The sequence below is a fragment of the Microcaecilia unicolor genome, chromosome 1 (genome assembly GCF_901765095.1).
Source record: "Microcaecilia unicolor chromosome 1, aMicUni1.1, whole genome shotgun sequence".
Lineage (NCBI taxonomy): Eukaryota > Metazoa > Chordata > Amphibia > Gymnophiona > Siphonopidae > Microcaecilia > Microcaecilia unicolor.
In genome coordinates this window covers 10,566,406-10,638,494 of record NC_044031.1, presented here as the reverse complement: position 1 = coordinate 10,638,494, position 72,089 = coordinate 10,566,406, and the positions used below count along the sequence as shown (strand labels likewise).

The following is a 72,089-nucleotide window of genomic DNA, read 5'->3' as shown; positions in this document are numbered from 1 at the left end:
AACCTCCGCTCTCAGGACAAATCACTCCTATCTGCACCCTTCACCACCACCACTAACTCCAGACTCCGCCCCTTCTGCCTCGCATCACCTTATGCCTGGAACAGACTTCCCGAGCCCATACGCCATGCGCCCTCCCTGCCCATTTTCAAGTCCTTACTCAAAGCCCATCTCTTCTCCCTTGCTTTTGGCGCCTAACCACCTTCCCCATTCATGTTCCCTACACTGACTACATAGTTTGTAAACCTTTAGATTGTAAGCTCTCTTGAGCAGGGACTGTCCTTCCCCATGTTAAACTTGTACAGCGCTGCGTAACCCTGGCAGCGCTATAGAAATGCTAAGTAGTAGTAGTAGTACTGTATTGACTAAGCAAAAAAACATTTTAAACCATTCTTTGGATTTTTATAAGGACATATAGTCTTCTCAGCATAAAGTCTCTTCTGAACAAATGAGCTTTTTTTTACACTCTTTACAAGGCCCAAAACTTGATACGCAATCTCTCTCCAATCTGGATGCTGGTATCTCCACACAGGAACTCAAAAAAGCAATTTCTTCATTGAAACTCAGAAACTCCCCTGGTAATGATGGCTTTACTACAGAATATTATCAAAACTTTGCTTCCATATTAATGCCTAGGTTATTACATGTATATAATAATTGTATTAATAACAAAGAGTGCTCTCCTTCTATGTCAGAAGCTGTAAATATTCTCTTTGAAAAACCAGGAAGGGATCCTCTTTTGGCCGGTAATTACCGTCCTATATCTTTGTTAAATTATGACTAAAATATTTGCAAAGTATTGGCTAATAGGTTAACATCGGTAATTGGTCATTTAATTGCTCCTAGAGTTTTTAGTCATATATTACACCTGTCTAAACAACTTGACGTTCCAACTTGTGTAATTTCTTTAGACGCTGAAAGGGTGTTTGATTATGTTGAATGGCCATTTTATTGATATGGTATCTGCTTTGTATTCATCACCGACTGCTAAACTTTTGATAAATTCTTCACTTTCAGACTCGTTTCCTCTCTACAGAGGCACTAGGCAAGGATGCCCCTTATCACCTTTGATATTCCTCCTGGCATTAGAACCTCTTCTCATAGCTATTAAAAGTCAGCCAGAAATCCAGGGTGTTCCTGTTGGGAATACTTCAATTAAACTTTCTGTTGTATATCTCTAATCCAGAAACGTCTCTTCCTTTTCTATCCAATTTGTTGGAACACTTTGGTTCTCTTTCTGGATATAAAGTTATTTGGACAAAAACTGAATTAATGCCCTTGAACATACATTGTAATAAATCACAAATAACAGCCTTCCCTATAAGATGGTGTCCAACTCAAATTAAATACCTAGGAGTCTTTTTTGGGGTCTCTTGGGAAGACACAATCAAAATCAATATGGATTTACTTTTGAAAAATACTCGAGACACCTGTACTATATGGTCTCCCTTGCATCTTGGTTGGTGGGGGAGAATTGAGACTATAAAAATGGTCATTGCTTCACGTAGTCTGTATATAACGAGTATGCTTCCGTTCCAATTTCCTCAATCCTTTTTAAGGTTTTAGATAATATTATTTCTTTTCTATGGGAAAATAAGCCTGCTAGAATTTCATTATCTAAATTACGTATGCCATGCCATTTAGGAGATTTGAAATTGCCAGACTTCTTTTTATATGAGTGGAGGAGTGGCCTAGTGGTTAGGGTGGTGGACTTTGGTCCTGGGGAACTGAGTTCGATTCCCGGCACAGGCAGCTCCTTGTGACTCTGGGCAAGTCACTTAACCCTCCATTGCCTGCCGCATTGAGCCTGCCATGAGTGGGAAAGCACGGGGTACAAATGTAACAAAAATAAAATATCAACAGGCATTTTTACTAAAAGGAGTAGTAGCATGGCTTAATTGTTCTAGTGTGCCTGCTCCCGCATGATTCTTTTGGAACAAAAGATGGCTCATCCTCTTTCATTAGACTTTCTACCCCTATTGCCATCTTCCGCCATAGTTACCTCATGGCCCATTATTTACGACACTCTTAAGGCTCTTATTTTTTTTAGATTCTACTTGTGAAATATCCTTGTCCTCTTCTCAGATGACATCACTTTGGAGCTATGCTCACATAAAAATTGGTTCTTCTTCTTCTATTTGGAAGCAGGGGCATAGCCAGACAACAGATTTTGGGTGGGCCTAGGCAAGAAAAGGGCGGGCACCAAGTGTTCTCTCCCCACCACCACCAAAAATATATCTCAGCTAGCAGGAAAATGCTTCTTTCCACCTTGGCAGTCTGCAGCAGGCAGGTGCTGAAAACTGAGCATGCATAGGTGCTGGTATCATGGACAGTAGTTTTCGTTACCATCAGGGGGAAGTCTTCAGCTGACGGAGCTTGGGATCCCCACTAGCTACCACTACACATGTGCTACTATTGGGTGGGCCTGAGCTCTAAGTGGATGGGCCCCAGCCCACCTGTGGCTACGCCACTGTTTGGAAGGAGTGGATTTCCTGTGGAATATATTGTATAATGGATCTGGCACTAATATTATGTCTTTTAAAGAGCTAATGCAAACATTTCACCTGCCTAATACTCAATATTTTAGGTATTTACAATTGAAGTCTGCACTTGCCAAATGACTGAGGAAGTATTATAATGCACAGTTAAAACCCTGGCATTTTTCATATATTTGACTCTATAACTAAAACAAAGGGAATAGCCTGACAATTTTATTCTGTACTCCTACCATCTAGTCACTCAAAAATTGTGACTCTTCAAGATATATGGACAAGGGACACTAATCATGCCATGTCTGATAAGTTATGGAAATGGTTTTGGATTAAATCTATGAAACCTATTGCTTCTGCCCCTATATTGCAATCTCTTTTCTTACTTTCACATAAAGCATTATGGACCCCAGTTAACCAACATAAGGTGGATTCTACATCTTCAAATTTATGTTGGTCTTGTAATGGAGATAAAGGTACATTAGAGCATATGTGCTTTTCTTGCCCGGATCTTCAGGATTTCTGGTTATCAGTTTGGGACAGAATGAGGCATATTTTCAAAGCACTTAGCCTTCCAAAGTTCCATAGAAACCTATGGAACTTTGGAAGGCTAAGTGCTTTGAAAATATGCCTCAATGTGTGCTATCTTTCATTTGAATCTCCCTCTTTCATTCCATGTTATAGTTTTTCGTTCTGCAGGGTTGAAACAAGCAGGAATTAAGTGTAACTATAAATTATTTGATGCACTATTAGCGGTAGCAATCTCATAAACTGGTTTCTTTTGCTTTTGGTTGGCTACTGTATGTACGACTCCCACAAGGGAGGGAGCGACGCTAGATCTAGTGCTCACAAATGGGGATAGTGTGTCAAATGTCCGAGTGGGTGCCCACCTGGGCAGCAGTGACCATCACACAGTTTGGTTTGATATGACAGCTGAAGTGGAGGGCAGCCACTCAAAACTCTAAGTCCTGGATTTCAAGCGTGCTGACTTTAATAAAATGGGGGAATACCTGAGGAAGGAGCTGATGGGCTGGGAGGACGAACGAGTAGTGGAAGGGCAGTGGTCCAGGCTGAAAGAAGCTGTAAATAGGGCCATAAACTTTTATGTAAGGAGAGTAAATAAAAGCAAGAGAAAAAGGAAACTGATATGGTTCTCCAAGCAAGTGGCAGAGAAAATAAAGGCTAAAGAGTTGGCGTTCCTGAAATACAGAAAAACTCAAGAAGAGGAACACGGAGAGGAATACCGGATGAAACTGAAAGAAGCCAAGAGAGAGATACGTCTGGCGAAAGCGCATGTGGAAGAACAAATGGCTAGAAAGGTAAGGAGGGGTGACAAAAATTTCTTCAGGTATATTAGTGAAAGGAGGAAGACTAAAAAGGGAATTGTGAGACTGAAAGATGCTGTGAACCGTTATGTAGATAATGATGAAGAAAAAGCAAATTTGCTAAATAGATACTTTTGTTCTGTTTTCAAAGAAGAAAATCCTGGAGAAGGACCACGATTGACTGACAAAAGTACAAATGAGAATGGAGTGGATATAACACCGTTCTCGGAAGAGAGTGTGTATGAACAACTTGAAAAGCTAAAGGTGGACAAAGCCATGGGACTGGATGGGATCCACCCCAGAATATTGAGGGAGCTCAGAGAGGTTCTGGTGGGTCCTCTTAAAGATTTGTTTAATAAATCCTTGGAGACGGAAGAGGTTCCATGGGATTGGAGAACGGTGGATGGGGTCCCTCTTCACAAAAGTGGTGATAGGGAAGAAGCTGGAAACTACAGGCCGGTAAGCCTCACTTCGGTTGTTGGAAAAGTAATGGAAGCGATGCTGAAGGAAAGGATAGTGAATTTCCTGGAAGCTAATAAGTTGCAAGATCCGAGACAACATGGTTTTACCAAAGGGAAATCGTGCCAAACAAATCTCATTGAATTCTTTGACTGGGTAACTGCAGAACTGAATCATGGACGTGCTATAGACGTAATCTAGTTAGATTTCAGCAAAGGTTTTGACACGGTTCCCCACAGGAGGCTCTTAAATAAACTTGACAGGCTGAAGATAGGACCCAAAGTGGTGAACTGGATTAGGAACTGGTTGATGGACAGACTCCAGAGGGTGATGGTTAATGGAATTCACACGGCTGAGGGAAAGGTGAGTAGTGGAGTGCCTCAGGGATCAGCGCTGGTGCTGATTCTGTTCAATATATTTGTGAGAGACATTGCTGAAGGGTTAGAAGGTAAAGTTTGCCTTTTTGCGGATGATACTAAGATTTGTAACATAGTGGACACCGGGGAGGGAGTGGAAAACATGAAAAAGGATCTGCAGAAGCTAGAAGAATGGATAAGGTTTGGCAATTAAAATTCAATGCGAAGAAATGCAAAGTGATGCACTTAGGGAGTAGAAATCCACGGGAGACGTATGTGTTAGGCGGTGAGAGTCTGATATGTACGGACGGGGATAGGGATCTTGGGGTGATAGTATCTGAGGATCTGAAAGCGATGAAACAGTGTGACAAGGCAGTGGCCGTAGCTAGAAGGTTGCTAGGCTGTATAGAGAGAGGTGTGACCAGCAGAAAAAAGGAGGTGTTGATGCTCCTTTATAAGTCGTTGGTGAGGCCCCACCTGGAGTATTGTGTTCAGTTTTGGAGGCTGCATCTTGCTAAGGATGTAAAAAGAATTGAAGCCATGCAAAGAAAAGCTACGAGAATGGTATGGGATTTCCGTTACAAGACGTATGAGGAGAGACTTGCTGACCTGAACATGTATACCCTGGAGGAAAGGAGAAACAGGGGTTATATGATACAGACGTTCAAATATTTGAAAGGTATTAATCCAAAAACAAACCTTTTCCGTAGATGGGAAGGTGGTAGAACTAGAGGACATGAAATGAGATTGAAGGGGGGCAGACTCAAGAAAAATGTCAGGAAGTATTTTTTCACGGAGAGAGTGGTGGGTACTTTGAATGCCCTCCAGCGGCAGGTGGTGATGACAAAAGTAATGGAATGCATGGGATAAACATAAAGGAATCCTGTTCAGAAGGAATGGATCCTCAGAAGCTTAGCAGAGATTGGGTGGCAGAGCTGGTGGTGGGAGGCGGGGCTAGTTCTGAGCAGACTTCTACGGTCTGGGCCCTGAAAATGGCAGATGCAAATCAAGGTCAGGTATACACATAAAGTAGCACGAGTTTATCTTGTTGTGCAGACTGGATGGACCGTACAGGTCTTTCTCTGCTGTCATCTATATAAGTACATAAGTAATGCCACACTGGGAAAAAACCAAGGGTCCATCGAGCCCAGCATCATGTCCACGACAGCGGCCAATCCAGGCCAAGGGCACCTGGCAAGCTTTTCCCAAACGTACAAACATTCTATACATGTTATTCCTGGAATTGTGGATTTTTCCCAAGTCCATTTAGTAGCGGTTTATGGATTTGTCCTTTAGGAAACCGTCTAACCCCTTTTTAAACTCTGCCAATCTAACTGCATTCTACTATGTTACTATATTATTATGAAAAAATACTAGCTGAGCGTACCAACTCTTTACCAGTATTTCATAAAACGTGGGCACAAGTAGCCAAATTTTGTCAAACTTAATATGTGGATTAACTTCTTGATATATACACCTGTTTGTTTTGTTCTTCTTTAACCGTCTGTAAAGGCATTCTATATTTAAGGATATTATTGCATTGTATAGAATTTTTTCTTTTTTTTTTTTTATGACATCCTGGTTAGGACTGTGTTCCTTTTGTTTATTTGTTATTTTTTTTAACTTCATAAATACATTTGAACTTAAAAAAATTGTTTTCCAGACAAAATGTTAACTCTAACTTTTCCAGTCCCAAGGTAGCAAGATTTCATGGCTTCCCCCATGTCTATCTCAATAGCAGACTTTGGACTTTTCCTCCAGGAACTTGTGTAAACCTTTCTGAAACCCCAGATATCCAAACTGCTGTTATTACTATTAGAAAGCTATATCTTGAGTACTAGAGGAAGCCAGTGCTGTGGGAATGCACCAGTCCAAATGCACTATGCAATGGAGACCCACTACTTATGGCCCAGGTGCAGCTCTTTTGGGGAGTGAGTGGGGGCTTTTCTCCTTTGCAAATAGTGGCTCTCAGACAATCTGTCCACCAGCACCACATACAACACTAAAGCCAATGACACTTGTGCACAACACAAACTAGACAGAAAGAAATTCAGCTTTCCTTACGGTCTTTGAATCTCTGCAGACTCCCAAAAGCCTCTGAAACAGATACAGGAAGAGGAACAAACCAGAGCGAGGCTTGGAACACATTGAGAAAGGCTATTGGACCATCAGAGTGAGGCTTGGAACACAGTAAGAAAGACTATTGGACATCACAGTGAGGCTTGAAAGCAGTGAGAAAGGCTATTGGACCGTCAGAATGATGCTTGGAACACAGTGAGAAAGGCTATTGGACCGTCAGAGCGAGGCTTGAAAGCAGTGAGAAAGGCTATTGGACCAACAGAATGACGCTTGGAACACAGGGAGAAAGGCTATTGGACCATCAGAGCGAGTCTTGCAACACAGGGAGAAAGTCTATTGAACCATCAGAGCGAGGCTTGGAACAGAGTTAAAAAGACTATTGGACCATCAGAGTGAGGCTTGGAACAGATTGAGAAAGGCTATTGGACCATCAGAGAGACGCTTGGAACACAGGGAGAAAGGCTATTGAACCATCAGAGCGAGGCTTGGAACAGAGTTAAAAAGACTATTGGACCATCAGAGTGAGGCTTGGAACAGATTGAGAAAGGCTATTGGACCATCAGAGAGACGCTTGGAACACAGTGAGAAAGGCTATTGGACCATCAGAGCGAGGCTTGGAACACACTGAGAAAGGCTATTGGACCATCAGAGAGACGCTTAGAACACAGTGAGAAAGGCTATTGGGCCATCAGAGAGAGGCTTGCAATACACCGAGGTCTATTGGTGCATGAAAATAGACTACAAATGCTTTGAAGCACTTATCTAGCCCTCTCTTGCCATCAAAATCATCCTCAGCGTTTCGCTTTCATTGTTTTCACAGTTCCAGGGGCGGGGTATTCTAGCAGCAAGGAGTTAGCTTCACCTGGCAAAACTTCCAAACTTAAGGAAACAATGTGGGACCAAGATAAGTTTGAAACATTGTTTCCTTAAGTTTGGCACTTTTATTGTTACATTTTCATAAGTTAAGACATTTTCTTTTCTAAATTTCGTGATTGAAGTCTACCTATGGAGGTTGGAGGATTTTTTTTAGCCGATGAGGTAATCAGTCTTTCTAGTCTTGGAACCTTAACAAACATGGAGTTCTGAGGCTTTCTCCTCCTTCCTTTCTAGGTTGTTTAACTTTCTATGTCTCAGTCTCTCCTGGTTCATTGTCTCCTCCTGAGCTGGCCTTGCTTGCCTCTACCGACTGATGGCTTGCTCTTCCCTGGCTCATCCAGACAGCAACTCACTGATTCTCAACCATGGTCCCTTTGCCTTCACCCTCAGGGCTCTCCCCCCCCCCCCCCCCCCCCCCCAAAAAAAAAGTGCTCTACCACATTGGGTGCTATTTTTGTAACCCTGGTCCCACTCAAACCAATTCAGGATGCTGGCTATTAGATTGTAAGCTCTTTGAGCAGGGACTGTCTTTCTTCTATGTTTGTGCAGCGCTGCGTATGCCTTGTAGCGCTATAGAAATGCTAAGTAGTAGTAGTAGTAGTAGTAAGGAGGAGGAGCTTGAATTGTATGCGATATCTGATAGGAAGCCAATGAAGTGATTTGAGGAGAGGGGTGATATGAGTATATCGGTTTTGGCGGAATATAAGATTTGCAGCAGGGTTCTGAACGGATTGAAGGGGGGATAGATGGCTGAGTGGGAGGCCGGTGAGGAGTAAGTTGCAGTAATCAAGTCGAGAGGTAATGAGAGCGTGGACGAGAGTTCTGGTGGTGTGCTCAGAGAGGAAAGGGCGAATTTTGCTGATGTTGAAGAGGAAGAAGCCAATTCAGGATGCTGGCTAAGCTCTTCTGGGTAGGCACCCTGACTGAGGTTCACAAAAATACAAGTCAGGTTGGAATAGGGTGCAAGATGGGCCTGGGTTAATCTAGGTAGACCTGAGGATTATTCTGTCCCCTGACAAGTCAGCAAACATAGAATGAGAGTCTAGACAGTCTAAGAGTAGTTTTCAAAACTATTTGCTTTTTACTGGAACAAAATTAATAACTACATCTCTTCACCCAAGTCAGACAATTGCTCAATGGAATGATGGTCTCACAGAACAAACAGTACTCCTCAGTCTTAGGCTAGGTGGTCAGGATGTCAGTTAAATTATCTTACTCAGAGACCCTGTTATCTTTCCCATCCAGAGTTCTCTGTCTCTCTAAAGCAACCCCTCTAGTGGGTAGCCAGCCTTAGATACTCCAGCGAGGCTTCATTTCCTCTCACTTCAGCTCCTCCAGAAGGTCAGTTCTTCATCTCTTAGTCCCCACAGAGCCACATTCCCACAGCCTAGGCTTCCCACCCCCACATCTGCTACCTTGTGACCCTGTATCAATCCCTCCTGCTCTGCGGCAGAGGATTCTCTCCTTCACAAAAATAACCCTTAGCTTGGTCCGGGACCCCAGTTTGATTCTTTGGGTCCTGGTGGGTTAATGGTTAACCAAGAACCCTGATCCTTCCTGTGTACTCCCTTTATTTTCCCTCTCCTCGCCCTCTTGGGCAAGACATTCAACCCTCCATTGCCTCAGATACAAGCTTAGATTGTCCCAGGGACAGGGAAATACCCAGTATACCTGAATGTAATTCACCTTGTGCTACTACTGAAAAATCTAAATAAATAAATAAATAAAACCTTCCCCTGGCTCCTCCTATCCATCAGACCAAATTTCACCACATTTCCAGTGGGGGTTACATATGGATGAGGGAGAGATCAAGCTTGAGGCTGTGCCGGGAAGAGAGTGGGGGATACAAGTTGGGGAAAGGTAGGAGAAAGAATGAGAGGTGGGGGATTTGCCTGGGGGGGGGGGGGTAGTGCAGGTGAAAAGACTTTGGGGTCAGACAGAATTAGGCGTCATTTCCAGTGGGGGTTACATATGGATGAGGGAGAGATCAAGCTTGAGGCTGTGCCGGGAAGAGAGTGGGGGATACAAGTTGGGGAAAGGTAGGAGAAAGAATGAGAGGTGGGGGATTTGCCTGGGGGGGGGGGGGGGTAGTGCAGGTGAAAAGACTTTGGGGTCAGACAGAATTAGGCGTCTTCCAAAGAGTTAGAAGGAGAAAGAACTGCAGCTGGAGTGAGAGCTGGAACTGGGGAAGCTGCAGCCAGAGGATGGGGAATTTCAGGCCTTAGAATGAGGAAATTCTGTGCAAAAGCAGTACAAATAATCAATGTAGAATTTTTAACTATTATGCACTGAATTTAAAATATTCTGTGCAGACATCCCCCCAGGAGTAAGATATGCACAAACACACATTCAGAGGTAGATGCAGGGACATCTGAAGCCTTTGCAAACACACACACGTTTCTGTTCCATTGCTAGGATTTTGGGATACTGCAACCATTGGATTCCAGGACGTTCACTCTCCATTCCTTCAGCAGCATCTCCATTATTTTTCCTACCACCAGACTTCTTCAATCTCATGATACATTGTTTTGGGTTAATATAGACCAGGTATTATTGTTATTAAGCAGTTCTGTACCCTGCACAATATCTGTCTTGAGCTAAAACATCCGGCCAGAGGTGGCAGCAGCTGCTTGTGTCAGGAAAAACAGACAATTGGTGCTTTCTCTCTCTCTGCTCTCACATACTAACGTGCCAGGAAAAGACTCTATGACGTAACACAGCATGAGACGGAGAGGACAAGATCCCGCCCCTCTGACACTGATTGGCCACCTTTCCAGCTCGGGATTGGTCAGACTGTTCCCGGGGGGAAGGGGGTGGAGAGGACGAATTTTAGCTTCCTCTGCCACTGATTGGTCAGAAGATTCCTAGCGTGCTGTAGAGAGGAGGGGTTTTAGCTCCATCTGGGCAGCGCTGATTGGTGAGAAACCTTCTGGGGGTGGAGTGAAAAGGATTTAATTTTACATTTTTTCCAATGCTCCTTGTACTTGTTATCTTTCTTTTTCTCCATTAGTCTCTGCCTATGATCAGAACTCAGGAGACCCTGATTCTCTCGCAGGTGGTCTGGAGAAGGGCAGGAGGAGGATGGCTCTTGGGGTTTGTGCTGAGCAGGTAGGAGACTGGCAGGAGGTGGGCAGCAGGGGATGCAGTGCCAGGCAATGCCACACACACACAAGAAGAAATGAGCCTGGCACTGCTCAATCCATTCCCTGCTGTAGCCCCTCAGGCTCTTCTTCCTCATTCTCCTCCCCTCACTGGCAGGAGGTGGGCAGCAGGGGATGCAGTGCCAGGCAATGCCACACACACAGAAGAAGAAATGAGCCTGGCACTGCTCAATCCATTCCCTGCTGTAGCCCCTCAGGCTCTTCTTCCTCATTCTCCTCCCCTCACTGGCAGGAGGTGGGCAGCAGGGGATGCAGTGCCAGGCAATGCCACACATACACCTGGCACTGCTCAATCCATTCCCTGCTGTAGCCCCTCAGGCTCTTCTTCCTCATTCTCCTCCCCTCACACAGCAGCTGCTGCTCTTCTTCCTGATTCTCCTCCCCTCACTGGCAGGAGGTGGGCAGCAGGGGATGCAGTGCCAGGCAATGCCACACACACAGAAAGCTCTTCTTCCTCATTCTCCTCCCCTCACTGGCAGGAGGTGGGCAGCAGGGGATGCAGTGCCAGGCAATGCCACACACACACAAGAAGAAATGAGCCTGGCACTGCTCAATCCATTCCCTTCTGTAGCCCCTCAGACTCTTCTTCCTCATTCTCCTCCCCTCACACAGCAGCTGCTGCTCTTCTTCCTGATTCTCCTCCCCTCACTGGCAGGAGGTGGGCAGCAGGGGATGCAGTGCCAGGCAATGCCACACACACACAAGAAGAAATGAGCCTGGCACTGCTCAATCCATTCCCTGCTGTAGCCCCTCAGGCTCTTCTTCCTCATTCTCCTCCCCTCACACTGGCAGGAGGTGGGCAGCAGGGGATGCAGTGCCAGGCAATGCCACACACACACAAGAAGAAATGAGCCTGGCACTGCTCAATCCATTCCCTTCTGTAGCCCCTCAGACTCTTCTTCCTCATTCTCCTCCCCTCACACAGCAGCTGCTGCTCTTCTTCCTGATTCTCCTCCCCTCACTGGCAGGAGGTGGGCAGCAGGGGATGCAGTGCCAGGCAATGCCACACACACACAAGAAGAAATGAGCCTGGCACTGCTCAATCCATTCCCTGCTGTAGCCCCTCAGGCTCTTCTTCCTCATTCTCCTCCCCTCACACTGGCAGGAGGTGGGCAGCAGGGGATGCAGTGCCAGGCAATGCCACACACACACAAGAAGAAATGAGCCTGGCACTGCTCAATCCATTCCCTGCTGTAGCCCCTCAGGATCTTCTTCCTCATTCTCCTCCCCTCACTGGCACGAGGTGGGCAGCAGGGGATGCAGTGCCAGGCAATGCCACACACACACAAGAAGAAATGAGCCTGGCACTGCTCAATCCATTCCCTGCTGTAGCCCCTCAGGCTCTTCTTCCTCATTCTCCTCCCCTCACACTGGCAGGAGGTGGGCAGCAGGGGATGCAGTGCCAGGCAATGCCACACACACACAAGAAGAAATGAGCCTGGCACTGCTCAATCCATTCCCTGCTGTAGCCCCTCAGGATCTTCTTCCTCATTCTCCTCCCCTCACTGGCACGAGGTGGGCAGCAGGGGATGCAGTGCCAGGCAATGCCACACACACACAAGAAGAAATGAGCCTGGCACTGCTCAATCCATTCCCTGCACCCCTCAGGCTCTTCTTCCTCATTCTCCTCCCCTCACACTGGCAGGAGGTGGGCAGCAGGGGATGCAGTGCCAGGCAATGCCACACACACACAAGAAGAAATGAGCCTGGCACTGCTCAATCCATTCCCTGCTGTAGCCCCTCAGACTCTTCTTTCTGATTCTCCTCCCCTCACACAGCAGCTGCTGCTCTTCTTCCTCATTCTCCTCCCCTTACTGGCAGGAGGTGGGCAGGAGGTGATGCAGTGCCAGGCAATGCCACACACACACAAGAAGAAATGAGCCTGGCACTGCTCAATCCATTCCCTGCTGTAGCCCCTCAGGCTCTTCTTCCTCATTCTCCTCCCCTCACACTGCAACTGCTCCTTTAGGACTCTCTAACTTTCTGGGATCTCTTTACATTCTCCTCCCTCCTCTTGCTTTGTAAATTTTGTTTGCTTGTGGAACAGGTAGAGGGAGGTGATTCACTTGTTTCCTATCACTGTTGACTCCCCCAGAACTCAAAAGCTGAGTACTTCTCAAATCCTCCCCCCCCGTGCTTTATTATGTATTTATTTATTTATTTGTTGCATTTATATCCCACATTTTCCCACCTATTTGCATGCTCAGTGTAGCTTACATAGTACCGTTATGGCGATTGCCAATTCCGGTAAGAGAAATACAGAGAAGTATTGCATGAGTGACAGAGTAAATTAAGTAGTCAAGGTTCGGGTGCTTAGGTTGGATCATTGTGGTATGCCTTTTTGAACAGGTTGGTTTTTAGTGCTTTCCGGAAGTTTATTAGATCGTGCATTGTTTTCATGACGTTTGGTAGTGCGTTCCATAGTTGCGTGCTTATGTAGGAGAAACTGGATGCATCTGTTGATTTATATTTTAGTCCTTTGCAGCTTGGGTAGTAAAGATTTAGGTAAGTGCGTGCTGACCTAGGTCTTCTGCCATGTAGACTGGGGCCTCGCCGTGAATAATTTTATGGACCAGGGTGCGGATTTTGAACGCAATTCGTTCTTTGATTGGGAGCCAATGTAGTTTTTCTCTTAAGGGTTTAGCACTTTCGTATTTTGTTTTTCCAAATATGAGTCTGGCTGCGGTGCTTTGGGCAGTTTGGAGTTTCTTAATGATTTGTTCTTTGCATCCAGCATAGATTGCATTGCAGTAGTCTAGGTGACTTAGCACCATTGATTGTACCAGGCTGCGGAATATTTCCCTCAGGAAGAAAGGTTTTACTCATTTGAGTTTCCACTTTGCGTGGAACATTTTCTTTGTTGTATTATTCGCTTGGCTGTCTAGTGTGAGGTTTCAGTCGATTGTAACTCTGAGAATTTTAAGGCTGTTTGAAACAGGAAGGGTGTAGTCTGGGGTGTTTATAGTGGTGGGTTTGTTTGTGTTGTATTGTGATGAGAGGATGAGACAGTGTGTTTTATCTGCGTTGAATTTTAATTGCAATGCATCCGCCCATGAATTCATGATTTGGAGGCTAAGTTTGATTTTGTTTGTGATTTCTGTTGGATCGTGTTTGAACGGGAGAGAGGGAGATAGAGAGCTGCGGAGAGACTGTGCTTTAGGGTGGGGTTGGGACAGCTGTGAGTGCTGGGGAGATTGAGAGAACTGTGGCGGGTTGTGTGCTGGGTGCTGTGTGGGTTATTCTGAGAGAGCTGTGGAAGCATGTGTGCTGGGGGAAGAGGGATTTCAGAGAGAGGACTAATGTATATAGTGGTGTAGGTATGAGAGAGAGCTCTGGGCATCTTTCCTGTGGGGAGGCAGATGGGATGTGTGTGCACAGAGGAGAATGGAGAAGGACCTGGCAGAGGAGGTGGGGATGCTGGAATGAGGAAAAAGAAATAAAGCTGTGGGGTTATCCTTCTTAGGGAGGGGTTCATACTAGTTGGAGAATGAGATTGCTGAGTGGATGGGGGTAATCAAGCTGAGCTGAGGCAGCTGAAGTGGAATCAGTCCTGGAGCACAGAAGAGGTGGTTGTTTACTCCAGGGGAATTCTATACAAAAGATATAGATAAAGCTGAATTGTTTAAGAATCTGCACAGTTACAACCCCAAAAGAAAGACATGAGGGAGATAATATGTCAGGAGCTCCAATCTAATGTATTCTGAGCATCTCCTCATGTCCCTGAGAGTGTTTCTTGTTTCTGTTTCAGATGCAGGTGATGTTTGAGGACATCACTGTCTTTTTCTCCCAGGAGGAGTGGGAGTATTTAGATGAAGGGCAGAAGGAACTTTACGGGGAGGTGGTGAAGGAGAATTATGAGATCCTGATGTCTCTAGGTAAGGATTTCCTGTTATTCTCCCTGTTAAAATCCCTTCTAAGGCAGAGTAAGGAGTGACTGGCAGCGGGTGAGTCTCAGTGCAGGAAACCCGAGTGACGGATGAGTCATGGTGAGATGATCCACTCTATATACAAAGCAAGCAAGCAACAGGGAATCAGCAACTCAAACCAGACAACACAACAGAAGTCTAGTGGGCCACAGATGGAACGGAGAGGCAAAGCCTTAAGCTGAAGGAAGTGAAGTTTATTGAAGGACCTGACACAGCCCGTGTTTCGGCAAAGTGCCTGTGCCAAGGGTGTATACATACAAATAAAACATTAAGAACATAAGTGTTACCATACTGGGACAGACCGAATGTCCATCAAGCCCAGCATCCTGTTTCCAACAGTGGTCAAACCAGGTCACAAGTACATGGCAAGATCCCAGAGTAGTAAAATAGATTTTGTGCTGCTTATCCTAGAAAATGCAGTAAATATTCTCAAGTCTATCTTAATAACAGACTTTGGATTTTTCTTTTAGGAAAGTATCCAAACCTTTTTAAAACCCTGCTAGGCTAACTGCTTTTATTACATTATCTGGCAATGAATTCCAGAGTTAATTACCTATTGAGTGAAGAACATAAGAGTAGGCCATACTGGGTCAGACCAATGGTCCATCTAGCCCAGTATCCTGCTTCCAACAGTGGCCAAACCCAATTAGTAGCAACATTCCATGCTACTAATCCCAGGGACAAGCAGTGGCTTCCCCCATGTCCATCTCAATAACAGACTACGGATGTTTCTTCCAGGAACTTGTCCAGACATTTTTTAAATGCAGGTATGCTAACCCCCGTTACCACATCCTCTGGCCAACTAGTTGCACAGCTTAACTATTCTTTAAGTGAAAAAAATATTTCCTCTTATTTGTTTTAAAAGTATTTCTGTCTAACTTCATTGAGTGTCTCCTGTCTTTGTACTTTTTGAAAGAGAGAAAAATCGATCCACTTTTACCCATTCTACTCCAATGTTTCCCAAGTCAGTCAGGTTTTCAGGCTATCCGCATGCATGAAAGAAATTTGCATACAATGGAAACGCTGTTCTATACTACTCAGGATTTTATAGACCTCAATCATATTCTCCTCCCCCATGCCAGCCGTCTCTTTTCCAAGCCGAAGAACCCTAACCTCTTTAGCCTTTCCTCATATGGGAGCAGTTCCATCCCCTGTAACATTTTGGTTGCTCTTTTTTGAACCTTTTCTAATTCTGCCACATATTTTTTGAGATAGAGCAACCAGAATTGAACGCAAGTGAGGTAGAACCATGGAACAATACAGAGGCATAATAATATTCATGGTCTAATTTTGTGTTCCTTTCCTAATAATTCCTAGCATTCTGTTGGCTTTTTTGGCTGCCACCACTGTACACTGGGCAGATGATTTCAGCGTATTGTCTACAATGACACCTAGATCTTTTTCTTGAGTGTTGACGCCTAAGGTGGACCTTAGCATCAGGTAACTATGATTCAGATTATTGTTTCCAATGTGCATCACTTTGCATTTATCCACATAAAATTTCATTTTCCATTTGGAAGACCAGTCTTCAGGTTTCCTAAGGTCTTCCTGCAATTTTTCACAATCCGCATGTGTTTTGACAACTTTGAATCGTTTTGTGTCATCTTCAAATGTAATTACTTCTCTCTTCGTTCCGATTTCCAGATCATTTATAAATATTTGAAATAGCACCGGTGCCAGTACAAATTCTTGTGGCACTCTACTATTCACCCTCCTCCATTGAGGAAAAATGGCCATTTATCTCTTTGAGAAAATTTATTGCAAGTATCAAAACACATGAAGTCCATACACACTAATAGAAATGCATCAATACACTCTCTTACCCCGTATTTTCACCACAATTAAAACTCCACCCACATATAAAATTGTTATACCCTTATGTTCTCTTGCTATTGTTCTATCGCCCTATCTTCTCCCCATTGTAACATTCCATTCCATATCATCATGCTGATCAATCCATAGACTGGTGGGTTGTGTCCATCTACCAGCAGGTGGAGATAGAGAGCAAACTTTTGCCTCCCTATATGTGGTCATGTGCTGCCGGAAACTCCTCAGTATGTTCTCTATCTCAGCAGGTGGTGGTCACACCCAGCAGCAGCTCTGGCTAGGTCTCCAAGCCTAATTTTTAGGTTTTGTTGAGTACCTGGGGTTGAGGGCTCTTCGTGAGCAAGTGCAAACCTGGTGGTGCCAGGTCCCTCCTTTCTCCCCCCTCCCGCTGGCTCCGTTAAAAAAAAAAAAAAATTTTGGACGTCCTTAAAGGCGTTTATTTCGACGTTTATTTAAACGTTTATTGCAGCTACTCACTGGGACACCAGGTCGTTACAGCTCGGAGCGAGAAGCAGGTAATTTTTACCTTTTTATAGCGGGCAGGAGGGGGTTCCCCGATCGATCTCCACGTGGCCTATGGCATCGGAGGGCGAGGGCGCGAAGAATCGCTCCCCGGACCGCATGTGCGCTTCTAGCGGGGATGCGGGGATCTTAAAGTCTGATTCGCCCTTGTTGGGTGTCAGTTCGGAGGCCGGTCAGTGTCCTGGGTCTTCCTCCGGTGCAGCGGTTTTTCCCGCCATAAACGCCCATCCCCCGCTGCTCGCCTCCGCCATCTTGGCCGGCCACTCTGCTCGGACGGCTTCTTCTTGGGCCGCCCTTGAGCTGGGAGACGTTAATGCCATGGCCGCCCTTGATTTGGGCGACGGCAAAAAAGCGGCTAAAGTTAAGCGCCGTTCTTCCAGCGCGGCTCCTTCACGGAGTGTCGCGCCGGACACCATCTTGGATGCACAGCATGTTTCTCCCCCGCTCTTGCGAGCGCCGGTTGAGGGTGCGTCTAGGGCTGTGGCCCAGGCTGCTGAAGTGCACAGTCTGGGGGTTTTCTCCCCCGAGTTTATTTTGTTGCTGCATCAGGCCTTCCTTATGCAAAACGCTGCCCCTTCTCCCTTGTCCGATAAAGGGGTTGAGGCCTCCGAAAGTAAACGCCCTCGAGTGGATTCCCAGGCCTTAGAGGACTCTGTTTCCTCTGATGTAGATGAGGGCAGCGTATCTGAGTTCTCCCAACGGTCCTTTGGGGATTCCTTGGAGGAGACGGATTCCCGCTCGGATGGAGCGGATGACCCCTCTGCAGCGTGGATCTTTCGCTCAGAGGATTTGCCCAACCTGTTAGTGCAGGCCATGAGCATTTTGAAGATTTCCTCTCCGTAGGACGTCTCTCCCTCAGTCCCTGTTGGCTCCGCCATTATGCTGGGGACGAAGCGCCCGCCTAGAACCTTCCACATGCATGATGCCATGCACACCTTAATTTCGGCTCAATGGGATGTCCCGGAAGCGAGCCTCAAAGTGGCTAGGGCTATGTCCCGCCTCTATCCTTTGCCTGAAAGTGAACGGGAGGCCTTTCTTTGGCCTACCGTGGATTCTTTAATCACTGCGGTGACTAAGAAAACGGCGTTGCCGGTGGAAGGTGGCATGGCCCTAAAGGACGCCCAAGACAGAAGATTGGAGGCGGCCTTAAGGTCGTCCTTCGAGGCGGCTGCCTTAAGTTTGCAGGCCTCAGTTTGCGGCTCCTATGTGGCCAGGGCGTGCCTGACGATTGTGCAGCGGGCTTCCCCCTCGGATCCTTCCTTGAGGGCTGATTGGCCGGCCCTGGAATCGGGCTTGGCTTATTTGGCAGACTTGCTGTATGATGTCTTGAGAGCCTCGGCTAAAGGTATGGCTCAGACAGTCTCTGCGCCGCGGTGGCTTTGGCTGAAACATTGGTCTGCGGACCACGCCTCTAAGTCCCGCCTGGCTAAGTTGCCTTTTAAAGGCAAGCTGCTCTTTGGGGTCGAGCTGGACAAAATTGTGACCGATCTCGGCACGTCTAAGGGCAAGAGGTTACCAGAGGTCAGGGCTCGGGCCAGTGCTCGCCCCGGTATCTCCAGAGGACGGTTTCAGGAATCCCGTCGGTACCGCCCGGGCAAGTCGGGCTCCTCTGCCCCCTCTTCCTTCAAGAGGAACTTCTCCCCCAAGCAGCATTCCTTTCGCAGAGACCACCGTCCCGGAGGTGCGCCCTCCGGTCCTCCCCCAGGGTCTCGTACCCAATGACAGGGTCCTGGTCCATGGCCCAGTGCAGATTGGAGGACGCCTGTCCTCGTTTCTGGGCGAGTGGACCAGGGTAACTTCAGACGCTTGGGTGCTGGAAGTCATCAGAGACGGCTACAAGCTAGAGTTCTGCCGACCCTTAAGAGACGGGTTTGTACTCTCTCCCTGCAAGTCTCCGGTCAAAGCTGTGGCAGTGCAGCAGACCTTGGACAATCTGATCTGTCTGGGTGCGGTCGTTCCGGTGCCAGAAAATCAGCTTGGCAAGGGACGTTACTCCATTTACTTTGTGGTACCAAAGAAAGGAGGTTCTGTGCGGCCTATCCTCGACCTCAAAGGGGTCAATCGGGCCTTGAAAGTTCGGCACTTTCGCATGGAGACTCTCCGCTCTGTTATAGCGGCAGTGAAGGCAGGGGAGTTCCTGGCATCCTTGGACATCAAGGAAGCGTACTTGCATATTCCCATCTGGCCTCCTCATCAACGCTTTCTGCGTTTTGCAGTCCTGGGCCGACACTTCCAGTTCAGAGCCCTCCCGTTCGGGTTGGCTACTGCTCCGCGGACCTTCTCCAAAGTAATGGTGGTCATCGCGGCCTTCCTGCGAAAGGAAGGAGTACAAGTCCATCCTTATCTGGACAACTGGTTGATCTGAGCCCCCTCTTATGCAGAGTGCGGCAAAGCTGTGGACCGGGTGATTGCTCTTTTGAGCTCCCTGGGGTGGATCATCAACTGGGAGAAAAGCCAGCTGCGCCCGACTCAGTCCCTGGAGTATCTGGGAGTTCGATTCGACACCCAAATGGGCAGAGTGTTCCTGCCGGACAATCGGATTGTCAAACTTCAGGCTCAGGTGGACCAGTTCCTAGTAGCCTCTCCGCTTCGGGCTTGGGACTATGTGCAGCTGTTGGGCTCTATGACGGCCACGATGGAAGTAGTGCCTGGGCCAGGGCTCATATGAGACCACTACAACACTCTCTGCTGCAGCGCTGGACTCCGGTGTCGGAGGATTATGCTGTGCGCCTTCCCTTGGACCCAGCAGTGCGCAAGGCGCTGAGCTGGTGGCTGAAGACAGACAAGTTGTCTGCAGGGATGCCTCTTGTGACCCCGGAGTGGATTGTCGTCACGACGGACGCCTCTTTGACGGGCTGGGGATCCCACTGCTTGGGAAGGACAGCGCAGGGGCTCTGGTCTCCTGCAGAGGCAAAGTGGTCTATCAACCTCCTGGAACTCAGAGCCATTCGGTTGGCGCTTTTGGAGTTCCTCCCGGTACTGGCGTTGAAGCCAGTACGGGTCCTGTCGGACAATGCCACGGATGTGGCCTATGTCAACCGCCAGGGAGGTACCAAGAGCGCCCCTCTAGCCAAGGAAGCCATGAATCTATGCCAGTGGGCGGAAGCGAACCTGGAACAGCTGTCAGCGGCCCACATTGCCGGAGTCATGAATGTCAAGGCGGACTTTCTCAGTCGCCATGCCTTGGAGCCCGGAGAGTGGCAGTTATCGGCTCAGGCGTTCTTGGACATCACGAAGCGCTGGGGCCAGCCGAGCCTAGATCTGATGGCGTCATCGGCCAATTGCCAAGTGTCGCGCTTTTTCAGCAGAGGACGGGACCCTCGATCTCTGGGAGTAGATGCTCTTCTCCAACAGTGGCCGACACAGGAGCTTCTCTATGTGTTCCCGCCCTGGCCCATGTTGGGCAGGGTACTAGATCGGGTGGCAAAGCATCTGGGCCGAATAATCCTGGTGGGTCCGGACTGGCCCAGACGTCCCTGGTATGCGGACTTGATCAGGCTCTCAGTGGACGACCCTCTGCGGCTGCCAGTGGAGCAGGGCCTGTTGCATCAGGGTCCCGTGGTGATGGAGGATCCCTCCCCCTTTGGTCTTACGGCCTGGCTATTGAGCGGCAGCGTCTGAGGAAGAAGGGCTTCTCAGACAAGGTCATCACCACTATGCTGAGAGCGAGGAAGCGCTCTACTTCTACTGCTTACGCCAGGGTTTGGCGTACCTTTGCAGCGTGGTGTGAAGCAGGCTCACTTTCTCCCTTCACTGCTCCAATTTCTTCAGTGCTGGCGTTCCTGCAAGAAGGTCTGGAGAAAGGCCTGTCGCTCAGTTCCCTTAAAGTCCAGGTAGCGGCTCTGGCTTGCTTCAGGGGCCGCCTGAAGGGTGCTTCCCTGGCTTCGCAGCCAGATGTGGTACGTTTCCTCAAGGGAGTTAATCACCTGCGCCCTCCTCTGCACTCAGTGGTGCCTGCGTGGAATCTCAACCTGGTGCTAAGAGCCTTGCAGAAGCCGCCTTTTGAACCCTTGTCGAGGGCATCTCTGAAAGACCTGACGTTGAAAGCAGTCTTTTTGGTGGCTATCACTTCAGCCAGAAGAGTTTCCGAGCTCCAGGCACTCTCATGTCGAGAGCCTTTTCTGCAGTTCACTGAGGCAGGAGTGACTATTCGCACAGTGCCTTCCTTCCTGCCCAAGATTGTTTCTCGCTTCCATGTGAATCAGCAGCTCTGTCTCCCTTCCTTTCATAGGGAGGACTACCCAGAGGAATACTCTGCTCTCAAGTTTCTGGATGTGAGACGAGTCATCATCAGATACTTGGAAGTGACCAATGATTTCTGGAAATCGGATCATCTGTTTGTCCTGTGTGCAGGTCCTCGTAAGGGTATGCAGGCTGCTAAGCCTACTGTGGCAAGATGGGTCAAGGAAGCCATTGCAGCGGCTTATGTGGCCGTGGGGAAGGTGCCGCCTATTCAGCTGAAGGCTCACTGCACTAGAGCTCAGGCGGCCTCGATGGCAGAGGCCGGGTCCGTCTCCTTGGAAGAGATATGCAAGGCGGCAACTTGGGCATCGGCCCATACCTTCTCCAGGCATTACCGCTTGACTGTGGCTGCTCGGGCGGAGGCCCGGTTTGGAGCTTCAGTGTTGCGGTCAGGGATTTCTATGTCCCGCCCTGGGTGAGTACTGCTTCGGTACATGCCACCAGTCTATGGATTGATCAGCATGATGATATGGAAGGTAAAATTATGTATCATACCTGATAATTTTCTTTCCATTAATCATAGCTGATCAATCCATAGCCCCTCCCAGATATCTGTACTGTTTATATTCTGGTTGCATTTCAGGTTCAAGTTTAGTCTTCAGTTCCTTCAGGAGGACTTCGTGTTCAAGTTTTTTCAATTGGATTCTTCGAGAGTTGAGACGAGTTTGTGTTACAGTGTGCTGCATTCCTCTCCCCTCCGTTTTACGGGGCTAGATTGAGACATAAATTCTGCCGGCGCTCCCTCCCGCTTCGTGCGGCTGTAGGGCAGCTTTGTACCCCTCCCGCTTCGGCGGTGTTAGGGTCAGTCAGCTCCTCCCGCGGTTGCGGTTGCAGGATAAGCCAGATCCCCCCGCATCGGCGGGGTGGTGTCCCTCCCCCGCTCCGCGGGGATGAGCTGGACGGATTCCCCTCCCCCACTTGTGTGGGGATGAGCTGGGTTAATTCCCCTCCCCCGTTTCGGCGGTGGTGAGCTGGGCAGAGTGTCCCTTTGTGGGTGTAATTCTCTAAGTGCTGAGTCCTGCGGATGGAGCTTGGATATCGACATACTGAGGAGTTTCCGGCAGCACATGACCACATATAGGGAGGCAAAAGGATTGCTCTCTATCTCCACCTGCTGGTAGATGGACACAACCCACCAGTCTATGGATTGATCAGCTATGATTAATGGAAAGAAAATTATCAGGTATGATACATAATTTTACCTTGTTTCTACGCCCCAAACGATGTTTTGACTTGACTTGTCTTCCCATAACTCCTCACAATGTAACCCATAATCGTACTGTAACAAATTGTATTTCCATCATTCACAATGTATTGTAAGCCACACTGAGCCCGCAAATAGGTGGGAAAATGTGGGATACAAATGCAATAAATAAAAATAAAAATACCCTCTGTTTCTGTCCAATAACCAGTGCCTAATTCTGAGAAGGACATTTCCTCCAATCCCATGACTTTCTAGTTTTCTCAAAAGTCTCTCATGAGGAGCTTTACCAAAAGCTTTCTGAAAATCTAGATACACTACATCAACCGGCTCATCTTATCCACATGTTTATTCACATCTTCAAGGAAATGAAGCAAATTGGCGAGGCAAGACTTCTGGCTGAATCCATGCTGATTTTTTCCCGTTAAACCATGTTTATCTATGTGTTCTGTGATTTTGTTCTTTTTTTTTTTTTTATATCAATAATTTTTTATTAATAAACATCATAATAAACATATCTTCCTGAATACAAAGTATATACTTGTATATTTCCTCAATGGTGTACAATTCTATATATCTCTCACCGTAAACATTCTCTTTTATCAATCAACTATAAATCTGCAAATGTGCAAAGACAAACATTAGTTTTCATTTCTCCCCCCCCCCCTCCCCTTCAAACACCTATTACTAACTCACTTGGGTCATGGCTCTAATGTGTGTCCAAAGTTCATCGTTCATATTATAAATTCCCAACCGTTTATCGGTTAGTTTCTCCATCTCCTCAATTAGGGAAAGCTTTAGGATCCAGTCTTGCTCTGTTGGTGCCACCGGCTGTTTCCAAAACCGAGCAATGACACTCTTTGCAGCTGTCAAACACATCCTCTTCAGACGTCTTTGCCATTTGACTCCTCGTCTGTTCCCTAAGCCCAACAGGCACCACTGAGGCTCACATAGAAAGTTCTTGCCTGTATGGGCAGTTATCTTTGCAGTTATAGTTTGCCAATACAATTGTAATTTCCCACAGGACCACCAGATATGTAAAAAAGTTCCCACATCCGTTGAACATCTCCAACAATACTGTGAGGCCCCTGGAAACATCATATGTAATCTATATGGGGTAAAATACCATCTCGAGAGTACCTTGAAGGCATTTTCTTTTAACAACACGCATGTTGATGCCTTATTAACTTCCACAATAATGGCCTTCCACTCATGAACTGTCAATTCTTTCTCCAAATCTTTTTCTCATTTAGTCATATACAAGCATTTCTCAAAGCTCACTCCCCTTATAAATTTATACAGCCTGGATATAACTCCCCTCATTGTTCCCAGTGAACCCCACATGTTTTCTAATACCTCATAATCCTCTGGATCGTTTCTTAGCCATCCTTGTGTGTGAATATAATGTTGGACCTGCAGATAAAAAAATCTGTCCCTATCCAAAACCCCATATTCGTCCTTGAGCTCTGTAAATAATCTCATTTTCCCATCTTCCAATAAATCTCGAAACCTCAATATGCCCCTCTCCGCCCACCTCTTTGCTATCGGATTTCCCAGCCCCACTCTAAATGTAGGTTCCCCCCGAATACAGGCATATGTAGATGTGATTCTATTTTTCCAAAAGCGTGACCTAAGGGAACCCCATAATGTCAATAAATGCCCTACAAACGGGTTGGTAGTAAGCCTGCCCACGGTGGGGTAAGTTGAAGATGCCCATAGTACTGACTGCAGGCTATGTCCCTGCACCATCTCCTGGTCCATGTGTGCCACCACCGACCATTTTTCCTGACCCCACATGGATATCAGTTTCAGTTGTGCAGCCCAATAATACCATTCAAGGTTCGGGACCCCTCTCCCACCCATCTCTGTTGAACGCCAGAGCAGCTTCCTGCTGAGCCTGGGAGCCTTGCCCCCCCAAATAAACTTCACTATAGCTTGTTGTAGAATTCTCAACTCCCTCCCAGGGATTGCTACCGGTAATGTTTGAAACAAAAACAGAAGTCTGGGCAATATATTCATCCTAATCGATGCTATCCTTCCCCACCATGACAGCCACTTACCCGTCCAGCCCTCCATATCCTTGCGTATTTGATGGAATAGCGGTATATAATTTAGCTGATAGAGCTGAGGAATCTGAGCAGGTATTTGAACTCCTAAATATTTAATTTTATCCCTCCTTAGTTTGAAAGGAAAACTTCGGGAGAGCTCTTCCATCCTAGGTTGTGCTATAGACACCCCGATCATTTCCGATTTGTCATAGTTTATCTTAAAACCAGAGAGCCTACCAAACTCCTCCAACTCTGCCATCAGTATAGGAAGATGCATCCCCGGGTTGTTTACAAAAAATAACACATCATCGGCAAATAACGCCAATTTATGTTCAAAACCTCCTATCATTATTCCTGGAATGTCCACCGATTCACGCACCCTCTGAGCCAAAGGCTCAATCGAGATTGCGAACAACAGTGGTGACAACGGACATCCCTGTCTAGTGCCCCGTTCAATCTGAATAGCGGATGTATACCCCCCGTTTACTTTAATTCTTGCCACGGGTTTCTCGTATAAGCGTTGTATCCAACCTATCAACCCCTGACCAAACCCCAGATGTTCCAAAACTTCCCATAGATAAGGCCAGTCCACCCTGTCGAACGCTTTTTCTGCGTCCGTACTCAAAAGAGCCACAGGGATCCCCCTCTGTTGGGCTACCCATATAACATGTAAGGAGCGTCTAATGTTATCTGCCACCTGCCGCCCCATGACAAACCCAGATTGATCAGTATGAATCAGTGCAGGCAGAACCTTTCCTAACCTATCGGCAATTACTTTGGATAAAATCTTAATATCTAGATTTATTAGAGAGATGGGGCGATAGGAGCCACACACTGCTGGGTCTCTTCCTGGTTTTAAAAGCAGAGAGATCCCTGCTTCATGCATACTCCCCGGCAAAGAATGGCCCGCCAAACATGCATTCCCAACCCTCAACAACATGGGCCCCACCTCCCCTACAAAAGTCTTATAAAACCTAGCAGAATACCCATCCAGGCCGGGCGCCTTCCCTCCTTGGAGACCCTTAATCACCCGTTGAATCTCTTCAAGATGAAATGGGGCCTCTAACTGTTTGCGTTCCAAACTTGACAGCCTTGGAAGACGCAGCTTTCCTAAGCTCTTCCTAATTTCTTCCCCCTCTACCCCCCTTTCCCTACAGTATAAGTTCTGATAAAATTTTTCAAACTGATCTCTTATTTCTCCATCTCCATAATACATCTTATCGCCCACCCCTTTTATTTTTGTTATGGTGCGGCTCCTTTGTCTATACCTCAAAAGATTAGCCAACATCCGTCCAGACTTATTACCGAATTCATAAAATTTCTGTTGGAGTTTCGTATGTAAAAACTCCATATGTTCTACTTGCAATTTCTCTAGTTCTGCCCTACACTGTCTCAACTCTCCCAGGACTATCCCAGAACCTCCCTCCTGGTGGCAGCATTCTAGATTCGCTAATCGTGCCCGTAAATCCAGTTCCCTCTTTTCTCGTTGCCTCTTTTTCCGCGCTCCCCATTTAATGAGGTGACCCCTTACCACAGCCTTTAGGGCATCCCACAGTGTACTATCCAGAACCTCACCAGTGTCATTCACCAACATATAATTCTGAATGATCTGTCGGATATCCTCCCGCACCCTACTATCCCCAAGAATCAGTTCGTTTAATCTCCAAAAGAGTTGGCGCCTTTCCTCCGTCAAACCCTTGAGCTCAAGCTCCACTGGGGCATGGTCAGAAATAGAAATAGACCCAATATGGGATTCGACCACCTGATCCCATAACTGCCGGCTACACCACACCATATCAATTCTTGTGTAAGTATTTTGAGAGTGGGAAAAAAAAGTATAAGATCGCTGGCTCGGATGCCTAAGCCTCCAGACATCTACTAAATCTAAATTGGAGACAAGTGATTTTAACTGTACACAGTGGGTTGAGGACTTGTCAACCAACCCCTTTGAATGATCCATGGATGTCGTGCTGGTGTTAAAGTCCCCTCCCAAAATCATCCCCCCTTTCTGGAACTGGAAGAGTTCCTTATAAATCCGAGTAAAAAATTCTCCTTGTCCTGAGTTAGGGGCATATATATTTACTATAGTCACATCCTTACCATACAGCTGTCCCCGGATCGCCAAACACCTTCCCAGAGTATCCCTATATATCTCTGCTATTACGAATGGGATATGTCTACGGATATAAATCACCAATCCTCCCACCTTGCCCCCTCTAGCATCAAAGTGCGAGATACATTCACTGTATCCCCTATGTTTAAGTAGGTGTGCATCCCTCTTTTGAATGTGTGTTTCCTGCAATAATATAATATCCCACTTAAGTTTCTGCAATTCCCTATGTATCAGACTTCTCTTCTGTGGAGAGTTCATACCATTAACATTCCATGACCCAATGTGTATTCCCTTGATCCCCTTCCCTCCCCCCCCTCTCCCCCCCTGCTGGACTGTGCCAATAGCCGCCAGCCTATAGTACTGAGGAAATCACTCCCCGCCGGAGCGCATCACCTTCTTCCCCATAACAACAGTTCCCGGACCCCTCCCCCCCTGTTTCACAAATTTCTATTTAACTCTCAGAACCCTTTCATTCAGTAAATAAACATCCTGTAACAATTCCAGTACTTTATAAATCCCATCAACTGCTTTCCATACTTTTAACATTACCCCATCAAACCCATGAGGTAGCTGAAGTCATAAATATCTCTCACGTCCATTCAGGTTACTTTTGTCTCTGTTGCTAGCTGTGAAATGTTCTCTCTTCGTGGGCGCACTATGCGCCAGGATGACTCTTTCTTTATCTTTGCTGGCATACTTGATCTCCCCTCAGAAAGATTTGTATATCCCAGCTCAGTGAGGACCTTCCAAGCCTCTCCTAGCGTAACCACTCGTCTGGTTATCCCTTCCGCTGTAAACTGGAGACCAAAAGGGAAGATCCATCGATATCTGAAATTAGACTCCCGGAGATATGTTGTTAATTCTTTAAATTCTCTCCGTCTCTGAAGGGTTCCCAGCGCCAAATCTTGAAATACCAAAATTTTTGTGTTGTCCCAGAGTATCTCACCCTGGGATCTAGCTTTCTTCCATATCTTGTCTTTGATAGTATAGTCTTTAAAGCATACAACAATGTCTCTTGGCTGCTGGTCTCTCCTGGGGCCCAAACTCCGATGTACCCGATCAAATCCTATTTCAGACTCCTCCATATTGGCCTGCCCCTCTATCCCTATATCCAATATTCTAGCGCAGATTTCTCGGATCACCTGTGCACAGTCTTTATTCTGGTCCGTTTCTGGGACCCCTTTAAATCTCAAATTGTTCCTTCTGGAACGATTTTCCAGGTCTTCCACCTCTAATTGCAATTTTGCTTTTTCAGCTTGCACAATCGTGAGAGCAGTGCGCAGGCCCTCTATTTCTCCCTCCACGTGCTCCAGCACATCTTCCACTTGCTCCACCCTGCCTCCGATCTCTCTCACCTCTTTTTGGATGTCAGTGACCGCCTCCCGGATGGTTTTCCGAACTGCCGACATTTCAGCCTTTAAGGCTTTAAACCATCTCGCTACCTCCTGTTTTGTCAGCTCGGTATCGCTTTCTAACTGTTCTGCAGGGTCCTCCGTTTCGGAGCCAGAATCCGCGGCGGCCATTTTGTTATTGGCTTTCTGCTGGGAGCGGCTCGTGCTCGCCGCCTCGTTTTTCTGTGTTGCGGCGAACTTGAACTTTTCCAGCCGTTTTCTTGTCGCCATCCCTTCTCTTTATCTGTGATCTCAAAACCGCCAATCTCGGGGGTTAGTGAACCGGGAAATAGCGCAAATTTCTTCGCTACTCCTACGGAGCTCTGGATTCAGGCTGCCATACCCGACGGTGACGTCACTTCCTCTCCCTGTGATTTTGTTCTTTATAATAGTTTTCACTATTTTGCCTTGTACTGATGTCAGGTTTACCGGTCTGTAATTTCCCAGATCACCCCATTTTAAAACTCGGCATTACATTGGCCACCCTCCATTTTCTTCAGGTACCATGGATGATTTTAACGACAAGTTACTGATCACTAACAGCAGATCAGCAGTTTATGTTTAAACGATTTTTATTGAAAATACAACAAAATAAACATTGTCATACAGGGCTCTTCATATAGCGTACATCGAGTCTTGATACAATTATACAACGACTTATTTATCAACCTTCAGTGTTTGAACTTTATATTCCAACAAGATAATATTATTAATATTGTTAATAACCCCCATTTTAATGACTGAGCAGCCGTTCAACAGAGATCTAAATACATCCCCAATTCTTACCCACAACTGAAATACTCCTGTATCATACACAATGATCTCCATTTATGATACTATCCTTACAGGGATGGGCTCGCAGCGTATCGCCCCTCATAAATTATAATCAATTAAAGAACATATTCCCAATATAACCAACTTAGAAGAACCCTGAGATAAAAGCCCTCTCCCCTCTCTCAGCCCCTAACCCACCCTTTAACTACCCCCCTCCCTCCCCCTCTCTTAACTCCCCTCCCCGTCCCTCATTCTCCCCCCTCCCCCCCTCATTCCCCCCCTGAAGGAACGTTACCAAATCACCATAGGAAGTTCACCTTGCATTTAGAAGCAAGCTCCGACCTCTGGGATTTAGGATGTTTAAATAGGGACCCCAGATGGCCAAAAACGTAGTTCTCTTTCTTTGTGAGTGTCTAATCTCTCCAGCCTCCCAAGAGGCCAATTGATGCACCTGGTTCCTCCAGTGCCAATATGCTGGAGGGTCTTTAACCGTCCAGTATTGTAAAATACATTTCCTTGCCAGTAAGCACATCTTACGAATCAATAATACTTCAAAACGATTCTGTCCTCGAAAAGAATCAGGTAAATCTAATATTAATTGTTCAACTGTCTTCCGAACTTTAATACCCAATCTCCTTTCCCAAAAGCCCCAAACCTGAGTCCAGAACCTTTTTACTCGAGTGCAACTCCAAAACATATGTAGGAACGTACCTGGGCTCTCTCCACATTTAAGACAATTTGGGCTTCGGCTCCCTCCCATGTGTGCTAATTGTGACGTTGTTATATACCCTCTGTGGACACATCGGTATGCACATTCTCTCAAACGAGCATCCGTTACCAACAGGGGCATGCGCGCCACTATCCTCGGCACATCCCAAGACACTAATTCAAAGTTCAATTCTCTTTCCCACGCTTGTTTCAGTGGCCCATAATCTCTGGGGGGTTGCCATCTAGTTAATGCTTTACAAAGCAAGGAGACAGAAATTTCACCTTCGCCCAATGAATGAAAAAAATCTCTTAGCTTATCTCCCACTTGCTCGGTCAAAGAGGCCTCTGGCAATGCTGCCACGTAATGTTGTATTTGCTTTATGGCAAATCTGTTACCCCAGGAGTCCCCCACCTTACTCAACAAGTCTCTAGCTGAAAGGGGCCGCCCATCTCCATCCAGCAGATCAGCCAAGCACACAATTCCTCGCTTCGCCCAGTCAGCAAAATACCGACTCGACATCCCAGGTAAAAACTCACTGTTCCCACATATTGTAAGCTGGTCTGATACTGCCGGGTCTCCCCCAAGTTGGCGCACCAGCCTCCTCCACGCCTCTCTTAACGGCCGCACCAGCACGCTTCTACGCAATCTCTCTGGTATGTTGCCTATTTTATGATGTAGCAATGAAAAAAGTTGATAAGGAGCCAGGTATGCCGACTCTAGTGCAGTAGGGGTGTATCGTTGCGACTTTAAGAACCAGTCCCCTAAGTGACGTAACTGGCATGCCTGATTATACAATGCTAAGTCCGGCATTCCCACCCCACCTTGTCTCCAGTTACCTATTAAGCATGAAAACCGGACTCGTGGTTTCCTACCCTTCCAACAAAACTTAGATGCTAGTGCATAAAAGTTCTGCAAGTCCTTCTGACGCAACCAGATTGGAACCGTTTGCAGGACATAAAGCCACCTGGGGAATAGAACCATCTTTATTAAATTAATTCTACCCAGCAGCGATAGTGGCAAATCCATCCAGCCTTGTAACACATTTCGGGTCTCCCTCAGCAGCCTAGTAATATTAAGGTCATATAAGCGTGAAGTGTCCATAGGTAGCAAAAATCCCAAGTATGTAAAAGAGTTCTGTGCCTGCCTCAGAGGAAATTCGCCCCTCCAATCTCTCCATACTTCCCCAGAGGAGGCCAAGGCTTCCGACTTCTCACGGTTCAACCGAAAACCCGCATAATCTCCATATTCGGAAAAGATCTCCAGCAGCGCTTCCAACGAATCCTGCGGATTCGTCAGATGAACCAATATATCGTCGGCAAATGCAGCCACCTTAAACATCTCCCTCCCTATCTTTGTTCCCTCTATTTCCGACTGCTCCATTATATCTCTCAATAAAGGATCTAACGTTAGTACAAACAATAGAGGCGATAGAGGACAGCCCTGTCTCGTTCCCCTTCCTATGACGAAGTCTGATGTTTCAATCCCATTAACCGAGACTCGGGCTCTCGGATTCGAGTATAATGCTTTTATCCCTGAGAAAAATCTGCCCGAAAATCCATATTTCCGAAGAACCGCGTACAGAAAATCCCAGTGAACCCGGTCAAACGCTTTTTCCGCGTCGAAGCTTATTAATAGAGACGTTTTATTCTCTTTGCTGCTAGCCTCTAAGGAGGTCAGAACTTTACGGACGTTTTTAGCAATTGTTCTACCCTTCACGAACCCTGCTTGGGAATCATGTATCAACTTTGGTAAAATTTTTGCCAATCTATTTGCCATGATCTTAGCTAACAACTTAATCTCAAAATTTAAGAGCGAAATCGGCCGATATGATGCTGCCAATTCTGGATCTTTCCCTTTCTTAGGGATTACAATAATACATGCAGTGTTTAAGTTGGGGGGCACTTGCTCTTGTTCTATTAAGGTATTAAACATCGAGGTTAAGGGCTCTATTATCTCTTCCCCCATTAGTTTATAAAATTCCGCTCTATAGCCGTCCACCCCAGGTGCTTTAAACAATTGACTTTGATTAATGGCCAATGACACCTCCTCTGTTGTAATTAAATTATTAAGCCTCTGCTCATCTTGCATAGATAGCCTTGGTAGCTTTAACTGCTCCAAGTACGAATCTCCTGACAGACCTTCATCCTGTGGGCTCTCATACAACTTTCTATAATAGTTGTAAAAAATTTCGCTAATTCCCTGATCTGTGGAAATTCGTCTATCCTGCTCGTTTTTCATGATTAATATCCTAGTTCTCCCCTGCATTGCCGCAATTAGACGCGCCATCAAGCGCCCCCCTTTGTTGCCATACTTATACAGTTGGAATTTATAATAATTTTGTGCCTTCACTGCTTTTTGGTGAAGGAGTTCGTTCAACGCTGTCTGCAAAGATAGTAGATGCTGTTTACTCTCTAGGGAGGGTTGTCGGCCATATCTCCTCCTCGCCTTGCACACTAATTGGCTCAATCGTAGAATTTCCTGGAGCCGGGTTTTACGTTTATGGGCCGTATAGCTTATGATTTCCCCCCGAAACACCGCTTTAGCTGCCTCCCAATAGAGGACTGGACGTTCAACGTATGGCTCATTATGTGTCTTATATTCATTCCAGCTGCGAAACATAGAGGCCTTAAAAACTGGGTCTCGGTAAAGCTCTACAGGGAATATCCATCTACCTCCTCCTCCCCCTACCTGTTTTGGCAACCATTGCATTTCCACCCATGCATGATCTGAAATTACAGTGGCACCTATTATTGCCTTGGACACTGAACCAAACAGCTGCTCCGAGATCAACAGATAATCTATGCGCGCCTGTGTGCCATGCGCTCTAGATAAGTGTGTGTAGTCTCTCCCTTGCGGGTCGAGAGTCCTCCAAACATCCACCAACCCCATCTGTCGACAGAGATTAGGCAGCCCCCGATTCTCCTGTCCAGGAATATGACTTCTGGGCCCAGTACTATCTATCAGAGGGTCCATCACTGTATTAAAATCCCCACCTAGTATTATGGGTAGTGGCCGCTGTTGTAACAACTTCTCCACAATCATCTTGTAGAACCTCTTATTATATTGGTTTGGGGCGTATATATTCCCAAGCAGCACTGTCTGGCGGTTTATGGTAACCTCACTGACCAAAAACCTCCCCCCCGGGTCAGTATATTTAATATCCAATTTATCTACTATCCCCTTTCTGAACAAGATGGCAACCCCTCCTTTCTTCCCTTGAGCCGCCGCCGAGGCGCACTCCCCCACCCACCAAGTGCGCAGCTTCTTATGTTCTTCATTTGATAGATGTGTTTCTTGTAATAAAGCTATATCTACTTTATGTCGTTGTAAATGTTGTAAAATTTTGGAACGTTTGATAGGGGATGAAATCCCACCCACATTCCATGTAACAACCTTCAAAGGACCTCACTCCTATTTGATATCATTCCTTGCAGTTTATACCCATCTTGCTTTAAAGGGGGGCGTCCCAGCCACCCCCCCCCTTCTTTTTCAAAATTGTTACATATACTTCCCTTCCAAGCATTTATGAGTCGTTACCTCCAGGCCTCCGTTCCTTCCCACCCCCCAACCCCCCCCCCCCAATCTCATAAACTCCCCCCCCCCTAACTAGCCCCAGTCCCCCTTGATAATTCCCCCAGCCCCAAAATGGGACCATCACGTATAACGTCTCTTACCCCCCACCCTCTTGTAAGACATTTCCCCCCATTTTCTTACAGCAACGTCATTCTTAACAGATTGCATCAACATCTCTACATATTAGCATACAATATTCAACAACATTTCCACTCTTTAAACCTTCACCTGTCTTCACTGGATTGCTGAGCTGTACTTTCTCCTCTAAAGTCTTAAGAAATCCGGCAGCTCAGCCCAATATGAGTTTCCAGCTGATCTCAAACAGTTTGCACAAAAGGTATCCCTACTGATCCTCAAAGGGACATCTTATATGTTCAGCTGCCTTCTCTCCAATTCGGTTCTCGCAGCTAGCCGGTAAATTCCGGCGTTGAAATTGTTAATAATTCTCCAGAATTTAAGTTTAGTGATTTGTAATCCATACCTGCTAGGCTGCAGTGCTGTCTTCGACTCTCAGCCTTGTTCAATACCACATGTCCTTCTTGCAGTCAGCGCTCTTCAATAGATCTCAGAAAGGCCTGCGCTTTTTCCACTGAGGTATAGATTGTTGTCTCCGCCTGATAAGTAACCCGCAGCTTCGCAGGATATTGCAAGGCAAATCGGATCTTCTTTTCAAATAATTTCGTGCAGATCGGGGAGAACTTCCTTCGTTGCATCGCAACTGCTGCCGAGTAATCCTGGAAGCATAAAATTTTCTTGTTTTCATAACGCAATTCTTGTTCTTTTCTTAGTGCCTGCAAAGTTTAGGAGTCGACATATCACCACTCGGGATTTCGCGGTATCTGGGTGTCTGGGTCCCACTCGGTGTGCCCTCTCCACCCGGAGGGTTCCCAGGTCTGCAGGCAATTGCAACTGTTTCAAAAGCCAGGATTCCAGAAAGGCTCTCAGATTAGAAGATTCTAGCGCCTCTGGTAGCCCCACAAATCTCAGATTATTTCTACGGGATCTATTTTCAAGATCCTCTAGTTTCTCTTCATAGGCCTCTAGTTGGTTTTTAAGTTTCACATTTTCCACCTCCATTTGCGAAACTTTTTCCTCCAAGGCCCCTTGGCGCTGCTGGAACTCCGCCAGATCTTTATTTAGTTGCCCCAGGTTTTCCTGGACTAGATCTAGTTTATTGTCGATAGGTCCCAGGCGCCTGTCCAACAGCGGCTCCAAGGCGTTCGTCACCTCCGCAACCACCTCCGCCACCCATGCCGAGCTCACCGTGTGCACAGGCGGACTTGGCGGGGCCGCCATTTTGTCTTCGCTGCCTCGCGTTTTGTCTTTGGCGCTACGAACATTTTTCGCTGCCATAATTTAGTTTTTAAGTCGCTCAGTTGCTGCACCTTGATTTCCGATTCTAGATTTGCAAAATTGGGGGATTCGCTGTCGATTTATTCACCCGATTTTGAGGGTTTAACGGGTAAGCTGGCAGGAGCGGGTAGTTCAGCAACCGCTCCTGTTCATGACGTCACGTGATCCCCAGATCAGCAGTTTAATGTTTGAGTTCTTTCAGTACCTTAAGGTGTATACCATCCTGTCAAGGTGATTTACCACTCTTCAACTTGCCGATTTGGCTCATTACATCTTCCATGTTCACTGAGATTTCTTTCAGTTCCTCCACATCACCCTTGAAGACCATTTCCGGGTACAGGTAGATCTCTTACATCTTCTTCCATAAAGATGGAAGCAAAGAATGTATTCAGTCTGTCTGCTATGGCCTTGTCCTTCCTGAGTACCCCTTTTGCTTCTTTGTGGTCTAATGGTCCCACGGATTCTCTCACAGGCTTTCTGCTTCTGATGAACCTGAAAAAGGTGTTACTATATGTTTTTGTCTCTGTGGCAAGTTTTTCTTCATAGTCTCTTTTAGCCTTCTTGATCAATTCTTTGGTTCTAGCTTGTTAGTGCTTATGTTGCTTCTTATTTTCTTCATTCGAATCCTTTTTCCATTCTTTGAAGGATATTGTTTTGGCTCTAATAGCCTCTTTCACTTCACCTTTTAACCTTGCTGGCTGTCATTTGCTCTTCTTTCCACTTTTGCTAATACGTTGAATACATCTGGTCTAGACTTCCACGATTTGTTTTGGGGTTTTTTGTTTGTTTTTTTAATTTGTATTTCAATTTACAACAAAGACATAATTATTTGACAAGAAATTCAGATTAATAAACAAAAGAAATGCTTACTTTCGGGAATCCAAGAAGGCGTCGGAATAGGAGGACGTGTCCTGAGACCCTCCAGGACTATGCATTCGAAAAAATAGCGGGGACCAACCATACTTACTCACTGAGAGGGTTGCGATTGAGGGCGATGGTGGAAGTAGCAGTGGGTGGGCAGGAGGTGCCGATTTGAAGGGACTGGCAACGGGGAGCGGCGAGGATCAGAAGTGAAAATTCGCGCCTGCACGTGGCGGGTGAAGTTGACCGGCGAACCCGAGAGTGTGGTGCCGCCGGTGCAGACGGGCGGGTGTGGCGTTCTCCGAGAGGCAGGAGTGGAGAACTGGTGAGGGGGAAGTCAAATGCAATGGTTGTATCCGCCTACCAGCAGGTGGAGATAGAGAACACTGAAACAAGGCAGTGACACTAGACGTCCAGCTCCTTGCATCTTCAGTATACGAAAGTTCCAAAGCAGAACGTAGAAGAAACACGACACAACATGAACTTTCCTCACAGTGAACAACCGCTCCCTGAACTGGAGCAAGAATATAAATGAAGGAGGGACCTTCTCAACCTCCTGCTCCATAAGAGCAATTATAAAAATTGTTTTCATTTAACTAGAACATCTTCAGTATACATCGGCGAAACAGACCTCATAGCACACCACTCCTCAAAAGTGCGCCAAACACACGCATAGGCCGCGGAAGTAGACCGCTTGCAAGCCTACAAAAGGGTAGCAATAACCTTGTTAGAATAGCCCTTTTTTCTCAACTTAGCCCTCTCAATAGCCAGGCCGTAAGACCAAAGCGGGAGGGCTCTTCCATTGCCACCGGACCCTGATGCAACAGGCCTGGCAGAAGAGGCAAGCGAAACAAAGCTGCCACTAACATTCGCCTGAGATCCGCATACCACAGATGCCGCGGCCAATCTGGAGCCCCCAGAATCACCCTCCCGCGGTGGAGACAAATGCGAAGAAGAACCCGGCCTATTAAGGGCCAAGGAGGAAATGCATAAAGGAGATCCGAAGGCCACAGTTGAGAGAGAGCATCCAGCCCTGGCAACCGAGGATCCCTCCTTCTGCTGAAAAATCGATCGACCTTGGCGTTTGATGCTGATGCCATGAGATCTAACCGCGGAGTGCCCCTTTTGGCACAAATCTGAAGAAACACTTCCTCTGCTAGCTCCCACTCTGCCAGGTCGACCTGATGCCTGCTGAGGAAATTGGCCTGCACGTTGTCTTGACCGGCAATATGAGCCGCCGACAACAACAACAGGTGGCGCTCGGCCCAGTCGAGAATTTGGGCCCTGCACTGCGTGCCCGCCTGACGGTTAATGTAAACCACCGCCGTCGTGTTGTCTGAAAGAACCCACACAGACTGACCCTCCAGAATCCTGCAGAAGGCAAGAAGATCTAGAAAAAAACGCTCTCAGTTCCAAACGATTGATGGACCACGTCGCTTCTGAGGGCGACCACAGACCCTGAGCAAAGTGTCCGAGACAATGAGCCCCCCAACCCGCTCAACTATCCGTAATCACTAATCACCACAGCGGGTATGCTGAGTTGGGGCTGGAGATGGTTAGAGTGAAGGGGAGGGAGATGTATTTTAGGATTACAAAATTAGGATTGTTTATGGGATGCTCTTGTTATTGTAGTGGTAGATAAAGTGATGAGTTGGTTTTGGATATAGTACTATAGTAGTTAAGTATTTATCAGCCCCTGTCTGGGCAAATGCGAGTGGGATATGCTCTTTAGAAATTGCTTGTTACAGAGTTATGCAAAATAAAAAACACTTTAAAGTGAAAAAAAACAAAACTTAAGCATAGTTCACACAGAAGCCAAGGGATCCAAAATTACTAAATTGCTTCCGAGGATTTTTAAAATCTAGATCAAGTTGGATCTTCTAATTCCATCTCCCCACAATGGGCTTCAGACTGCGGAGTTCCACAGAGAACCTCCCCCCCTTTCACCCATCTTATTCAATATTATGATGTTTCCCTTAGGAAAGGAGCTCGATGGCCATGGTTATAATAATTTTGTTTATGCGGTAGGATGATGTAACCGTCTACATCCCTGTCAAAGATTCAGTTGAAGAAGTTCTGTCTATTATCAGATCTGTTCTAGATCTGATGGAGAATTGGGCCTCCACCTTTAAACTAAATTGAATAGAGAAAACAAAGATTTCTGTTCTCTAACCCTGAAATGCTATGGATTTACAGCCTGTCTCACTAACACAACTGCCCAATAAATACCGTGGATTCTTTTGGATCCGTAATAAGTAAATGAAACCTTTATTAGGGAAGCTAAATTCTACAATGATTAAGATATATACATATATATAATTGTTAGCACATATACAATGATTAGCTATATAAAAAGAATCATTACATCACTGGTCTCTACATCTCTTAGACCAGGAAAAGAAGCAATACATTATATACAGTGGTGGAAATAAGTATTTGATCCCTTGCTGATTTTGTTAGTTTGCCCACTGACAAAGACATGAGCAGCCCATAATTGAAGGGTAGGTTATTGGTAACAGTGAGAGATAGCACATCACAAATTAAATCCGGAAAATCACATTGTGGAAAGTATATGAATTTATTTGCATTCTGCAGAGGGAAATAAGTATTTAATCCCTCTGGCAAACAAGACCTAATACTTGGTGGCAAAACCCTTGTTGGCAAGCACAGCGGTCAGACGTCTTCTGTAGTTGATGATGAGGTTTGCACACATGTCAGGAGGAATTTTGGTCCACTCCTCTTTGCAGATCATCTCTAAATCATTAAGAGTTCTGGGCTGTCGCTTGGCAACTCGCAGCTTCAGCTCCCTCCATAAGTTTTCAATGGGATTAAGGTCTGGTGACTGGCTAGGCCACTCCATGACCCTAATGTGCTTCTTCCTGAGCCACTCCTTTGTTGCCTTGGCTGTATGTTTTGGGTCATTGTCGTGCTGGAAGACCCAGCCACGACCCATTTTAAGGCCCTGGCGGAGGGAAGGAGGTTGTCACTCAGAATTGTACGGTACATGGCCCCATCCATTCTCCCATTGATGCGGTGAAGTAGTCCTGTGCCCTTAGCAGAGAAACACCCCCAAAACATAACATTTCCACCTCCATGCTTGACAGTGGGGACGGTGTTCTTTGGGTCATAGGCAGCATTTCTCTTCCTCCAAACACGGCGAGTTGAGTTCATGCCAAAGAGCTCAATTTTTGTCTCATCTGACCACAGCACCTTCTCCCAATCACTCTCGGCATCATCCAGGTGTTCACTGGCAAACTTCAGACGGGCCGTCACATGTGCCTTCCGGAGCAGGGGGACCTTGCGGGCACTGCAGGATTGCAATCCGTTATGTCGTAATGTGTTACCAATGGTTTTCGTGGTGACAGTGGTCCCAGCTGCCTTGAGATCATTGACAAGTTCCCCCTTGTAGTTGTAGGCTGATTTCTAACCTTCCTCATGATCAAGGATACCCCACGAGGTGAGATTTTGCGTGGAGCCCCAGATCTTTGTCGATTGACAGTCATTTTGTACTTCTTCCATTTTCTTACTATGGCACCAACAGTTGTCTCCTTCTCGCCCAGCGTCTTACTGATGGTTTTGTAGCCCATTCCAGCCTTGTGCAGGTGTATGATCTTGTCCCTGACATCCTTAGACAGCTCCTTGCTCTTGGCCATTTTGTAGAGGTTAGAGTCTGACTGATTCACTGAGTCTGTGGACAGGTGTCTTTCATACAGGTGACCATTGCCGACAGCTGTCTGTCATGCAGGTAACGAGTTGATTTGGAGCATCTACCTGGTCTGTAGGGGCCAGATCTCTTACTGGTTGGTGGGGGATCAAATACTTATTTCCCTCTGCAGAATGCAAATAAATTCATATACTTTCCACAATGTGATTTTCCGGATTTAATTTGTGATGTGCTATCTCTCACTGTTACCAATAACCTACCCTTCAATTATGGGCTGCTCATGTCTTTGTCAGTGGGCAAACTTACAAAATCAGCAAGGGATCAAATACTTATTTCCACCACTGTACATACAATCATCACTGGTCTGGAAGCTCAGGCTCTTATCTCATCAGCCGGGAGGTCCGTTGCGGCGAAAGCTCAGAGTCTCCTTATTGACCAGGAATAAACCTTCTGCGCAGTCCGTACGTTACTCACAGATGAACCTCAACTCCGCTGTGACAAGCCCTCCCTTTTATTAGTCTCTGAGCCCATGTCCAGAGCTAAGGAAAGTTACAGAAAGCTTCTATGGAAAATTACAGACTGCTTCTCTGCTTACGTTTGTGGGAACTTGGTCACATGTTTTCCCAAGTCCAGTTGTGTCTTATCTTCTGCATGCCAACTTGTTTTTTATATTCACAAGAAAAGTTACTTTCGGTCAAAGACAAGATTTCAGAGTGTATTGTCGGACAAAAGCAGGGTTGAAAAGCAATCCTTTAAAGTAACACTTAAACAATAATTTTTAAACAGAATTACTTTCTAATCAATAATACAGACCCCGAGTGCACTGGTCGTTCAAGACAGGGTTGAAAAACAATCTTTAAAATTCACTTCCATTACAAACCCTCACCGTGTCATAAAATGTCAAAACTTCACAGTTGATAATGCTTGATATAATAATTGATTCCTACATGTTATTCTTTTTTTCACGGAGAGGGTGCTCGATGTCTGGAATGCCCTCTCTAGGGAGGTGGTAGAGACAAAAATGGTGACAGAATGCAAAATGGCGTGGGCTGAACACAGAGGATCGCTACTTAGAAAATGGATGGTACAAGCATTTAAGTTTAGAGTTTTTATATCAGGGGCGTAGCTACGGGTGGGCTTGGGTGGGCCTTTCAGCTCTGGCCCGCCCACCCACTTTTCCTCCAGGCCCGTGCCAGCCCCAGCTCCCATTGCCGGCCACTGCTGCTTTTCCTGATGAGCAGCAGGGCCGGCGCTACAAAAAAAAGAAGCGCTCAGCTAACTGAGCTGAGCGCCAACGCTAACGACGAGAAAAAATGTTTAAAAAAAAAAGCGCGGCACCGCAGGCAGTCTCGAAGCATTGGCTGCTGCCTCTGCAGGCTCCTCCCGTCTCTTACATCACTTCCCCTGTTTCGCTCCAGGGGCAGTGACGTAAGAGACGGGAGGAGCCTGCAGAGCCAGCAGCCAATGCTTCGAGGCTGCCTGTGGTGCTGCGCTTTTTTTAAAACGTTTTTTCTCGTCGTTAGCATTGGCGCTCAGCTCAGTCAGCCGAGCGCTTCTTCTTTTTGTAGCGCTGGCCCTGCTGCTCAACAGGAAAAGCAGCAGTGGCCGGCAATGGGAGCTGGGGCTGGCGGGCCTGAATCGGGAGAGGGAAAACGGATGGCAGGATGGGGAGAAAGAGGGAAAACAGATGGAAGGATGGCAGAGAAAGAGAGAAAACGGAAGGATGGCAGAGAAAGAGGGAAAACGGAAGGATGGGGAGAGAAAGAGGGAAAACAGATGGAAGGATGGCAGAGAAAGAGAGAAAACGGAAGGATGGCAGAGAAAGAGGGAAAACGGAAGGGGGAGAGAAAGAGGGAAAACAGACGGAAGGATGGCAGAGAGAGGGAAAACGGAAGGATGGGGAGAGAAAGAGGGAAAACAGACGGAAGGATGGCAGAGAAAGAGGGAAAACGGAAGGATGGGGAGAGAAAGAGGGAAAACAGACGGAAGGATGGCAGAGAAAGAGGGAAAACGGAAGGATGGGGAGAGAAAGAGGGAAAACAGACGGAAGGATGGCAGAGAAAGAGGGAAAACAGACGGAAGGATGGGGAGAGAAAGAGGGAAAACAGATGGAAGGATGGGGAGAGAAAGAGGGAAAACGGAAGGATGGGGAGAGAGACACTGGATGGAAGGATGGGGAGAGAAAGAGGGGAGATGGATGAAAGGATGCAGAAAGAAAGGGGAGAGACGAAGGATGTGGAGAGAGAAGGGACACTGAACAGAAAAGGGTAGAGAGATAGACACTGGTTAGAAGGAGGGGGAGAGACATTAGATGGAAGGATCAGGAGAGAGGGTAGATGGGTGGAAGGATGGGGAGAGAAAGAGGGAAGACGCTGGATGGAAGGGTAGGGAGAAAGAGGTGACACAATGGAAGGATGCAGAAAGAAAGAGGGGAGACTATTGGAAGGATGGGGAGAGAGAGGGGAGACACTGGAAGGATGGGGAGAGAAAGAGGAGAGCTGCTGCATGGAAAGGGGGAGTAGTGAAAGATTGGAGAATAAGAGGAAGGGGCATGGGGAGAACAAGGGTGAGAAAAAGATGAAAAGCCATAAGTAGATGAAGGAAATTAAAGAATGGATAGTAAGAATGAATTAAATCTGGACAGAGAGAGAGGCAGAAAAATATTGAAGAAAGCAAAGAAAAAGGAGAGAAAAATGACAAATGGCCAGGAAACCCTGGCAGAAGAGTTAAGCGAAAACAAAGGAAAGCAGAATCTAGAGACTGGGAGCAACACAATGAGAAAAAGTAAATGGCCATTCAACAAAGATAAAGAAAATAATTTAATTTTTAATTTAGGATAAAGTAATATGGTACCTGTGTTAATAAAGTTTCAGAGACCAATACTTCCTTCCTTAGGTCAGGAGAGGATACCGTAACAGCATTATACTGACCTGAAGCAGGAGGTTTTGGCCTCTGAAAGCTCATTGAAAAGGGTGTTAGGCTATGAAATAAATTATTTTCTGAAACCTGATGCACTGAAAAGCAGCACTTTACCCTGTGTGACAAATGCATCTCAGTGTGACTAAATTTTGCTGGGGGGGGGGGGGGGGTAGAGAGAAAATTTTGTGCCCACCCACTTTGGGTTCAGGCCCACCCAAAATTGGCAGTCTGGCTACGCCACTGGCTTGTATGGGTGTGGATGTGTTCAGTGATGCTTAGATGGCGACTCCGGTCGTGATGAACTAGGGCCGGTGCTGTGTCCCGTATACTGCAGTCTGGCTTAGGATGGGCTGGAAAGGGCTTTGACAGCAACTTCATTGGCAGGCAAACAAATGATTAGCACTTAGATGTAATTCATGAAAGAACAACAGACAGAGGGATTTGTGATAAAATCATGAGAGGGAGGGAACAAAAAACCAGAAGGCGCTCCATACAACTCAATCATGGAAAGTTTGAGTATTGCGGTTGTCTGGATCTTGCCATATCTAACTAGAACAGACGTTTCAGCCATCCTGAAGAAAGCCACAGTACGATAACGCCCTCATCAGGTTCTACCCACATTCCTATTCTATTTTAACCTCTGCCACTAGCCTTTCTTTATATAGAGTTGCCCATATCTTCTCCAACGTCAACTAATGTTGCAATGCTAAGCCAAGTCAAGTTGCTAAGTTTCACCCTGTTTTCAAGGGTTTCGCTGTTCATTGTTACAAGGGTTATTGATACGACGTAAGCCGCTTTGGATAAGGGGATACAAAAAAAAATAATAAAACAAATAAATAAACCCAACTGAAACATGGGTTCCACTTATGCAGACCCAGACAACCACAACGGAAGCCTAAGAGAATGTAGAAAGGTTGTTTTACCTGCAGTGCATAATTAAGCTGTGGACGGTACCAGAGGATGTGGTCAAAGCGAATACAATAGAGAGTTTCAAAAGAGGAAAATCCATAAAAATATTCTCAGGCTGGTAGACTTGGGAGAGATATTGCTCATCACTGGAAAATAAACCATAACTTTTTCAGATCTGCCAAGTGCCTGTGACCAGACTGGCCACCATTGGAGACGGGATCAGGACTCTGACGGCTGTTATACCGATGTGGAAAGGCCAACAAGGAGCTTTTAAATATCAATTTGAGGGAGATCATGTATTTTATTTGCATCTCTGGTAATCATCAGCATGAATATGTTGTATTTTCTGTACTGAGGGGTCTGTGTATTACTACGATAGAGGGGTTCAAAAGAGGTTTGAACGTTTCTGGTGGAAAAGTCCAGGTAGACTTGGCAAAGCCATTGCTCGTCACTGGAAAATGAACCATTAGAATTAGATGCTTCATTTGGGGTCTGCCAGGCACTTGGGACCAGACTGGCCACTGTTGGAGACAGGATCAAGACTCCGATGGCTATTCTTATGCTAATGTGGAAAGGCCAAACAGGAGCTTTTAAATGTCAACTTGAGTGAGATCGTGTGTTTTATGAGTGGCTGATAATCATCGGCTTGGTTATGTTGTATTTCCAGCAGCAAAAGGGTGGATAATCTATTAGTAAACTTGTTAAATTGTTCTTCTCCTATAATCATACGCAATGCTCTTTTTTTTACTTAGAAAACGATCCTAAACCTAGTAATACAGAGAAACACAACTGGAAGCTCCTTGAGAAGCCGGAAGGGGAAAAGATGTTACCAGAAAGAGAGAAAGAGAAGACTCGTTCCTGTTCTGACTGGAAAGAAAAGGGAAAAAATCAAAATAAACAAAAACCTTCACCAGGAGGCTCAGCTCTGTGTACTCAAAGTACCAGTAACATCATACAGACAGGGGAAGAGGAGAGAAACCGGATGAGAGATCAAAGCTGTTCCTGTGATATTTGTGAGATTTTCCTCGGTGATCAACTAAAATCACATCACAGATCTGATACTGAAGAGAGACCATCTACATGTACGGACAGTGGGAAAAACGTCAGTCAAAAGAGGAAACTACAGGGACAAGAGAAAACATGCATAAAAGAAAAACATTTTACAGGCTCTGCATGTGGGAAAGGTTTCAGTAGGAAGAAAGAGCTAATGCAACATGAGAAAACTAATAAAGAAACTAGAATGTGTACAGGATATGAGAAAAACTTTATCAGTAAAACAGACATTACAAAAGACACCACTAAAAACACAATATCTTCATGTCCTGAATGTGATCAAAGCTTCAACTGGGAAGAAAACTTCACAAGAAATGCAAAATTCCTCCCGGGAGAGAAATCAGTTTTAAGTACTGAATGTCAGAAAAGCTTTAGCTATAGAGATGCATTCACAGATCGTAAAAAATCTCAAACTGGTGAGGAACTGGACAAGTGTACTAAATCTGAACAAATATTTTGCAGGAAGACAAACCTCTCTAATGACCAGAAAAACAAGAGATTATATACTTGTGCTGACAGTGGTATAAGCACTTGTTGGAAAGGAAACCTCACAATGCGCAAGAGACTTAATTCAGTATTGAAACCATTTACCTCTACTATGTGTGGTAAAAGCTTCACTACAGACAGTCTCGGAGACCACCCGAAAAGTGACACTGGAATGAAACCATTTACCTGTACTGACTGTAATAAAAGCTTCAGTCAGAAAGAACACCTCACAAAACACAAGAGAATCCACACCATTGAGCGATTTCCATGTAATGACTGTGGTAAAAGCTTTAATATAAAGGGAAAACTGATCAGACACCAGAAAATCCATACAGGAGAGAAGCCATTTACATGTACTGACTGTGGTAAAAGCTTCAGTCAGAAAGAACACCTCACATCACACAAGAGAATCCACAGCATTGAGCGATTTCTATGTAGTGAGTGTGGTAAAAGCTTTAGAGCGAAGAAAACACTGGCCCTACACCAGAGAATCCACACAGGATTGAAGTCGTATTCATGTAATGAGTGTGGAAAAAGCTTTATTGAGAAGAGAAGACTGACCCTACACCAGAGAATACACACAGGGGTGAAGCCATTTACATGTACTGAATGTGGGAAAAGCTTTAGTAAGAAAGAAATCCTGACTGTACACCACAGAATCCACACTGGAGAGAAGCCATTTACATGCACTGAGTGTGATAAAAGTTTTAGTGAGAAGGGAAAACTGACCATACACAGGAGAATCCACACAGGAGAAAAGCCATTTACATGTACTGAGTGTGGTAAAAGCTTTAGTGAAAAGGGAAGCCTGGCCATACACCGGAGAATACACACAGGGGTGAAACCATTTACCTGTAGTGCTTGTGGTAAAAGCTTCTTCAGCAAGAGTACACTTAAAAGGCACCAGCTAATCCATTCAGGACTGAAACCATTTACCTGCACTGAGTGTGGTAAAAGCTTAAGCACGAAGGGAGCACTGATGAAACACCAGAAAATCCATACAGGAGAGAAGCCATTTACATGTAGTGAGTGTGGTAAAAGCTTTACTGCGAAGGATATACTGACCATACATCAGAGAATCCACACAGGAGAAAAGCCATTTACATGTACTGAGTGTGGTAAAAGCTTTAGTAAAAAGGGAACACTGATCGTACACCAGAGAAGACACACAGGTGAGAAGCCGTTTACATGTAGTGAGTGTGGTAAAAGCTTAAGTACAAAGGGAAAACTGATCACACACCAGAAAGTCCATACAGGAGAGAAGCCATTTATATGTAATCAGTGTGGTAAAAGCTTTAGCGTAATGGGAAGTCTGATCATACACCAGAGAAGACACACAGGAGAGAAGCCGTTTACATGTACTGAGTGTGGAAAAAGCTTTATTGAGAAGAAAAGCCTGACCTTACACCAGAGAATACACACAGGGGTGAAACCATTTACCTGTAGTGCTTGTGGTAAAAGCTTCTTCAGCAAGAGTACACTTAAAAGGCACCAGCTAATCCATTCAGGACTGAAACCATTTACCTGCACTGAGTGTGGTAAAAGCTTAAGTACGAAGGTAATACTGATCAAACACCAGAAAATCCATACAGGAGAGAAGCCATTTACATGTGCTGAGTGTGCTAAAAGCTTTACTCAGAAGAATACACTGACCAGACATCAGAGAATCCACACAGGAGAAAAGCCATTTACATGTATTGAGTGTGGTAAAAGCTTTAGTAAAAAGGGAACACTGATCATACACCAGAGAAGACACACAGGTGAGAAGCCGTTTACATGTAGTGAGTGTGGTAAAAGCTTTACTGAGAAGTATACACTGACCATACACCAGAGAAGACACACAACAGGTGAGAAGCCATTTACATGTAGTGAGTGTGGTAAAAGCTTTACTGCGAAGAAAACACTGATCATACACCAGAGTGTCCACACAAAAGAAGCCATTTACATGTAATCAGTGTGATAAACGCTTTAGCGTAATGGGAAGTCTGATCATACACCAGAGAATCCACACAGGAGAATCTGTTTACGTGTAGTGAGTGTGGTAAAAGCTTTAGTGAGCAGAGAACACTGATGATACACCAGAGAATCCATGCAGGAGAGAAGCCATATACATGTATTGAGTGTGGTAAAAGTTTCACTGGGAAGGGAAATCTCACAAGACATCAGAAAATCCATTTGGGATTGAAACCATTTTCATGTACTGAGTGTGGTAAAAGCTTTAGTGAGAAGGGAAGACTGACCATACACCAGAGAATACACACAGGGGTGAAACTATTTACTTGTAGTGCTTGTGGTAAAAGCTTCTATAGCAAGAGTGCACTTAAAAGGCACCAAGTAATCCATTCAGGACTGAAACCATTTACCTGCACTGAGTGTGGTAAAAGCTTAACTACGAAGGGAACACTGATCAAACACCAGAGAATCCACACTGGAATGAAGCCATTTACATGTACTGAATATGGTACAAGCTTTAGTAAGAATGAAAGCCTGACTGTACACCACAGAATCCACACTGGAGAGAAGCCATTTACATGCACTGAATGTGGTAAAAACTTTAGTGTGAAGGCAACACTGACCAAACACCAGCGAATCCACACAGGTATGAAGCCATATACGTGAACTGAATGTGGTAAAAGCTTCACTGAGAACAGATCGCTAAAAAGGCACCAGATTATCCATTCAGCTGTGAAGCTATTTACATGCACTGAGTGTAGTAAGAATTTCAGTCAGAAATCAAGCCTTAGGATGCACCAAAGAATTCACAGAGGAGTAAAGCCATTAACATGCACTGAGTGCGGTAATGTTATGGTTGGTTTTGGGCCTATAGGGAGATTAGGTCAATTTAAGCTTTGCTTCATAGATGTCTAGACCGGGTCTGAACTGTATTTTTAGGAGAATTAAGCTGTCATTATTGATCTAAGCTGGTGTACCAAAGAGCTTTGCAACATGGAGCTGAACTGTTTAGGCAGGATCATGGGAAGCTTGCCAGGTGCCCTTGGCCTGGATTGGCCGCTTCCGTGGACAGGATGCTGGGCTCGATGGACCGTTGGTCTTTTCCCAGTGTGACATTACTTATGTACCTATATGGGACAGAAAATCGTGATGCACCAGGTGACCTGGGTACAGCCGAGGACATGACAACCTAGCCCAATTATTTATTTATTTATTTATTTATTGCATTTGTATTCCACATTTTCCAACCGTATGGCAGGTTCAATGTGGCTTACATATTGCTAAAAAAGTGGTTACAAAATTTAGATCTGTAGAAGTCTAAGAAGTACACTTAGGTTGCTATATTAGCATATTGTGAGAGAGGTTAATATTATTTACTTAGATTTTGCTCACACCTTTTTCAGTAGTAGCTCAAGGTGAGTTACATTCAGGTACTCTGGATATTTCTCCGTCCCAGGAGGGCTCACAATTTAAGTTTGTACCTGAGGCAATGGAGTGGAGTGGAGGAGTGGCCTAGTGGTTAGAGTGGTGGACTTTGGTCCTGGGGAACTGAGGAACTGAGTTCGATTCCTGGCACAGTCAGCTCCTTATGACTCTGGGCAAGTCACTTAACCCTCCATTGCCCCATGTAAGCCGCATTGAGCCTGCCGTGAGTGGGAAAGCGCAGGGTACAAATGTAACAAAAATAAAATAGATACTATTGGAGATTCTACATGGAATGTTGCTATTCCACTAGCAACATTCCAGGTAGAAGGCTGCGCAGGCTTCTGTTTCTGTGAGTCTGACATGTATGTGCAGGACGTCAGACTCGCAGACGCCTGCGCGGCCACATTGGTGATCTGCAAGGGCTGACTTCTACATGGAATGTTGCTAGTGGAATAGCAACATTCCATGTAGAATCTCAAATAGTAGCAACAGTGGAGGAGTGGCCTAGTGGTTAGAGTGGTGGACTTTGGTCCTGAGGAACTGAGTTCGATTCCCACTTCAGGCACAGGCAGCTCCTTGTGACTCTGGGCAAGTCACTTAACCCTCCATTGACCCATGTAAGCTGCATTGAGCCTGCCATGAGTGGGAAAGCGCGTGGGGTACAAATGTAACAAAAAAAAAATGGAGGGTTAAGTGACTTGCCCAAGATCACAAGGCGCAACAATGGGATTTGAACTGGCCACCTCTGGATTGCCAGACCAGTGCTCTAACCACTAGGCCACTCCTCCACTCCAGTTCTAAGCTTTTCCTGATGTATGGTGGTGTGGGATTAGGCAGATCCAGAGGAGAAAGACTTCTTGAAAAGATGTGTTTTCAGGTTTTTTCTGAATTGTAGGTAGTTTTCTGTGAGTTTCAGGTCTTTGGGTAGTGAGTTCCAAAGTTGTGTGCCTATAAACGAGAGGCTGGTGGCATGTGAAGATTTGTATTTTATACCTTTACAATTGGGGTAGTGAAGGGTTAGGTAGGTTCTTACTGTTCTTGTCACGTTTCTTAATGTTAGATCGATAAGTTCCATCATGTAATCTGGTGGGAGTCCGTACATGATTCTGTAGACTATTGTGCATATTTTGAATGTTATGCAAACGTTAATAGGAAGCCAATGTAAGCTTCTTAGGAGGGGTGTCGCGCTTTCGAAGATGAGTCTGGCAGCCATGTTTTGTGCTGTCTGTAGTTTTCTTATGATTTGATCTTTGCAGCCTACGTAAATACTACTGCAGTAGTCTACATGGGTTAGCACCATGGTTTGGATCATGTTGCAGAATGAATCCCTGGGAAAGTAAGGTTTTATACGTTTGAGCTTCCACATAGTGTGGAACATTTTCTTGGTCGTGTTCTTAGCTTGGCTTTCTAGCGTTAGGTTGCGGTCAATTGTTATGCCTAAGATTTTCAAGTGGTCTGAAATTAGGAGGGATGAAACCAGTGCGTTAATTGCCGAGGGGAGAACATTATTGTATTGGGACGAGAGAATGAGACATTGGGTTTGATCTCTATTGAGTTTTAACTTGAATGCCGATGCCCAGGATTCCATGATGTTCATGCTGTTATTTCCTTGGTGATTTCTGTGGGGTTCTGTTTGAAGGGAATATAGATGGTGATGTCATCTGTGTAGAGAAATGGATTGAGGCCTTGTTTGGATAGAGATTTAGCCAGTGGTGTCATCATTAGGTTGAATAATATAGGTGAGAGCGGTGATCCCTGTGTTACTCCACATTCCGCTTTCCAAGGTGGAGACATATCTGATTTGACTTGGTATGTTCTGGATGTCAGAAATCCCTTGATCCAAGAGAGTACTTTTCCTGTAATTCCTATCTTGACGCGGATTCTCAGTAGTATGTGGAGGTCGACCATATCGAATGCGCTTGATGGGTCAAATTGGAGTAGGAGGATGTTTTTACCCCTTGCTATTTCCTGCTTGAATCTGGTCAGGAGTGTGGTTAGTATTGTTTCTGTACTGTGCTGAGGTCTGAAGCCAGATTGAGATTCGTGCAGTATGTTGAAATCAGTGAGGTATTCTGTTAGTTGTTTAGCGACTATGCCTTCTGTCAGTTTGGTTGTTAGGGGTATGGATGCTATCGGTCTATAATTTAAGGTGTCTTCTACTTTTTTTTGGTGTCTTTTGGGATGGGAGTTAGTAGGATATTTCCTCTGTCCTGTGGGAATAGGCCTCTCTTGAACAGATAATTAAGGTGGTCTGTGAGTTCTGTGATGTATTGATTAGGGGGTATTTTCATTATATAGTTGGGGCAGGTGTCTAGTTGGCAGTGGGCGGAGGAGAATTTTCTGAGTGCGTGAGCTATTATTTTGGTGCTTAGATGAGTGAAGTTATTCCAAATACGGTCTGCCGGGTATTCCCTTGGGTTTGGATCTAGTTCATTTATGAAGGTTTCTGGATTAATATTTCCCAGATGCAGATTCTTGCTTAGATTGGTAATTTTTTCTTCAAAGTATTTGGCAAGATTGTCTGCATGTGGGAGGTTTGCATTCGGTGTAGTTACCGTTTTGGTGTTAAGTAAGTTGTTTATTAGTTTGTATAACTTCTTTGTGTCTTTGTAATCTGTGCCTATTTGTTCTCTGTAGAAGTTTCTTTTCGATTGTCTTATTTTATATTTGTATTTTGTTTGACTTTCTTTCCAGGCCTTTAGTGATTGTTCGTTTTTGTTTTTTTCCAGTTTTGTTCTAATTTTCTAGTTTGCGTTTTTAGAATTTTTAGTTCTTCGTTAACCCAGAGTATTTTATTGCGTTTTTGTGCTGATTTTGTACATATGGGCGCTATTTTGTTGAGGATTTCATTGCATCGTTCGTCCCAAACAGTGAAGAAGTCAGTTGAATCGTGTTTTGGTGCCCAGTTGTTATCCTATATTTCTTAAACGCAATTGATCTGGGGACCTGTAAAATTTCAGGTTCCTCAAAAAAATCAAATGACTAAAGCTAAATAGAAACCTATTTTCGCTTATCATAGTAACAAAAAACCCCTATATACGTGTCAAACAATATAGCTGTATAACTATATTAGATATATTTAAACAGTACTCAGAACTGGGTGCATTGGTGAAGCTAAAAACCAGCTTTATATACACAACACCACTTCATAAGTACATACAGTGGGGGAAATAAGTATTTGATCCCTTGCTGATTTTGTAAGTTTGCCCACTGACAAAGACATGAGCAGCCCATAATTGAAGGGTAGGTTATTGGTAACAGTGAGAGACAGCACATCACAAATTAAATCCGGAAAATCACATTGTGGAAAGTATATGAATTTATTTGCATTCTGCAGAGGGAAATAAGTATTTGATCCCCCACCAACCAGTAAGAGATCTGGCCCCTACAGACCAGGTAGATGCTCCAAATCAACTCGTTACCTGCATGACAGACAGCTGTCGGCAATGGTCACCTGTATGAAAGACACCTGTCCACAGACTCAGTGAATCAGTCAGACTCTAACCTCTACAAAATGGCCAAGAGCAAGGAGCTGTCTAAGGATGTCAGGGACAAGATCATACACCTGCCAAGGCTGGAATGGGCTACAAAACCATCAGTAAGACGCTGGGCGAGAAGGAGACAACTGTTGGTGCCATAGTAAGAAAATGGAAGAAGTACAAAATGACTGTCAATCGACAAAGATCTGGGGCTCCACGCAAAATCTCACCTCGTGGGGTATCCTTGATCAGGAGGAAGGTTAGAAATCAGCCTACAACTACAAGGGGGGAACTTGTCAATGATCTCAAGGCAGCTGGGACCACTGTCACCACGAAAACCATTGGTAACACATTACGACATAACGGATTGCAATCCTGCAGTGCCCGCAAGGTCCCCCTGCTCCGGAAGGCACATGTGACGGCCCGTCTGAAGTTTGCCAGTGAACACCTGGATGATGCCGAGAGTGATTGGGAGAAGGTGCTGTGGTCAGATGAGACAAAAATTGAGCTCTTTGGCATGAACTCAACTCGCCGTGTTTGGAGGAAGAGAAATGCTGCCTATGACCCAAAGAACACCGTCCCCACTGTCAAGCATGGAGGTGGAAATGTTATGTTTTGGGGGTGTTTCTCTGCTAAGGGCACAGGACTACTTCACCGCATCAATGGGAGAATGGATGGGGCCATGTACCGTACAATTCTGAGTGACAACCTCCTTCCCTCCGCCAGGGCCTTAAAAATGGGTCGTGGCTGGGTCTTCCAGCACGACAATGACCCAAAACATACAGCCAAGGCAACAAAGGAGTGGCTCAGGAAGAAGCACATTAGGGTCATGGAGTGGCCTAGCCAGTCACCAGACCTTAATCCCATTGAAAACTTATGGAGGGAGCTGAAGCTGCGAGTTGCCAAGCGACAGCCCAGAACTCTTAATGATTTAGAGATGATCTGCAAAGAGGAGTGGACCAAAATTCCTCCTGACATGTGTGCAAACCTCATCATCAACTACAGAAGACGTCTGACCGCTGTGCTTGCCAACAAGGGTTTTGCCACCAAGTATTAGGTCTTGTTTGCCAGAGGGATCAAATACTTATTTCCCTCTGCAGAATGCAAATAAATTCATATACTTTCCACAATGTGATTTTCCGGATTTAATTTGTGATGTGCTATCTCTCACTGTTACCAATAACCTACCCTTCAATTATGGGCTGCTCATGTCTTTGTCAGTGGGCAAACTTACAAAATCAGCAAGGGATCAAATACTTATTTCCCCCACTGTAAGTAATGCCATACTGGGAAAAGACCAAGGGTCCATCGAGCCCAGCATCCTGTCCACGACAGCGGCCAATCCAGGCCAAGGGCACCTGGCAAGCTTCCCAAACGTACAAACATTCTATACATGTTATTCCTGGAATTTTGAATTTTTCCAAGTCCGTTTAGTAGCGGTTTATGGACTTGTCCTTTAGGAAACCGTCCAACCCCTTTTTAAACTCTGCTAAGCTAACCGCCTTCACCATTTTCTCCGGCAACGAATTCCAGAGTTTAATTACACGTTTGGTGAAGAAAAAGTTTCTCCGATTTGTTTTAAATTTACTACACTGTAGTTTCATCGCATGCCCCCTAGTCCTAGTATTTTTGGAAAGCATGAACAGACGCTTCACATCCACCTGTTCCACTCCACTCATTATTTTATATACCTCTATCATGTCTCCCCTCAGCCGTCTCTTCTCCAAGCTGTATAGCCCTAGCCTCCTTAGTCTTTCTTCATAGGGAAGTCGTCCCATCCTCGCTATCATTTTAGTCGCCCTTCGCTGCACCTTTTCCAATTCTACTATATCTTTCTTGAGATGCGGCGACCAGAATTGAACACAATACTCAAGGTGCAGTCGCACCATGGAGCGATACAACGGCATTATAACATCCTCACACCTGTTTTCCATACCTTTCCTAATAATACCCAACATTCTATTTGCTTTCTTAGCCGCAGCAGCACACTGAGCAGAAGGTTTCAGTGTGTTATCGACGACGACACCCAGATCCCTTTCTTGGTCCGTAACTCCTAACGTGGAACCTTGCATGACGTAGCTATAATTCGGGTTCTTTTTTCCCACATGCATCACCTTGCACTTGCTCACATTAAACATCATCTGCCATTTAGCCGCCCAGTCTCCCAGTCTCGTAAGGTCCTCTTGTAATTTTTCACAATCCTGTCGCGATTTAACGACTTTGAATAACTTTGTGTCATCAGCAAATGTAATTACCTCGCTAGTTACTCCCATCTCTAAATCATTTATAAATATATTAAAAAGCAGCGGTCCTAGCACAGACCCCTGAGGAACCCCACTAACTACCCTTCTCCATTGTGAATACTGCCCATTTAACCCCACTCTCTGTTTCCTATCCTTCAACCAGTTTTTAATCCACAATAGGACATTTCCTCCTATCCCATGACCCTCCAATTTCCTCTGTAGCCTTTCATGAGGTACCTTGTCAAACGCCTTTTGAAAATCCAGATACACAATATCAACCGACTCCCCTTTGTCCACATGTTTGTTCACTCCTTCAAAGAATTGAAGTAAATTGGTCAGGCAAGATTTCCCCACACAAAAGCCATGCTGACTTGGTCTCAGTAATCCATGTCCTCGGATGTGCTCTGTAATTTTGTTTTTAATAATAGCCTCTACCATTTTCCCCGGCACCGACGTCAGACTCACCGGTCTATAATTTCCCGGATCTCCCCTGGAGCCTTTTTTAAAAATGGGCGTTACATTGGCCACCCTCCAATCTTCCGGTACCACGCTCGATTTTAAGGATAAGTTGCATATCACTAGCAGTAGCTCTGCAAGCTCGTTTTTCAGTTCTATCAGTACTCTAGGATGAATACCATCCGGTCCAGGAGATTTGCTACTCTTCAGTTTGCCGAACTGCCCCATTACATCCTCCAGGTTTACCGTGAAGTCAGTAAGTTTCTCCGACTCCTCCACTTGAAATACCATTTCCGACACCGGTATCCCACCCAAATCTTCCTCGGTGAAGACCGAAGCAAAGAATTCATTCAGTCTCTCCGCTACGTCTTTGTCTTCCTTGATCGCCCCTTTTACCCCTCGGTCATCCAGCGGCCCAACCGATTCTTTTGCCGGCTTACTGCTTTTAATATACCGAAAAAAATGTTTACTATGTTTTTTTGCCTCTAATGCTATCTCTTTTTCATACTCCCTCTTGGCCTTCTTAATCTGCGCCTTGCATTTGCTTTGACAATCCTTATGCTGTTCCTTGTTATTTTCAGACGGTTCCTTCTTCCATTTTCTGAAGGCGTTTCTTTTAGCCCTAATAGCTTCCTTCACCTCACTTTTCAACCAGGCCGGGTGTCTTTTGGACTTCCGTCTTTCTTTTCTCATTCGCGGAATATGTATGGCCTGGGCCTCCAGGATGGTATTTTTGAACAGCGTCCAAGCCTGTTGTACAGTTTTTACTCTCTCAGTTGCCCCCCTAAGTTTTTTTTTTACCGTTCTTCTCATTTTATCATAGTCTCTTTTTTTAAAGTTCCTGCATCATCGCACCGTCAGCCCTCCCTTCCTGCCTTAATTGCTTGCAAAGTCCAATGATATAAGTGATATTTAATTATTTTGGTAGGAAAAACAGCTGTTTGTACTTAGCTTGGGCTGGCTACTATATTAAAGTGCCAAATGATATAATATTACATCTTCTTCATGTTTTTATCCTTTTTTTTTCTTGCAATGTTACTTCGCATGTTGATTGTATTGCGCTGTACATGGTTAACCTGATTTTTTTTTTTGTTACATTTCTACCCCGCACTTTCCCACTCATGGCAGACTCAATGTGGCAGGCAATGGAGGGTTAAGTGACTTGCCCAGAGTCACAAGGAGCTGCCTGTGCCGGGAATTGAACTCAGTTCCTCAGGACCAAAGTCCACCATCCTAACCACTAGGCCACTCCTCCACTTGCTGAAGTTCTACAGTTCAGTACATGGATGTATGTTGTTGGTGATTTAATAAAAATCATTTAAACATTAAAAAAAATATTCTACATAAGTACATAAGTAAAGCCATACTGGGAAAAGACCAAGGGTCCATCGAGCCCAGCATCCTGTCCACGACAGCGGCCAATCCAGGCCAAGGGCACCTGGCAAGCTTCCCAAACGTACAAACATTCTATACATGTTATTCCTGGAATTGTAGATTTTTCCTAAGTCCATTTAGTAGCGGTTTATGGACTTGTCCTTTAGGAAACCGTCTAACTCCTTTTTAAACTCTGCCAAGCTAACCGCCTTCACCATGTTCTCCGGCAACAAATTCCAGAGTTTAATTACGTGTTCGGTGAAGAAAAAGTTTCTCCGATTTGTTTTAAATTTACTACATTGTAGTTTCATCGCATGCCCCCTAGTCCTAGTATTTTTGGAAAGTGTGAACAGACACTTCACATCCACCTGTTCCACTCCACTCATTTTTTTTATATACCTCTATCATGTCTCCCCTCAGCTGTCTCTTCTCCAAGCTGAAAAGCCCTAGCCTCCTTAGTCTTTCTTCATAGGGAAGTCGTCCCATCCCCGCTATCATTTTAGTCACCCTTCGCTGCACCTTTTCCAATTCCACTATATCTTTCTTGAGATGCGGCGACCAGAATTGAACACAATACTGAAGGTGCGGTCGCACCATGGAGCGATATAACGGCATTATAACATCCTCACACCTGTTTTCCATACCTTTCCTAATAATACCCAACATTCTATTCGCTTTCCGAGCCGCAGCAGCACACTGAGCAGAAGGTTTTAGTGTATTATTGACGACGACACCCAGATCCCTTTCTTGGTCCGTAACTCCTAACGTGGAACCTTGCATGATGTAGCTATAATTCGGGTTCTTTTTTCCCACATGCATCACCTTGCACTTGCTCACATTAAACGTCATCTGCCATTTAGCCGCCCAGTCTCCCAGTCTCGTAAGGTCCTTCTGTAATTTTTCACAATCCTGTTGCGATTTAACGACTTTGAATAACTTTGTGTCATCAGCAAATTTAATTACCTCGCTAGTTACTCCCATCTCTAAATCATTTATAAATATATTAAAAAGCAGCGGTCCTAGCACAGACTCCTGAGGAACCCCACTAACTACCCTTCTCCATTGTGAATACTGCCCATTTAACCCCACTCTCTGTTTCCTATCCTTCAAGATTCATGTTTTCCAGAACCTGCATGCCATTTCCCATGTGTGACCATGTGTATACACTACCGCAACTGTGTGCCTACAGCATCTTCCTAATACCAGAGAGCGACACTGACTTCTGGAGATACGTCAATCACATGGACCTTTCTACATAATAATTATGAACTTTAATTTTTCTGTAACCTTTTCTTTTGTAACCTCTGCTCTCTCATCCCTAGTGTTCTAGAACCATTTATAATTAGAAATAACATTTCTGTCTTGCTTCAATCAGATTTTGCAAGCCAGAAGTGGGGGATATATGACAAAGATAAAGATCAGGGTGCTGATGGTTCTGCAAACCTCAAGTCCTTGAAAATAGGAGACCTAGCCTATAGAAAGTATAAAGTGGAAGCCAAGTTTGAGAACCATACATCTTGGGTTCACCTGAAAGATATTACAGTCTTCAGTAAAGTCCAGGACTCAGAATCACAACTGTAGACATCTTGGAACCAGAACCACCAGCACAATACAGCCAAGCAAATCAGGAGATACATAATTTGAGATTCACAATTGCCATTTATGGACTCATATTTTGTTTTATTTTTAGTTTAGCATTGACCCTGTTTACATTGGAAAGGTTCTATTTTATTTTCCTATTACTCCCTTTTAGCTAATTCATGTTGTTAATGACACAGTTTCCATTGTAAATGGACGCTCGTAACTGAACCCTTATTGTTTTTAGATTTAATTTTCGGTGTACTTTCATTTTAGCATTGATTTTGAATGTTTCTTGAAAATTTTTTTGTGTGTTATTTCTGCTTATGGAATTCAAACTGGTACTGCTTATACAAGGGTAACACCAAACCCCAATACTGACCAAGATATTACAATGTATGTGTAAACCCCTGTTTAGGTATCATTCAGCCATACAATTATTTAGCTATAGTGTAACCTCTCTTAGCATATTCAACCATAGTATGACCCTTCATAGTATAATTTTCCTAGGTTCTCTTCCTGTGGAGTTTCATAACTATACAGATATATGGGAATTACCCATAGAAATTGTTGCTACCATTTTGCTCTATGATGCAAACCCTAATGGTTGCTTCAGCCTATTTTTAATTACACCATTGGCAATTCTAAACACAAAGATCCCCCTTACTAGTGCCTCTCATATTTGCTATCCGCTTCTTAATGCTCATGATTGGGTGGCCATGACGGGTAAAGTAAGGCCCAAGAATCCCAATCTGCTTAAGGATTCTGGATACCTGCAACCTAAGACAGCCTACAATCAAGAGTGCTAATCATATGTCTGTTGAGCTCATGACAATAAAGAGTTAGCTCAATATCTTGAGGCGATAGCGAACACCTAGGTGCAGGACTAGAACTAGTTTGTCAGCAAGGAGCATTGACCTTAACCATATTTTGTGAAGGTCATGTTTACACAGACCTTCAAGTGGGGATATGAATAGTACTATTATTTGGTTCCAGGCCTGATTTTGGTTCAGGATTTAAAATGAGAGAAAAACTTACAGGCCTGTGTCTCTGACTTGAACTCCAGTGTTGAAACACTGCAGAGAAAAACAGAAAGCCACAAGGGTGGGGGGTCCAACTGACAGGGTAACATTATTTAGCAACATGGTGGCCACAGATGTGTTAGTGGAAAAACAGTACAAAATGGCTGCTCAGGAAGATGTAGCAACAGATGTTTTGAAAAAAACAGGACAAAGATGGCTTCAAGGGAAGATGACCAGATGGTGTTTTGAGGAAGATATGGTCAAAAATGTAGAAATGAGGGGTTTTGCAAGAACATGACTTAAGTCTACTACTACTACTACTACTTAACATTTCTAAAGCGCTACTAGGGTTACGCAGCGCTGTACAATTAACATAGAGTCTTCCAGTAAGGGGTGGTCTTTTGCTAGCTTTTCCAGTAAACACTCATTACCATAGCCAATCAGTGTTAACTATGACATTAACATAGATCCAATCAGGTGTGTTTGCGGTCATATTATCTGTATCCTGAGTAGACATATAAAAATGAGTGTACTTCCTGCTTCAAGCTAGAGAGACGGCCACGGCTCTCTCCATGGGAAACTAATCTAGTGCATCTGAATTGGCAAATAACCCCAATTGCTTTCTCATGAATAATTTTAAGTGGTGAAATATAACATAAAAGACTCAGGCCCAGAAAACACCTGTGTGTAGCTGGGGTGCCAGATTCCCATAACCAATTGAATTGTACGTCTCATGACAAATGGTGTTCTGTAAATTGTACCTACAGAGCAATGGCTAATTGTAATTATACTTGATGCCTAAGAAATAAAAGATACCTTCTTATACTTCTAATTATATTTGGTCTGTGTTCTTGGTTACTTCAGAGCTAGTGCACAGCTCTGGTAATTAAGGAGTTCAGATAAACGAGGTAAATATACCATAAGCAGCCTTGTGTGAGATTTACTCTTTCACAGACTGTAGTGGCTTTTCCTCTACACTTGAAGGAGTAAATAACACACTAAAAATATACAGAAGCTAAAAGGGGAGTGAGACCCATGGCTCCAGAAAGCATGATTGAAGACAGATATGCAGACCATAAAGTAACAACTTCAGGGTCACGAACAAAGGACGCTTTTTGCTCATGGAGTTAGCTGGACAGGATCATGATTGGCCCCATGGTATCATCTGACAGAGAGGTACTAAGAAAGCGGGAATGGGAGAGTGAGGAGTTGGGACTGGCAAGAGGACGGAGGAGACCTGAGAAACCCATCAAGGTTAGAAGGCTCGGTGAGAGCAAGAGACTGTGTTGTGCTAACCTTGTGAACCACATATCTGGTGAAAATACAGACTGACTCAGCTACATCCGCTCGGAGATGCAACATGGTATGACCGTGACACCTGCTTTCAGAAGATAGACCCTGGACTGAATCCGAGACAGAGACTCGCTGTGGATACAGCTGGAGTATAAGGAGAAATCTGTGCCAACCTCATCGGGAGACTGCCTCAGAGTCAGCATGATGAGATAACAGGATTTACTGCCTATAGTCGGGGATTAGTGATTGGTGTTTGTCTATGATAAGATTGGTTAGGTCATAACTCCTGGTCAGGGAATAAGCTGCAAACAGTTGTATTTTACATAAGAAAGTGTAATATAAGTTTCAGTATTACCAAGTCAGATTTTGTGTAATCACCCAGTATTCCAGTAAGATTCATTTTGCATAGTCTTTATTTAGTAGCAATCTATTTTTTTTATTATTATCAGTAGCAAGTTATACATATTGGACTTTGCTAAGCCTTGCTGCGGATCCTTTTTATATATATATTTCCTTCATCTATGAATAAATAATATATATTCCATCTGTGGCTTTAGTTTCGTTTTCTCTAACAGTCAATTTGGTAAGGTGCCCAAAGAAGGTCCTATTCCCCCTAGCACGAGTCCAGAATATTTGCTTGGGCAGAGTTCTGTCCCCTAGGACCTTGGCATAAATAATCTGTTAGGAGTTGGTTTCCTATTTATTTATTTATTAATGGCATTTATATGCCACATTATTCCCACCCATGGGCAGGCTCAATGTGGCGTACAATAGTCTAGTAAACAACATTAATACAAAATACAGCAATTAGAGTCAGAGAAGGGAAAGAGGAACAGCAGGAGGGAGAGGGAGAGAGGGGAAGGTGACAAGTTGTCGATAAGGCTGCCGTGGGTCAGAAGGATGTAACACCAGGAGGGCTCACGGCATATGCTATAAGACTTATTTAGACTACCTACAGTAACCAAAGACCTTGCGTTCCCAACTGCAATCCCTATTATCACCTCTAACTGCTCTCTAAGTATTAATCACTACACAGAAGCACTTTTCCTCTGCAAGTTATCTCAGAACCCACCTGGATCCTCACTCCTCTCTTACCTCCAACCCTACCCGCAGTGACTCAGGAGAATTCTACTCATACCTCCTTAGTAATCCCCATTATAATGGGGGACTGCATACGTATATACATTTATCTACGTGCAGACAAAGAACTGTTTATGTAACACCAATTTTAAAAAATGTATTTTCCTCTTCAACCTGCTATCATGTAGGTCTTTTGAATTCACTGCAGTGTTATTCAGCGCTGTCTTGCAAAACATATCAGGCAGATTATGTTCAATTCCTTTCATTCTGTCTACGCTCAACACTGGAAACATAGTAACATATGTGGAGGGGCATTTTTGATATGACGTCTAAGTCTGACTTTGGACGTTTTGCAAAAAATGTCCAAAATCTGAATAAGAAAGAAAGTCATTTTCAAAAAAGAAAAACGTCTACTTTTTGTTTTCGAAGACATTGTTTTGAACAAGGTTTTATGATTTGGACATTTTGTTTTTTTTTTGGTCCATTTTCAAACAAAAAACGTCCAAGTGCAAAACGCACAAAATCAAGCCATTGGGATGTAGGAGGAAACAGCATTTTTAGTACACTGGTCCCCCTGACGTCCCAGGAAAGCAACAGGGCACCCTAGGGGGCACTGCAGTGGACTTCATAAAATGCACCCAGGTACACATCTCACCATTTCTCCCTTATCTTGTCTGCTGAGCCCCCCAAACCCACCCAAAACCTACTACCCCCAACTTTACACCACTACCATAGCCCTTACGGGTGAAGGGGCACCTATATGTGGGTACAGTGGGTTTCTGGTGAGTTTTGGAGGGCTCACAGTTTCCTCTACAAGTGTAGCAGATAGGGAGAGGTATGGGCCTCGGTCTACCTGTCTGCAGTGCACTGCACCCACCACTGGACTATTCTAGGGACCTGCATGCCGTTCTAAAGGACCCGAGTATAACATCTGAGGTTGGCATAGAGGCTGGGGGGTGGGAGGGAGTTAGTGACCACTGGGAGAGTAAGGAGAAATCACTTCTGATTCCCTCCAGTGGTCATCTGGTCATTATAAAAATAGATCTAACTCAAAATGTCTTAGTGTTAGTCTTGGATGGTTTTATTCTGTTCTATTATGGCTGAAAAGCATCCAAGTGTTAGGAACACCCAACTCCCACCCTTAACATGCTCCTGACACACCCCCTTGTGATTTGAACGCACTTCTGATGGCCTTCATAGAACAATGTCTAAAAATTGGGGTTGAAAATACGAATTTGGTTGTTTTTGTGAGAAAAACGACCAAATGCAGACTTATGCAACTTTTTGCACGTTTTTCTCTTGAAAATGAGCCCAATAGTAACATAGTAAATGATGGCAGATAAAGACCTATATAGTCCATCCAGTCTGCCCAAACATAGAAACATGACGGCAGATAAAGGCCATCCAGCTCATTTTCGAAAGTGATCGCCGGCCATCTTCCGATACAAATCGGAAGATGGCTGGCGATCTCCTGAAACCGGCCAAATCGGTATAATGGAAAGCCAATTTTGGCCGTCTTCAACTGCTTTCCGTCACGGAGCCGGCGAAATTTCAAGGGGGCATGTCGGTAGGGTAATGAAGGCGGGACGGGGGTGTGCTCACGAGATGGCCGGCTTCACCCGATAATAGAAAAAAAAGCCAGGCTTGAGGAGCATTTCGACGGCTTTACTTGGTCCCTTTTTTTCATGACCAAACTTCAAAAAGGAGCCCCAACTGACCAAATGACCATCCGAGGGAATCGGGGATGACCTCCCCTTAGTCCCCCGGTGGTCACCAATCCCCTCCCACCCAAAAAAAAAATCCAAGTGCTCAGGGATGTCCTAAATCAAATCTAATTTTGCTTGGCTTTTTCAGTAGTACCAGTGGGATTCGAACCGGCCACATCTGGATTACAAGACCAGTACTCTAACCACTTGGCCACAGCTCCACTTACTTGGGTGTCCCTCCATTTTGATTAAGCCCCTTCAGGTCTCTCTCAGCCAATCTCAGACAGGGGTCTCTCTCAGCCAATAACAGCGCATATCGTTGAATGAAGGCGCCGGAGTCTACTAACTCCAGTGCTGAAGAAGACGCTTCGGCTGGCGGGGTTTGGGGACCCCCGCCAGCAAACAAGGTACATCATGCGGCGGCGGGGCGGGCGGTGGGGGAGGGTTGGTAGCGGGAGGGGGGTTCAAGAGAGTCGTCGGCAGGGGCAGGGCCGAATCTACAGGGGCCCAGGCCCCACGTAGCTACGCCACTGTTTTGTATTAGAGTGATTGATAGCTAAGGGGGATTTTTATTTGTGATTGGGTTCCTGATGGTAGTTGGGGGGGGGGGGGGGGGAGTTTAAGTGATGTAAGCTTGGTGGAGGGGAGTGTGGGGGACTAGGGGGTTGTTCGTCTCGGGGTGTGTTTTTCTCTCTTTATCTCATTCAGGGCCATTTGGTGCTGTCTGGTGGGGGGGGTTTATGAATGAGAGGGGGTTTGAGAGGGGAGGGGGGAGTTGGGGGGGAGAGACTGTGGGGGGAAAGAGTTGGGAGGGGTGGGGGGGTAGTGTGGTTTATGAGGGTGGTGCTTCAGGGGGGCTGCCTGTGCAAGAAGTGTTTGATCTGTACAAGCTTGGCAGAGGTTTGATATGACAACGGATTTAAAGTTTTTATCTTATAATATGAAAGGCCTGAACTCTCCAAAAAAGCGTCAGAAGCTGTTTAAAAAACTAACACATTTTCATCCACAGGTGGTGTTTCTCCAGGAGACCCATTTGAGAAGAGACCATGAAAAATACCTGTGTCACCCTCACTATCCTAATGTATTTTGTGCTTCTGCAATAGACAGATCTAAGAAAAGGGGTGTGGCCATATTGCTACATTCCTCTTTACAATTTCAGTTGGTAACGGTGAGGAGAGATAGAGAAGGGCGATTTTTTACTTTTGAGTGTGACTATGGCAGAGCAAGCTGTAACATTAGCTTCAATCTACGCTCCCAATGAAGGGCAGATAGAGTTTCTGTCTAAATTGGTGGGTCATCTTAATTCCTGTCCTCAGGGGAAATTTATATTTGGGGGGGGGGGGAACTTTAATGCTACACATAATCCTGTGCTGGATAGGTCGGGTTTGCCTTCGGGGGGTGATGTTTTGCTTTCTCAAGCATTGAGTAGGTTTATTAGAGATTTAGGGATCTCGGATGTGTGGCGAGTTTCCCATCCGGGGGCTAGGGATTATTCGTTTTATTCTCATTCACATGCAACGTATTCCCGTATTGATTATATTTTTGTGGATGTAACATTGACTGACGCTGGATGGTCTTCTGAACTCGGTGTAGCAACCTTGTCGGATCATGCGCCGGTCTGGGTCAGTCTGCCATCGTTAGGGGGAGAGGAGAGAGAGACTAGTCTTTTAAAGGAGGAGGAAATGTTAGCTGGTTACAGAAAGCTTCTTCAAGAGTATTTGGAGATCAATGTGGGTTCAGGACCCTCCCTGGGGACTGTTTGGGATGCTCTCAAGGTGGTTTCTAGGGGATTCTTCCTTCAGAAAGCTAGTTTTAGGGCTAGACAGCAAAAAGCAGAGGTTGCCAAATGTTTAAACCAATTGAATTTGTTGTCAGTACAACATAAATCCTCTCATTCTGTGACAACATTGAGGGAAAAACAGGCGTTACGCTTGAAATTAGACCAGGTATACTCGGATCAATTAAAGTTCTTTCAAGAACAGCAGCGGCACTCTCACTTTGTGTTCAGTAATAATTTTTATTACATTTGTACCCCACGCTTTCCCACTCATGGCAGGCTCAATGTGGCTTACATGGGGAAATGGAGGGTTAAGTAACTTGCCCAAAGTAACTTGCCTGAAGTGGGAATTGAACTCAGTTCCACAGTTCCCCAGGACCAAAGTCCACCACCCTAACCACTAGGCCACTCCTCCACCAAGTAGGCTGCTGGCACTTAAGTTGAGACAATCAAGAGTTGATAAAACTATTTTTGAAAGTGAGGGACGGGCCAGGGGGGCTGGTGACCAATTCAAAACAGATAAGGGAGAAATTTCAATTGTTTTATCAGACGCTGTATACGTCAGATACTGTGTCTAATAACAACGGGGCACAAGAATTTCTGTCGGCCTGTTCTTTCCCCATACTTACACCTGGTCAGAGGGAGGTACCAGATGACAGGGTCTCTGTGGAAGAGGTTGTCAAGGTGATCAAGGCCCTTCCAGCCGGAAAGTCGCCTGGTCTGGATGGACTACCAAATTAATTTTACAAGGTTTTTAAGGGAGAGTTAGCACCCATTTTGACGGAAATCATAAATGCGATCCTTGAGGGAGATGAATTCCCTTCATCTATGATGGAAGCCTGGATAGCTGTCATACCCAAACCTGGTAAGGACCTGACTGAATGTGCTTCATATCGACCCATTTCCATATTAAATTCTGATATAAAAATCTTAGCTAAGGTGCTGGCTAATCATTTGGCAAACGTTATGCCTGATTTAATCCATCCAGACCAAACGGGCTTTATTCCTTGTAGACAGGCAATGGATAATATTCATAGAATGATTAATCTGCTACATATCGCCCAGAAAAATAATCTTCCTGTTTGTTTATTGGGGTTAGATGCTGAAAAGGCCTTTGATTGAGTACATTGGCCTTTTATGTTCCAGGTGTTGGACCGATTTGGAATTGGCTGTGGATTCATAAGGTGGATTAGGGCACTGTATACGTAGCCCAGGGCCTGTGTTAGGGTCAATGGTGGTAATTCCCCAATGTTTTCCTCGTCTCGTGGGACTAGGCAGGCATGTCCTCTCTTTCCTTTGCTCTTTGCATTGGTTATGGAACCTCTTGCTATGTACATCAGGTCTGATCCTAATGTATCAGGAATTCAGGTGGGTCCTAGGGACTATAAGTTGGCGTTCTTTGCGGATGGTGTGCTTCTCTCCTTGACAAAACCACTAATTTCACTTCCTAATCTGATGAAAGGATTGTCATTATATTCAGTGGTATCAGGTTTTAAATTAAATGTGAGCAAATCAGAGGCCCTAGCAGTTGGAATTCCCTGTCCGGTGTTGGTCGCTCCAGCAGTCTTTTTCATTTAGGTGGGTAATGGGAGGCTTAACTTACCTAGGGGTTACAATCACTCCCCAATTTTCAGAGTTGTTCTCGGCCAAATATTCACCACTTTTGAAGTTGGTTTATAGAGACCTAGAGAGGTGGGATACCACAGAAATGTCTTGGCTGGGTAGAATAGCGGTTTTAAAGATGAATGTTTTGCCACGATTGATGTACTTGTTTCAAGTTCTTCCTCTTCGGGTCTCCAGGGGCTTGGCTTGTGTGCAGGATAAATTGGTACGCTTTGTTTGGGCTAATAAGCGTCCACATTTGCCTAGGTCTCTACTGTACAAGGATAGGAAGAGAGGGGGGTTGGGTGTACCAAATGTTATGTGGTATTATAAGGCAGCTCAGGCGCGAGTGGCTTTCGAGTGGTTTCAGGATCAGCCTCATAAATTATGGGTGAAGTTGGAACAGGCTGAGGTTGGTTCTTGTCCGCTTACTGCCTTGATGTGGATCCCTAGTAAGCATTGGGTGTTACGTAAGGAGCTGTGTCCTTCGATTCTTTCCACATTCAATTATTGGGACGGGTTATTTCTTCAACCTGATGCGGTGTTATCTAAGCTTTCACCGATAGCGTATAATCCACTATTTCCCCCGGGGGGTTCTTCAGGGATTTTTCGCAGATGGTGGTCATTAGGTCTGGTTTCTTGGGGCCAGTTGTTTGATGAGGGCAGTGTGTTTTCTTTTGCCTCTTTGCAAGAACAATACCATCTCCTACCTAATGAGATGTTTGCTTATTGCCAGTTGAGGCACTTTCTTACCTCTAGGGAGATCCAGGCCACTATAGTGCGGGAAGAATCATTTATTGAGGACCTATTTGTGGATTCCAAGACCACCAGGGGTCTTATTACATGTCTTTATTCCTTTTTAAGGGGACGATTGGGTACTAGTAATGCTCATAGGGAGAAGATGGCCGCTCCCAGGAGGTCACGATGCAGCCTAGCTCCGTGACCCCGACCGAGTAAGCCTGCGGGGAGCAGGCCACGCGAACCCCCGGAGTCCTGAACAGACCAGTGAGTAGTCGGACGATAGAGCCCGGACCCGATTGGACCGATAGGCGGCAATCTCACCTGGTAAAAATCTGCGCCAGTCCGCCCGAATCACGATCAGGCCCACAGAACAGACTGCCGGATGACCCTGGTGAGCTGCTGAGAAAAGACCGTGACCTCCTCTTCGACCAGAGAGTCCGGCGACGGGCTGTCGCATCTGGAACCCAACAAAACCCTCGAGGTCATAGCGCAAACAAGAGCCGTTCTGGTGGAATACCGGATAGCCGGACGGAGACGCAGTAAGTGACCCCTCACTGACCCCTCGGCGGATGTACCGCCGAATGCCTCCTGCACTGATCAGCCGAACGGGCCGCTGCTGAAAGCCGGTCCTACCCCGTGGAATACAGGGGTGCACAGGCGGACCAGAACCTCCCGCGGGCGTCCTGCCAAGGAGCGGCAGTCCATGAGAACCAACCAAGGCTCCCACCCTGCCCGCCATCCGACCAGACGCCTATCCGAGGCTGTGGGTTGAGGAGAGGAGCGGTGGGCAACGCTGCAGAATCAAAGAGGAGCCGGAGCCGATGGGGACGATGCTCATGAGATAGGTCGGCATAAGGGCACAGTCACTCAATCAGAGGCAGCTCAGACTTATTATTAACGATCCAACAATGGCGAACGACAATGTAGATCAAGCAGCTCTGAGACCAGCCTGCTTTGATTTGAGTGTACAGTAATGACGGCTGCTTAGGGGAGCGGAAACAGAGATTAACTAAAAGACTAGATTGGACTAGACAGGCTCACCTCCACTCCAGTTTATTAAACCTCCCTGATAACGATGTGAGTGTACAGCAGTGACGGCAGCACGGGAGAGTGGAAATAGAGACTAACCAAAAATGAACAACTCTCAGAAACCCCACCAAAACACAGCATCAGCAACCACATTGATACCAAAAACAAAATGAACGCATTCAAACTTCTCCTACTAGCTTACTTCATAACACTAATTCACATAACTATAACCACTCCACTTACCAAAAGCACCATGATACCCATCCTACACACACACCAAAGACTAACATGAGACCATACACATTACCAAATTGACAACAATGCAAACAAAGAAAAACCACCAACACGCAGACAACCACAACAAAAGGGAAACAAAGGTCCTACTAAAACAAAGGAACGACAGCTAATCAAAATCAACACAACAGCAAAAACGGACCCTTACCAAATAATTCAAATAGGATACATAAACGCCAGATCAGTAGTCAACAAAACAACAATCATAACAGACGAACTTCGTTGAATGAAGGCGCTGGAGTCTACTAACTCTGGCGCTGAAGAAGACGCTTCGACTGGCGGGGTTTGGGGACCCCCGCCAGCAAACAAGGTACATCATGCGGCGGCGGGGTGGGATCACAGCCGACAATCTCGACCTATTACTCATCAGCGAAACCTGGATCCATGACCTCAAGGACCCCATAATTCTGGAACTCTGCCCCCTGGGTTACAAAATTACTCATTGGACAAGGAAAGAAAAAAGAGGCGGAGGATTAGCACTAATCTATAGATCCCACTTCAATGTAACAACAACTGCTGAGTCTATAACACCAGCACTTGAAATCGCCTCAGTCAGAATTAACCATACTAACCTCCTTGACAACTTAAACGTTGTCTTATTTTACAGACCACCAGGTAAGTGGCAAGAATGTCAATCGCACTTCATGGATTTCATATCGAACACCTGTGTTTCAAATCCCAATCTACTTATTATTGGAGACATAAATATACACCTCGAAGACTCTAAGGCAACCAGCACACTTGACTGCCAGGACTTCCTCCAACTATGGGACCTTAGCTGGCCCAACATACAAGCCACCCATGTCAAAGGACACACAATTGACCTCATCACACAAACTATCCTCAGACCTAAACCTTAAACTCACAGATACAAAATGGTCGGTCACACCATGGTCAGACCACTATAAACTAAACTCCACCATACAGTGGAAGAAAAAAGGTACGCACCTCACGCAAGAACTCACAACCTACACCACAAGAGGCAAAACTGACCCTGAAACATTCTGACAACATATCTACAGCAATGATTGGACGGCACAAACAGATTCCAAACATTACCTACTAAAATGGGATGACAGATGTAAGAACACATTAGATATAATTGCACCATTACAAAAAAGAACTACACACAGACAAAACTCAATACCTTAGTTCAACGAAATCATTGAAAACACATGCCAGGAGACTTGAATGAGCATGGAAAAAATTAAAGACGAAAATACACTTAATGCATGGAAGCGACTACAAAGGAAATACAAATACTCAGTAAGACAAACCAAAAGAGCATACTACAAAACCAGAATAGGACCAGACTACAAAGACACACATAAACTCTACCAACTCGTGAACAAGTTAATAGACACTACACCGATGACCACGGCCGGCACAGACATTCCATCGGCAGACAACCTTGCCAAATACTTTAATGAGAAAATTATAAAATTACGATCCACATTACCACTCAATACTACTGATCACGAAAAATTAATGGAATGCTTGGACCCAACCCCCGGTGAATACCTAGCAGATCGAACCTGGACTAACTTCGACCTGCTAACCGAAGAAACCATTACTCAAGCAATCAACAAATTCTGCAAAACCCACTCCAAACTGGATATTTGTCCCAGCAACCTAATAAGGCTCACTCCCCAACGCTTCATAACAGACCTTACATCACACATGAACTACATGTTGCAACACGGACTGTTCCCCAAGGATAAAGGAAATATACTTCTTACCCCTATACCCAAAGACTTAAAGTAAAAATTAAGTGATACAACCAACTATCGACCAGTAGCATCTATCCCCCTGGTAGTCAAACTAATGGAAAGTATGGTAACTAAACAACTTACCAACTACTTAAATAAATTCACTATACTACATGAATCACAGTCAGGATTTCGTTCCAACCATAGCACTGAAACAGTTCTAACCACTCTCATAACCAAATTTAAACAATTAATAGCAACCGGAAACAATGTACTTCTCCTACAATTTGAACATCCTGGACTATTTCGGGATTGGAGGAAACGCACTTAGATGGTTCGAAGGCTTCCTAACAGCAAGAACCTATCAAGTGATATCAAACTCAAAAATGTCAACTCCATGGAAACCTGAATGCGGAGCACCACAAGGATCACCGCTCTCACCAACTCTTTTTAACTTAATGATGACACCATTAGCCAAATCGCTCTCCAACCAAGGACTCAAGCCATACATCTATGCAGACGATGTCACGATTTACATCCCGTTCAAACAAGATATAACTGAAATCACAAATGAAATCACACAAAGCCTCCAAATAATGAACTCGTGGGCAGAGGCATTCAAATTAAAGCTAAATGCAGAAAAAAACACAATGTCTCATCCCGTCCTCACAATACAACACAAACAAAACCAATACCATAAATACCCCAGACTACATCATACCAGTCTCAGACAGCTTGAAAATTCTGGGAGTCACAATTGACCGAAATCTCACACTTGAAGATCATGCGAAAAACACAGCAAAGAAAATGTTCTACTCAATGTGGAAACTTAAAAGGATCAAACCGTTCTTCCCAAGGGAAGTATTCCGCAGCCTAGTACAATCAATGGTGCTAAGTCATCTAGACTACTGCAATGCCATTTATGCCGGATGCAAAGAACAAATCATAAAGAAGCTTCAAACCGCTCAAAACACAGCAGCCAGACTCATATTTGGGAAAGTGAAATATGAAAGCGCCAAATCCCTAAGAGAAAAACTACACTGGCTCCCGCTAAAAGAACAAATTGAGTTCAAAGTCTGCACCCTGGTCCACAAAATCGTTCATGGGGAAGCCCCGACCTACATGTCAGACCTGATAGACCTACCTACTAGGAATGCAAAAAGATCAGCAAGCACATTCCTCAATCTCCACTACCCCAACTGCAAAGGGCTAAAATATAAATCCACATATGCGACCAGTTTCTCATACATCTGCACCCAGCTATGGAACGCACTACCGAAGGCCATAAAAACAACGCAAGACCTAACTATCTTCCGAAGGCTACTAAAAACAGACCTGTTCAAGAAGGCATACCATAAACATCCATCTTAAATACTAAATAATAAGGATATACACGACCTAGACACAACCGAAATCCTATCACCTGACTGATTAACCTCCTTGTTATTAATGAACAAGCACTACCACTTCAATCAGTACGTCGAATATGGTCTCTCCATAGTCGATGACCTAATGTATGTTATAATCCAATTATCACTCAGGAACCTTCATGCAATAACATAATGTATTCTTCTTTACCATGTATGTACGCACATGGTATATATGTATATACCATTAACTGTTCTATGTATGTAGTGTTCCATCTATGTTACATTGTATGAATGCACCTTAACGCAACACCATTTGTAATTCTGTCACCCGGAAATGGCAACCGCCATTACAGCAAATGTAAGCCACATTGAGCCTGCAAATTGGTGGGAAAATGTGGGCTACAAATGCTACAAAATAAATAAATAAAAATAAATCAGGAGCTGGGGGTGACAATTGGAGAGGGTGACTGGTCCTTTTTTGAGAACAATTGGTCCAAAATTTCAATTTCAGTCCCTTATCAAGAAAGTGTAGTTAAGGTGCTTTACCGGTGGTATTTGACCATATGTTTCCTGGCGTTTAACCACTGTGTTGACGTGGCTGTGGACAGCGGGGGACGATGGGTCACATCTGGTGGACCTGTAACAAAGGAGGAGATCCGCCGAGAAGCGGAGAACTCAAACACCCCACGGTAAAAACAGAAGAAAGCAAAAAGTGGGAGAGCGACCAAGGTAGTCTGTTGAGAATAACCAAATATATCCATAAAGACAAAAAAAAAGACCAAAATAAACAGCAAAAAAATGGAAAAACAAGCAACCAAAAAACATACAAATACGGATAAGGGTATGATCCAGCAGGGGCAGTTATGGGCATAAAAAAACAGAACAGCTTTCTCTAGCAAACTATATTATTGTATTACCATTTTATATATCCATATACTTTTTATTTATTTTTTGTCATAAGTTTATTATATGCGTGTTTTACTATTATGTTTAGACCATTTTATAGAATTACTCTCTATATATATTTTAGCTTTCACAAGTTGATTTGTTTTTAAACTATTTGTGTGCATTTATATTTGGTTTTTTTGTCTTTTTATTACAGTGGTGGAAATAAGTATTTGATCCCTTGCTGATTTTGTAAGTTTGCCCACTGACAAAGACATGAGCAGCCCATAATTGAAGGGTAGGTTATTGGTAACAGTGAGAGATAGCACATCACAAATTAAATCCGGAAAATCACATTGTGGAAAGTATATGAATTTATTTGCATTCTGCAGAGGGAAATAAGTATTTAATCCCTCTGGCAAACAAGACCTAATACTTGGTGGCAAAACCCTTGTTGGCAAGCACAGCGGTCAGACGTCTTCTGTAGTTGATGATGAGGTTTGCACACATGTCAGGAGGAATTTTGGTCCACTCCTCTTTGCAGATCATCTCTAAATCATTAAGAGTTCTGGGCTGTCGCTTGGCAACTCGCAGCTTCAGCTCCCTCCATAAGTTTTCAATGGGATTAAGGTCTGGTGACTGGCTAGGCCACTCCATGACCCTAATGTGCTTCTTCCTGAGCCACTCCTTTGTTGCCTTGGCTGTATGTTTTGGGTCATTGTCGTGCTGGAAGACCCAGCCACGACCCATTTTTAAGGCC

The 72,089-nt window shown here is 45.0% G+C and overlaps 1 pseudogene; it reads left to right on the top strand.

Annotated features, from left to right (window-relative positions):
* Positions 1 to 40,023: 40,023 nt before the first annotated feature.
* Positions 40,024 to 56,824, top strand: LOC115460741 (annotated as a pseudogene).
* Positions 56,825 to 72,089: the final 15,265 nt, after the last annotated feature.